Source organism: Castor canadensis, chromosome 5 (genome assembly GCF_047511655.1).
Source record: "Castor canadensis chromosome 5, mCasCan1.hap1v2, whole genome shotgun sequence".
In the NCBI taxonomy this organism is placed as follows: Eukaryota; Metazoa; Chordata; class Mammalia; order Rodentia; family Castoridae; genus Castor; species Castor canadensis.
In genome coordinates this window covers 90315946-90388034 of record NC_133390.1, presented here as the reverse complement: position 1 = coordinate 90388034, position 72089 = coordinate 90315946, and the positions used below count along the sequence as shown (strand labels likewise).

Genomic DNA, 72089 nt, shown 5'->3' with positions numbered 1-72089 from the left:
CACTAACCCATGGGGAGGGCAGACCCAGGAGATTCCCACCCAGTAATGAATGAGTTGGGAGGGGCATAGGTGGTTCCCAGACAGGTGAGGGTGATCTGGCCATCCCCGGGTAACCTATATGAGCCCCAAACTTTTCCTACTTTTAGCCTGCCTCACCAGCAGAAGGGTTACTCATGGTATACTCTTAGCCCATGAAGGGCACTGTCCCCAGCCGTCCATTGTTTGTTGTCCAAGGTTGGCAGCATGTTCCCGAAGTATCTTAACAGCATCACCAATGACCCTGGACTGGTTGACATAAAAGCAACATTTTTCCTGTAAGAAGCACACTTCTCCCTTTTCAGCAGTTAGGAGGTCAAGAGCCCAACAGTTTTAGAGGACCACTCTTGCCAAGGAATCAAGTTGGTTTTGGAGGGTGGAGATGAACTGACTTAATTCATCTATGGTGTTGTTGGTGAAACTACTTGAGAGTTGTTGAAAGTAGAGCAAGGAAGTAGCTACTCCTGCTGTCCTGGTCCCTAGGGAGGCTGAGATTCCTAGACTAACAAGGAGAGGAATAATCCATATTGCTCTTTTGGCTCAGCCTTTTAGGGTAGGGAGGTTAAAAAGGGGATCTGAACTGATTATTAGGCAGTATGTCTACATAAGGTATATGGTGTATGAAAGTACAGGTGCTGGACCAGTTAGTAGGTAAACAGAGATAGGATGAAGCTCCACATAGGAAAAAGAGCCTTGGTGTGAACAGACAGAAGTCATAAGTGAAAGTTGACAGCCAGGAGAGCATCTCTTTGGCCTTGTCCCAGCCATATTTCCCAAAGGGGAAGTCTTCTTCCAATTTTCAGACTGAGAAAGAGCTGGACAACACAGCCCTTGTGAGAAGTTGGTATTGGGCCACAAGATCAATTCCTATCTTTGGGGTAAGGGAGAAATAGGTTAGGTTGATAAGTGTTTGTAGGGTATGGAAACTGTTAAAGAGAGTAAGGGTAATGTAGGTAAGAGTATCTGAGCATGTTTGGGAACAGCCTAAATGCCACCGCCAGAAGGTGGGGAAGTAGCACAGGCTATTTTGGGAGGAGGGCTGAAAAACATAAGGGTTTAGCCCAATCAACTGCTGATACAGGTAAGTGGAGATAGTCTGAGGATGGACAGAGGGTAAGGGTTTGGTTGCAGAGCCTGCTGGGGACTTTGCCAAAAGGGTAGGCAAAGCTGAGGTTAAAAAAAATAAAACTCACCTGAAGTACAGAGGTGCCTGGAGGGTCAGCATCACCTGGGTGGACATGGCCCTCTAATCCTGACATGGGGTGGATATGAAGGGTGGTTGGGATCAGTTGACCAATTTTGGAAATTAACAAGTTCTTTGTATATACAGTGGGAAAGAGTAGTCACACAGCAGTTAATGACATCAGAGACTCCATCACTACTGGAGGGAGATATGGGTTGAAGCAGGTGAGGGGGTAAAGGTCTGGGAATGAGGCTGTTGAATATGTAATCTGGAGTGTCACAGAGGAGCTGAACCAGTGCTTGAGGTCAGCAGGAAGGGCAATGGAGTATGGGTCTGTGTGGAGATGCAGATGCAGCAATCAGAAGATAAAGAGGTAGTGTTTTTTTATCAGCAGCTTTTGTTTGAGGTTGACAAGCAGGTCCTAACTGGTAGGAAGGACAGCAGAAACAAAAGAAAGCATAAGGTGAAGAAGAAAATCTGAGTTGGGGAAAATTCTTTTTTTTTTTTTCTAATTTTATTATTCATATGTGCATACATGGCTTGGGTCATTTCTCCCCCCTGCCCCCACCCCCTCCCTCTCCCCCCCACCCCCTCAATACCCAGCAGAAACTATTTTGCCCTTATTTCTAATTTTGTTGTAGAGAGAGTATAAGCAATAATAGGAAGGAACAAGGGTTTTTGCTGGTTGAGATAAGGATAACTATACAGGGTATTGACTCACATTGATTTCCTGTGCGTGTGTGTTACCTTCTAGGTTAATTCTTTTTGATCTAACCTTTTCTCTAGTTCCTGGTCCCCTTTTCCTATTGGCCTCAGTTGCTTTTAAGGTATCTGCTTTAGTTTCTCTGCGTTAAGGGGAACAAATGCTAGCTAGTTTTTTAGGTGTCTTACCTATCCTCACACCTCCCTTGTGTGCTCTCGCTTTTATCATGTGCCTGGCCCAAAAGACCAAAAATCGTATGTTCTCCCTCATATGTGGACATTAGATCAAGGGCAAACACAACAATGGGATTGGACTTTGAGCACATGATAAAAGTGGGGAAAATTCTTGAAAGGTTTCCTGGAGCCACAGTTCAAATATGAGAGAGAGGAAGCCAAGGGACTACTATGAGGCAGGGGAAGGGATTCCAGCAGAGGTCCTCTGTAAGGTAGTATAGAAATGACTCAAAGTGAGCTAAGATCAGAGGCATGGATGGGTAAGAAAGTCTCAACAATCCTGGTCAGGCAGAGTGAAGTGGACCCTGTGGGGAGCGAGGAACATTTAGGCATGGGAGGCAATGGGGTGGCTTTGGAGCCTCCATCAGGTTGTCTGGGGGCTGACCGGAGTATACTTTTAGTTGGGTAGGATGGAACCATTGTGGTAGCCCCTTGACCCAGGCCACAGTGGGTGTGGTTAAAATCACTTGGTATAGCCTTTGCCATTTGGGTTTTGGTGGTATTGAGGAATCAACAATCCAAACCCAATCTCCCAGATGTGGGGTGGAAGACTGAGCTGGGAGATCAGAGGAGGATTTAGGAAGATGGGTGTCTGTATATCGTCTATGTTGTTGGGAAAAATGGAGAGTGAGCCAGATGTCCTCCAGGGGAAGCAAGGTGGAGGAGTCATGCATGTGGTGAAAGACAAAAGGATATCAACAGAATAGTTAAAAGAGACTAAGATCTAAGAGCTTTCTGGGAAAGAATCTAAGGCAGGTGAGAGCTACAGGCAAGAGGGAATACCAGGCAAGCTTACATATGAGAGACAGTTTGGTCAATTGCTGTTTTAGAGGACATTGGCCCTTTCTACTTTATTGGAAGATTGGGGCCTATATAATATGTGGAATGTCCATTTGATGCCCAGTGCCTGAGACCTAGTGCCCAGTGCTAGGTAATAGCTGAGATGAAGGCAGGGCCATTGTCTGACTATAAGGTTGAGGGCAGTCCCAATTGAGGGATGATATAAGAGAGGAGAGTCTTCATAATGTCTTTTGCCTTCTCTGTAGAAGTGGGGAATCCTTCAGTGCACCCTGTGAAGGTGTCTACCATAGTGAGGAGCTATTTTTGTTAGTTGGCAGGGGTCATGTGGGTGAAATCAATCTGCCAATCTTGTCCTGGCAGACTGCCTCTGGCTGGTGTGTGGAGAGGGGTAGGGAGCTGACACTTCCCTGGGGAGACACCTGAGAGCAGATAAGGCAAGACTGAGTGATCCGTTTAAGAGCAGCAACTAGACAGGGGGAGGTTAGGTGGGCCTGTAGCAAGTATAGCAGAGGCTTGTATCCTGAGTAAAAGAGATTGTGAAGAAGTGAGAGAACAGAGTATTCTAGAACCCAGGGAATGACCACCTTGTAATCAAGAAAGAACCAGCCATTGGTTTGGGTACCCCACTCCCTCCCTATCCCAACCCCTCTCACCCCAGGTGAGGGCAGCATGTTCAGCTGATGTATAGTGGGGGTGAAGGTAGGAAAGATGAGGAGCATGGTGGTAAGGGGTAATCCTCCTGAGGGGGATGTCGGGTAATGAAGCACTCCAGGTAGCAGTCTTAGTTGCAACATCTCCCTGAAATTTACTTAGGGAGATGAAATCTGTGGATCTCTGGTGGCCCTTATGATGAATAATGACTACTCACCTAAACAATTTGAGAGCTTCTAGTAATTGGTGGATCTGGGAACCAATTCCCAAGGCCTCAGGGGGTTTCCTTGAGGAAGCCCCTTTCCTGCCCAATGAAAGCATGGGAATGTACAATATAATAGGCATATTCTGAGTCTGCATACAAATTAATCTCTGTCTTTAGCTAGAATTAATGCTCCAGTAAGGGTGGTCAGTTCTGCCTGGTGGGATGTGAAATGTGGGGGAAGGGCCATAGCTTCTAGTGGCTTTGGTAACTGGCATATCCTGCTGCCAGTTGAGGGTCTTTAAAGGAACTGCCATCTATAAACTAGGAGGGGCATTCTGTAGAGCAGTTAGGGAGAGGTAGGTATATGTCGTAGGAGGAGATTCTATGAGGTCTAGGCATGAATAGGTAGGTGGTTGGAGCTCCTCCTCAGTTGTGGGGTCTGGGAGAAGAGAGGCAGGATTAAGGGCCCTACAGCACTGAAAGTAGCTGAGGAGATTCAAGACAAAGAGTGCAGGGAGCTTCTGTAAACCTGTAGGGGGAAGAATCAAGAGAGCTCAATGGCTAGTAAGTTGTTGGAGGTTGTGGGTAGATAGGATGGTTATTTGTTGGTTTAGTGCAAATTTTGTGCTTCAGATGTTAAAAGGGCTCTGTCCCCAGGGAACTTAGGCAAGGAGACCATTCTTGTATGACTGGTCTAATGGTTAAGATAGGTAAGTGACGGGTCAGGGTATGTGGCCATAATCCTGAGACAGAAGGCAAGAATGATATTATGGTTTGTGTGTAGGTATAGGCTAAAAGGCCAGGAATAGTCTTGGAGTCCAAGTGCTGGAGCCCTCAACAAAGCCTCCTTAAGTTCAGTGAAGAGGGCCTTAATTGGCTTTGAAGGGTCTAGGGGCTTCTCGAGGGCATCCTGTGTTGATGCTGTGTATAGAGGCTTGGCAAGGAGGCCAAAATAGGGAATCCACAAACGGATTTAGCTAGCCAGACCCAGAAAGGACAGAAGGTCCCTTTTTGTGTTGGGGCATGGTAAATCCCAGATAATTTGTTTACAGGACTGTGAGATGGCAAGTGTGGATAATGGTGAGATCCAGGTAAGTGACTTGCGAGGCTGTTATTTGGGCCTTTGAGGGGAGTGACTCTTATCTCCCTTGCTACACAATAAATTGAAGAATTGAGTGGTATGATTAGGGACAGGTCCAAGGTGGGGCTACAGAGGAGCAGATCATCTACATATTGCAAAAGTTTGCATGGAGAGAGTGAGTTGAGGTCAATGGCCAAGGCCTGGCCAAACAGGTAGGAGCTGTCTCAAAGCCCTGAGAAAGGACTGTTTATGTTAGTTGGGTAGAAGTGTGGGGGTTAGGGTCTGTCCATGTGTTGGGAAACAGATCCTGGCTAAAGGGATCTAGAGGAATAGTGAAGAAAGCATCATTGAGGTCCAACACAGAGAAATGAATGGTAGAGGGTGGAATATGGGTGAGAAGTGTGCAGGGGTTTGAGACAATGAGGTGTATGAGGACTACGGCCTGGTTGATGAAGTAGAAATCGTGGACCAAGTGGAAGTTATTGGGTTCCTTTTTTACTGTTAAGATGGGAGTATTATGTGAGGAGTTGGTGGGCCTGAGGACCCTGCCCAGAGAAGATTATAGATGATGGGTTTTAAGTCTTGAAGTCCTTATATTCCCAAGAAATGTTGAGTTTATCAGATGTATAGGCCAGGGGTCTTGAGGACTATTTTTATAGGAGTGTGGTGGGTAGCAACTATGGAGAGGGAGGTAACCCATACTTGAAGATTGACAAGAGGGTGTCAGGATGCAGGGTCAGTGGGGAGTGGGTCTGTCAATTTGGGACAGCATATGGGCAGCAGAGGGCCAGGAGTGTTTGTGTAGGACTATTAAAATTTAGGAAAGCATTAAATTTGAGGAGAATGTCCCTGCAAAGAAGCAGAGTGAGACATTGAGGGAATATCAAAAAGGAGTGTGAAAACAGGATGTCAAACAGAGTACACAAAAGGAGGTCTGAACAGAGAAGAGTAAAGAGCTTGCCATTAACCCCCACAATAGCAAGGGAAGAAGGGGTAAGGGTTCAGAAAATTCAGGTGACAACAAATAAGTAGTTCCTGTATTGATAAAGAAAGAGACCTGACTACCCAATATTGACAAGAGTTACCTGGGTTCTGAGGCAGTGATGACTGTGTTGGGGGCAGTGGCTCCCAGGTCCCATCAATCTTCTGTTACCAGGCCTAGACGGTCTGCCAATCCTGAGTTGGGAGTAGGTGACTGGTAAGCACTGGCTGTCTTTGGGTTGGAGGATGGAGCCTGCTGTAGACAATCTAATTTCCAGTGTCCTCTTTAACTGCATAAAGGGCAAGATTCTGGCAGTGGGGTTAGGGCAGGCTCTTGACCAGTGGCCAGGCTGGCCACATTTGAAACAGGACCCCCAGAGAGCCTCTGCCCCTTATTGGTGTAAGTACCGGATAAGTTACATGGGCCTTTTGGAACCCCTTTTGCTGATCTCTCCTGAGCTTTTGGGTTTTCTGTTCTTCTTCTCTTTTTTTATTAATCTTTTTAAATTATTCATTTATTCATATGTGCATACACTGTTTGGGTCATTGTTCCCCCTGCCCCCGACCCCTTCCCCCCCCCCCGCCACACTTCCAGGCAGAATCTGTTCTGCACTTATCTCTACTTTTGTTGAAGAAAAGACATAAGCATAATAAGGAAGACAAAACGTTTTTGCTAGTTGAGTTAAGGATAGCTATACAGAGAGATTCCTAGCATTGCTTTCATGTACACATGTGTTACAACCCATGTTGATTCAACTCTAACTGATCTTTACCCTGGTTACTGATCCCCTTCTCATGCTAACCTCTGTCACTTTAAGGATTCTGTATTAGTTCCTCTGGAGTGGGGACATCAAACGATTTCATGTTTTGGGTTTTCTACCTATTCCTGTATCTCCCGCATGTGCTCTTCCCTTGTCATGTGATCCAAGTCCAACAACATTGCTGCATTTGCCCTAGATCTAAAGTCCGCATATGAGGGAGAACATATGATTTTTGGTCTTCTGAGCCTGGCTGACCTCGCTCAGAATGATGTTCTCCAGTTCCATCCATTTACCTGCAAGTGATAAGATTTCATTTTTTTTCATGGCTGAGTAAAATTCCATTGTGTATAAGAACCACATTTTCTTGATTCATTCATCAGTAGTGGGGCATCTTGGTTGTTTCCACAACTTGGCAATTGTAAATAGTGCTGCAATAAACATGTGTGTGCAGGTGCCTCTGGAGTAACCTGTGTTGCATTCCTTTGGGTATATCCCCAGGAGTGGGATTGCTGGATCATATGGCAGGTCTATGTTTAGATTTTTAAGAAGCCTCCAAATTTTTTTCAGAGTGTTTGCACCAGCTTGCATTCCCACCAACAGTGTACCAGAGTTCTTTTTTCTCCACATCCTTGCCAACACAAGGATGTGTTAGTGTGGTTTTGATTTGCATTTCCTTTATAGCTAGAGATGGTGAGCATTTTTTCATGTGTTTTTTGGCCATTTGAATTTCTTCTTTTGAGAAAGTTCTGTTTAGTTCAGTTGCCCATTACTTAATTGGTTCATTGATTTTAGGAGAGTTTAACTTCTTAAGTTCCCTGTATATTCTGGTTATCAGTCCCTTGTCTGATGTATAGCTGGTGAATATTTTCTCCCACTCTGTGGGTGGTCTCTTCAGTTTAGAGACCATTTCTTTTGTTGTGCAGAAGCTTTTTAATTTTGTGGAGTCCCATTTGTCAATTCTTTCTCTTAGTTGCTGGGCTGCTGGAGTTCTATTGAGGAAGTCTTTGCCTATACCTATTAGTTCCAGAGTGTTTCCTGCTCCTTTCTGTAGTAACTTCAGAGTTTCAGGTCTGATATTTAGGTTCTTGATCCATTTTGAGTTCATACTAGCACAAGGTGATAGACATGGATCTAGTTTCAGTTTCTTGCACTTTTCCCAGAAACATTTGTTGAAGAGGCTATCTTTTCTTCATCTTATATTTTTGACACCTTTGTCAAAAATGAGGTGGGTATACTTGTATCGATTCATATCTGGGTCCTCTGTTCTGTTCCACTGGTCTTCATGTCTGTTTTTGTGCCAGTTCCATGCTGTTTTTATTGCTATTGCTTTGTAATATAGTTTGAAGTCAGGTATTGTGATACCTCCAGCATTGCTATTTTTGCTGAGTATTGCCTTGGCTATTCATGGTCTTCTGCATTTCCAAATGAACTTTAGGGTAGATTTTTCAATCTCTGTGATGAAAGTCATTGGGATTTTGATGGGAATGCATTTAACATGTAGATTGCTTTGGGTAGTAGAGCCATTTTTACTATGTTGATTCTATCAATCCATGAGTATGGGAGATCTTTTCATCCTCTGTAGTCTTCCTCAATCTCTTTCTTCAGGAGTTTGTAATTCTCATTGTAGAGGTCATTCACATCCTTTGTTAAGTTTACTTCTAGATATTTGATTTTTTTTTAGGCTATTGTGAATGGAATTTTTTCCATATATACCTTCTCAGTTTGTTCATTGTTGGTGTATAGAAAAGCTAATGATTTTTATAAGTTTATTTTGTATCCTGCCACCTTGCTGTAGCTGTTTATGGTGTCTAAGAGTTTTTGGGTAGAGTTTTTTCGGTCTTTAAAGTATAGGATCATATCATCTTCAAATAAGGATAATTTGACGGTTTCTTTACCTATTTGTATTCCTTTTATTTCTTCTTCTTGCCTAATTGCTCTGGCTAGAAATTCCAGTACTATGTTGAATAGGAGTGGGGATAAGGGGCACTCTGTCTCGTTCCTGATTTTAGGGGAAATGGTTTCAGTTTTTCACCATTAAGTATGATGTTGGCTGTAGGTTTGTCATATATAGCCTTTACAATGTTGAGGTACATTCCTTCTATTCCTAGTTTTCTTAGAGCTTTTATCATGAAATGGTGATGGATCTGGTCAAAGTCTTTTTCTGCATCTATTGAGATGATCAAGTGGTTTTTGTCTTTGCTTCTATTGATGTGCTGTATTACATTTATAGATTTGCATATGTTGAACCACCTCTCCATCCCTGGGATGAAGCCAACTTGGTCATGGTGTATGATCTTTCTGATGTGTTGTTGGATTTGATTTGCCATTAATTTAGTGAGGATTTTTACATTGATATTCATTAAGGAAATTGGCCTGTAGTTCTCCTTTTTGGAGGTGTCTTTGTCTGATTTGGGATTAAAATAATATTGGCTTCATAAAATGAGTTAGGCAGTGTTCCTTCCCTTTCTATTTCATGGAACAGTTTAAGGAGGGTTGGTATTAGTTCTTCTTTAAACGTCTGATAGAATTCAGCAGTGAATCCATCATGTCCTGAACTTTTCGTTTTGTGAGACTCTTGATTGCTGCTTCAATTTCTTTTTGTGTTATAGATCTATTCGGGTGATTAATATCCTCTTGGTTCTGTTTTGGGTGGTTGTAAGTTTCTAGAAATCTATCCATTTCTTCAAATTTTTCAAATGTATTAGAGTATAGAGTATAGGTTCTCAAAGTAGTCTCTGATTATTTCCTGGATTTCTGTGGTGTTTGTTGTTATCTCCCCTTTTGCATTTCTGATTTTACTGGTTTGGGTTTTTTCTCTCCTCATTTTAGTCAGGTTTGCCAGAGGTCTCTCAATCTTATTTACTTTTTCAAAGAACCAGCTTTTTGTTTCATTGATTCTTTGTATGGTTTTTTGTTGTTGTTGTTTCTATTTCATTGATTTCAGCCCTTATTTTAATTATCTTTCCTTCTGCTTGTTTGGGGATTTGCTTGTTCTTGTTTTTCTAGGAGTTTGAGATGTAGCATTAGGTCATTGATTTGAGATCTTTCTGACCTTTTAATATATGCATTCATGGCTATATACTTTCCTCTTAGGACTGCATTTGCTGTGTCCTATAGGTTCTAGTAGGTCATGCTTTCATTTTCATTAACTTCCAGGAATCTTTTAATTTCCTCTTTTATTTCATCAATGATCCATTTATCATTGAGCAATGTGTTGTTCACACAAAAACTGCTGTTTTTGTTGTTGATTTCTAGTTTTAATGCATTGTGGTCAAATAGAATGCATGGGATTATTTCTATTTTCTTATATTTGCTGAGGCTTGCTTTGTGCCCTAAGATATGATCAATTTTGGAGAAGGTTCCATGAGATGCTGAGAAGAATGTATATTGTGCAGAAGTTGGGTGAAATATTCTGTAGACATCAGCTAGGTCCATTTGATCTATGGTGTGATTTAGTTCTAGAATTTCTTTATTGATTTTTTTTTTGAATGACCTATCTATTGGTGATAGGTCAATAATACTCTGAAGGACCTAAAAACATATATGGACTCCAACAGAGTGGACCTATATGTTTTTAGGTCCTTCAGAGTATTATTGATGAAATTGGGTATTGCATTGATACTGGGTGCATATAGGTTGATAATTGTTATTTACTTTTGGTGTATTTCCTCTTTTATTAGTATGGAGTGTCCTTCTTTATCTCGTTTGATCAAAGTAGGTTTGAAGTGTACTTTGTCCGAGATAAGTATTGCTACCGCTGCCTGTTTTTGGGGACCATTGGCTTGGTAAAATTTCTTCCAGCTTTTCACTCTCAGCCAGTGCTCATTTCTGTCAATGAGATGGGTCTCCTGTAGGTAGCAGATTGTTGGATCTTCCTTTTTAATCCAGTTTGCCAGTCAGTGTCTTTTGACAGGGGAATTTAGTCCATTAACATTCAGTATTAGTACTGATAAATTCGTGGTGATCCCTGTCATGTAGTTGTCTTTGTTGACTACGGGTTTGATTATCTGTAGCTGAATCAATGTTACTCTCTACTTTCTTGCCTTTTCTTCTCCTGTGGTTTGGTACTGCCTGCCCTTTCATGGTTTTGTTTGCTTTCACTTTCTGTGTGCAGAATTCCTTGGAGAATCTTTTGTAGTGGTGGCTTGGTGGTCATATATTGTTTTAGTTTCTGCTTATCATGGAAGACTTTTATTGTTCCATCTGTTTTGAATGATAGTTTTGCTGGGTAGATTATCCTAGGATTGAAGTTATTTTCATTCAGTGCTTAGAAAACCTCACTTCATGCTTTTCTTGCTTTTAAGGTTTCCATTGAGAAATCTGGTATGATTTTGATGGGTTTGCCTTTGTATGTTATTTCTTTTTTCTCTCTTACAGCTGTCAATATTCTTTCTCTAGTCTCTGTGCTTGTTGTTTTAATGATAATATGTCATGGGGTAGTTTTGTTTTGGTCAGGTCTGTTCAGTGTTCTGAAGGCTCCCTGTACCTCCATGGACATAGTTTTCACTAGATTTGGGAAATTTTCTGTTATTTTGTTGAATATATTATGCATTTCTTTTGATTGCACCTCTTCTCCTTCTTCAATGCCCATGATTCTCAGGTTTGGTCTTTTGCTGGAGTCAGTGAGTTCTTGTATTTTCTTTTCACAGGTCTTGAGTTGTTTAACTGATAGTTCTTCAGTTTTTTCTTTAATTGCCTTTTCATCTTCAGTTTCTGAGATTCTGTCTTCTGTTTGTTCTATTCTGCTGGAATGGCCTTCCATTTTGTTTTGTATTTCTGTTTCATTCTTTTTTCTGAGGTTTTCCATATTTTGGGTTACTTCCTCTTTAATATTGTCAATATTTGCCCTTAATTCGCTTATCTCTCTGTTTATGGTGTTCTCTGTTTCAGTTTGGTGTTTATTTAGAGCTCCTATGATTTCATTTATTTGTTTCTTTGTTTTCTCACATTCTTTATTTTTATTGTCTTGGAATTTCTTGAGTGCCTTCTGTATGTTTTAGTTGACCATGTCTAGTAACATCTCTACAAAATTCTCACTAATTACTTGTAGGATTTCTTCTTTCAGATCGTTCTTGTGGGCTTCATTGGGTTCCTTGGTATAGCTTATCTTTGTTTTATTGGAGTCTGAATCTGGGTATCTGTTTTCTTCATTTCACTCTAAATCCCGTACTACTTTATTTTTGGAGGGAGAATGGTTTCCATCTCTTTTTTCTTCTTCCCATATTTCCACTAGGTACCGTTTCTGTCCCTGGACTTTGTGTAATTTAGTATTAGCTGGGTTACAATAGTAATACTAACAAAACCAAGAGAGAAAGAGAAAGAGAAGGAAAGATAAAAGAAAGAAAGAAGAGAAAAAAAGTGAAAAAATGAGAGAGATGGTGGGTGATCAAACAGCAAACCAGACAGCCAAACCCTTAAAGAAGGGGGAAAAATTAAAAAAAAAGAAATCACCAGTCTGGAATAGTAGAATTGCAGACTTAGTTGTTCTGGTGTTACTCCTTTAGCATCCAGTCCTGTCTCTCTATGTCTCTTAGGCAGGTTTGGAGCCCTCATGTGGTGGCCTGATTGGGAGCTGGTGGAGCAGTTATCTGGCAAGCATGTAGAGCTTGGGCCCGGTGTAGCCCAAGGGGCAGGGATCCTGGCATGGCAGGGGATTCAGCTGTCTCATGTGGAGCTGGACCCTGGGCCTGAGGGGTGGGGATTCTGGCGGTGCATGGATCCAGTGTGGAGGTGGGGCCTGGCATGGCCAGAGGAGCAGAGAGCCCGGCAGAGTGGAGCAGTAACTCCACAGGCCTATGGGGCAGGGACTTGGCAGGCTCGCTGTTTTTTTAGTTGGTCATGGCATGGAGAAGCCTTCCATGATCAAGAGGTTTAGAGTGCCGTATTTTGGCTCTCCCTGGTGCTTTACCTCATTCAAGTGTGTATCCTGGTTCACAGAACTCACTGTTCTTCTCTATTGTTAAAGATCTTGTGGCAGCTTTTTAAGGTGTAGTTGGGGCATTTCTAGACCATCTTTTAGTTTTGGGAGTTTTTCTGGATGTCAGGGGCTGACTGGGAGATAAAATGAAGGTGGAGGTAAAAGCAGTCTTCATGTGTCCCAGGAATTACATAGGTGTATTTAATCATTACCTCCATTAAGCAGCAATAAAAGAGAAATGGGTTCTCATCTGGTCTCTGAGTAATTTCCTTAATCTTTTCAGTTAACCACCTTTAAAGCAGATTTTCCATGCCTGCCAAGAGACAGGTTATCATAGATCCCCTTTATCTTAGGTCCTGGGAACCTGCCTGACAGTCCCAGTTAGGATCCTCCCTAGGGTCAGCAACCATCCCAATGGGGTTGTGGGCAGTCTCCTGTTGATAGAATGTGTCTGTATAGGCTTGAGCAGCTGCCCAGATGTGGTCCTTATCCTCAGGGGGAAGGGGGGAGGAGAGGATAACATAATACCATGCCAGGTCAGATTTTAGGGCTGGGTGATATAAAGGAATTCCTTTTGATACGTAGTGGGATTTGATACAAAGGAACCAAGGAGCTCTTCAATTTGTAATAGATCAGAAAAAGAGAAAAGAACATGGGCATGGATGAGACCTCAAGGAGAGGGAAAACAGTGGCCAGGGTCTGAGGAAGAGGGAGGTAGGGGGGAGTACAGGGAAATGACTGCATGTGTGGGGATGAAGGGAGTGATGGTGGGAGTTGGGGATAGGGTGGTGGAACTGTGGAGCCTTGGCTGGAGAAGGAGGATCAGGTTGGGTGAGGGACTGGGCAAAGAAAAGCTTCCTCCACTGGTCAAAGTCTGTGAAAAATTGTTGAGGGAAGACTTGGCTAAGGGAGGTGATGCAGGTTTAGAGAGTTTTTCATTTGGAAGAAGGATCTGGAAGGAATTACAAGGCTGACAGAGAGAGGGAGGGTTTTGAGTGAAGATAAGCTAAAGCCTGAATGTATGGGACCTTGGATCATTTACCATGGCATTGAAGAAAGCTTTGGAGATTGTGCTGAATTTGGAGATCAAAAGTGTCTTTTTCAGGCCAATGGCTACATTGTCCAATTTATACTGAGGCCATATCATGTTGCTATAAAATAAGCCATTTTGGTTTAATGTTTTTTGTGAGATCCACAGTCTGACAGTTTTGGAGAAGATATTCCAGTGGGCTGTCTTTCAGTGGCTTCCTCACAACCATGCACTTGAATTTTCTTGGCATCCCCAGAAAATAGCATGTGACTCCACCCAGTTGGTGGATGATGGAGTCTCTCCCCTGGCTGAGACTTCTGAGATAAAGTCCTGGACTCTGACAGTCAGTGTAAGAGAAACCGGGAAGATGGGGAAGCTCACCAAAATTGAAGGCTGGTGTTAGATGGAAGTCCAGCAATGGGAAAATGGTCCCCAGCAGAACTGTCAAAGAAAAGAAGGAAAGGAAAGGGTGGGAGCACCAGAATGATGTGATGACTCTAGTTTCCCCTCAGGGTCTGAGCATTTGCTGAGATTAGCTGCCACTGCTTATTGCTTCCCAGGTTGCAAGAGCAGAGAACTGAGAAACAAACCTACACACCTGTCCTGGGTTGCATCACCATATGTTAGACTGAAAGAGGCACAGAAGAGATAGGCAGGAGACAACTCAACCACCAGCACAGGGTTTATTTGGGAAGAAATCCTGCGGAGGGGAGTCTCTATTGGAGTTTAGCTGGGCAGTAAATTTTTCAATGGTTAACAATTGCTAGAGGAAGCTATAAAAGATAAGTGGTAATTAGGTAAATTGGTTGCTCAACCAGCTCCAAACCACACCTCCCCCAACACACATACACACTACCACCAGTTCCTGTGAGATGAGTTTATCATTCCTTGAGGCCAGGTCTGGTTCTTCCAGTGAGTGGTGGGGTGTTTACAGTAAGAGGCCTGCAAGGGGTAGGGAGTCTGATCCTAACATGGCTTCCCTAACAAGAAGTACTAAGGTTTGAACTCAGGGCCTCAAACTTGCTAGGCAGGCATTCAACCACTTGAGCTACTCCACCAGCTAAAGAAAAGTTCAGGACAAAGAAAATAACTAGAGACAGAAGGGTCAATCCCAAGAAGACAAAGATGTATAGCAGTCCTAAATGTGGATACATTAAACAAAAAAGTTACAAAATACATAATGCAAAAACTGAAAAGAGAAAGATACAAATCTACAATTACATTTAGAAATCTCTGCACTCCTTTTTCAACAATTGATACAACTAGACAGAAAATCAGCAAAGACATAGATCTCAAAAACATCCATCAACAAACATAATATATAATCAATATTCATAGACTATTTGCTCTAAAGCAGAACACACATTATTTTCAAATATATATTATAAGCTATATTCTGGGCCATGAAATAAGTCTCAAAATTTTTTTTTAAAATGGAAACATAGTGGACTCAAACTAGGAATCAAAGGAAAATAGCAAGAAAAATTTCCTTGGAAGTTAAGAAACACACATTTAAATATCTGTGATTCAAAGAGCAAGTCTCAAGTGAATACAAAGTACAGGTTAAACGGAACAAAAATGAAAATGCAACAAATCCCAATGTGTGGGACATGACTAAAATTGTGCTGACAGTGACATTTATGGCACCAAATGCATACATTAGAAACAAAGGGAAACCTCAAATCAATAGTTGAAGTTTCCACATTGACAGCCTAGGAAAAGAAGAACAAAATAATCCAAAGGAAAGAAATTAGATAAGAACAAAAGTCAACTTAATTGAAAATAAGAATAGAGAAAATCAATGAAACACAGGGTTAGTTTTCTGGGGGAAAGAATCAATAAAATTACAAACCTCTGGCAAGACTGACAAAGATTAAAAAAAAAAAGACATGAATCACTAACATCAGGAATAAAATGGGGAAGTCCTAATAGACCCTTAAGGCAACAAAGGGTAACTCTAAACACATAAATTTGACAACTCAAACAGAACCACTTCCTCAAAAAACATGAACTACAACTCACCCAACATGAAGCAATTTTAAAAGCCTTCAACTATTACAAAAATTGAATTTATAATTTTTTTAATTGATAATGTTTTATATCCTAAAAAGAAATCTCCAGACTCAGACGACTTCCCTAGAGAATTGTACCAAACACCAATTCCACACAATCACTTCCAGAAAATAGAACAGGAGGGAGCACTTCCAATTTTTTCTTTTGGTGGTTCTGGGGTTTGAACTCAAGGGTCTCATGCTTGCTAGGCAGACACTCTACCACTTGAGCCACTCCTCCAGCCCTTTTTTGTATTGAGTATTTTCCAGATAGGGTCTTGTGAATCATTTGCCTAGACTAGCTTCAAATCTCAACCCTCCTGATCTCTGCCTCCTAAGTAGCTAGGATTATAGGTATAAGCCATGGGCACCTGTCCCAATTCATTTTTTTAGCCTCTGTTACCCTGATAGTGAAACCAAAAATGAAAGGAAGGGAGGAAGGGAGAGAAGGAGGGAGTAGGGAGAGGAGGGGGCAGAGAGAGAGAAATATCTGCAGATCAATATTCTTTATGAATATAAATGAAAAATTCATTCTGAAAATTAACAAGGAGAGCCAGGCATGGTGTCTCAAGCCTGTAATCCCAGGTACTCAGGAGGCAGATATCAAGAGGATCATAGGTCAAGGCCAGCCTGGGCAAAGTTCACAAGATCCCATCACAACCAGTGGCTGGGCCATGGTAGCATGCATCTGTTATCCTCAACTATGCACAGAAGCATAAATAGGTGTCCAGGCAGTCCAGGCTGGCTCAGCATTAAGCAATACCCTATCTCAAAAATAGCCAAAGCAAAGGCTGTTGGGGTAGCTCAAAAATAGTCAAGGCATACAGGGCTGACAGTTTGACTCAAGTAGTAGAGCGACTGCCTGGTAAGTATAAAGCTCAAAGTTCAAGCCCTAGCACCATCAAAAAAAAAAAAAAAGTAGAAATCAGCAGTATATATTATACAGCATGACCATTTGGGATTTACTTTAGACATGCAAAGTTGATTTGATATTTTAAAGTCAATTGATGTAGCATGCTATCTTAGGAGACTGAAGACCAAAAACTATACAATCATATCAACCAATGCCAAGAAAGCATTTGACAAAAATTAACATTTATTCATAATAAAAACTCAGGAAAACAGAAATAGAGGGATAGTTTCTTAACTTGATAAAGATCATCTATTAAGAAAATAAAATGAAAAAACTAAAAGTAGCATTACTATATTAGTCAGACTTTCTGACACTGTGACAAAATACCTGACATAAACAAATTCAAAGAGGTTTTATTTTAGCTCACAATTTTAGCAGTTTTAGTCCATGGCAGCAGCTCTGTTGCTTTTAGGTCCATGACAAGATGGAAACACCATGGAGGAAGGGAATGATGAAGGAAAGCTGCTTAGCTCATGGCAGATGGGAAGCAAAGAGAGATATATCTGTACAGTAGTGGGCCGTCTCCTCCTCCTCCCTCCGTATTTTATTTATGTATTTATGTGTGTATGTAAGTATGTTTTTATGTATTTATTTGTGTATTTATATATTTATTTACTTATTTGTGATACTGGGGAAGGAACTCAAGGGTCTCACACTTACTAAGCAGGAGTCTACCACTTAAGCTACAACCCACTTTCCTCTTCCCCTTTATTCCATCCAGGCCCTCGACCTACTGGATGGTGTCACCACATTCAAGGTATGTTCTCCCTTTGTCAACCATCTCTGGAGAACATCTTCAAGAACACACCAGAGGTGATCTTTACTAGTCTCCTAGGTGTTTCTCAACCCAATCGAGTTGACAATGAAGATTAGCCATCACAATTATATTTAATAATGAAAGATTGGATGTTTTCCTCCAAGAATTAGAAATAAAGCAAGGATGTCCACCCCACCACTGTTATTCATGATGGTCCTAGAAGTTCAAGCCAATGCAATTAAATAAATGAATAAATGGCTGAATGAATAAATAAATAAATAAATGGAATCAAAAGAATTTAGATCAGATAGGAAGAAACAAAACTCTCCCTATTTGCAGATGACATGATTATTGATGTAGAAAATCCTACAGTCTATGAGAAAACCCCAAGAACTATTAAATGAGTTCAGCAATTTTTCAAAATACAAGATATACATTTAAAAATCAACTATTTTCTATATACTAGCAATGAACAGGTGGACATCAAAATTAAAAATATAGTACCATTTACAATCACTCTAAAACGAAGTACTGATATGTAGATGTACTATTATGTACAGGACTTATACACTGCTCGCTACAAAATGCTGATGAAAGAAACCAAAGATCTAAGTAAATGGAGAGATATTTTATATATTTATGTCACCTGCTGACTACTAAAGCCATTTGAGTTTGCCACTCCTTGGATATATATGTCCCTTAACTTCTGCTGAGTAATGGTTTAAAACCACAGAGGCTAACTATTGCTCATGACTGTGTGGGCGGCTGGACACCTCTGGTCTGGGCCAGCCAGGATGGCCCTACTTCATGTATGGGGCCTCAGCTGGGAAGGCAAGAATGGCCAGAATGGTGGGAACCTTTGTCCCCATGGTCTCTCATCCTCCAAGGAGCTAGCCCAGGTGGCGGTAGAAGGGTTTCTAGCTGCAAGTAAGGCCAAGTCTCAAGGCACAGCACTTTTCAAGCCTGTGCTTTATTTACATCATGTCTGATGCTGTCCCCGTGGCCAATAGCATGTCTCGTGACCAAGCCCAAATTCAAGGAGTGAAGAAATAGATTTCATCTCTTTTTTGCAAAGTCACAAAGCAAAGGACATGCGTACAGGAATACAATAATTATATGGCTTTTTTTCAGTTATTGGCAGTGTGCTACGATTTATCTTTGAATTGTCCTCTTTTGTTGTAATATACATCCTTGTAAATAAATCTTTGGACATCCTTCATGTTTTTTCTTATGAAAAATTCCTGGTAGAATAAATGGGGCAAAGAAAAAAATAAATCTTGATTTAGAATTTCAAATTGCATTCTAGAAAAGTTGTACTAATTTACCTAAGATACACAAATTGAATTATTCAAAATCTTCATCAATAGTAGACATCATTAATTTTTTTAAATTGTCAGTCTGAGGGATAAAAATGTTAACCTGTTGCTATTTTAATTTTTATTTCTTCAACCTTTTCTTAGCAATGTCTTTCATAGATTTATTGACACTTTTATTTCCTTTTTGTGAATTGTCTATTTGTGTCCTTTGCCCACTTTTCTACTGTACTACTTGTTTTTTAATTTACTTATTAAAACTATGTGTATATGAAAGAGGTTAATTTTGATTTTTCATATATGTTACAGATATTGTTTTTAATAGTAGGCATTAGAACTTATTTATAGCAATTTGGGGAGGTTGGAATTGTAATTTTAATGTGGTTAACCCAAATTTTCTTCCCTACCCTCAAGTTTGGTATTAACTATATTTTATTCTAGTTTTTGTGGCTTAATGTTTTTACATTTTTACCTCTCTAATCTTCTAAGAATTTATTTGGTTTACAAAAAGAAGATCTAATTGTCCCTATATTTAATCAGCTGCCCAAGCATAACTTACTAAACAATGCATCCAGTGATTTGGAGTGCTACTTTTATCATATGTGAAATACTTCTTATTGTTCTGTCTGCTTCCAGGCTTTCCAGTCTATTCTTCTGGCTCAGTGTTTTCTAATTATTTCTGTTTTAAAATATTTATTACTATCTAGCTATAGCAGACCCTCATAATCCCTTTCACATATCATCACTGCTCTAAATAAGCATTTTTATTACTATTCCTGTTTATCCATGCTTCCATATGAAATGTAGAATAGTTTTGTCAAAAGCCCCACTAAGATTTCTATCAAAACTTCATTAGATCTATAAATTTATCTCCCTACCCCAAAACATGGAATGTGTCTTCCATTGATTTGTTTCTTACGTGCCTTAAAATTTTGCAATTCTACTCAGATCGTATCTTTTATTATATTTACCCCTGGATATTTTCTATTTCTGATTAGAAATTGGGATGAATGCAATATTATACCATTATATTTTCTTTTTTTTTTCATTTTCTTTTATTATTCATATGTGCATACAAGGATTGGTTCATTTCTCCCCACTGCCCACACCCCCTCCCTTACCACCCACTCCGCCCCCTCCCTCTCCCCCCCCTCAATACCCAGCAGAAACTATTTTGCCCTTATTTCTACTTTTGTTGTAGAGAGAGTATAAGCAATAATAGGAAGGAACAAGGGTTTTTGCTGGTTGAGATAAGGATAGCTATACAGGGCATTGACTCACATTGATTTCCTGTGCGTGGGTGTTACCTTCTAGGTTAATTCTTTTTGATCTAACCTTTTCTCTAGTACCTGTTCCCCTTTTCCTATTGGCCTCAGTTGCTTTAAGGTATCTGCTTTAGTTTCTCTGCGTTAAGGGCAACAAATGCTAGCTAGTTTTTTAGGTGTCTCACCTATCCTCACCCCTCCCTTGTGTGCTCTCGCTTTTATCATGTGCTCATAGTCCAATCCCCTTGTTGTGTTTGCCCTTGATCTAATGTCCACATATGAGGGAGAACATACGATTTTTGGTCTTTTGAGCCAGGCTAACCTCACTCAGAATGATGTTCTCCAATTCCGTCCATTTACCAGCGAATGATAACATTTCGTTCTTCTTCATGGCTGCATAAAATTCCATTGTGTATAGATACCACATTTTCTTAATCCATTCGTCAGTGGTGGGGCATCTTGGCTGTTTCCATAACTTGGCTATTGTGAATAGTGCCGCAATAAACATGGGTGTGCAGGTGCCTCTGGAGTAACAGTCTTTTGGGTATATACCATTATATTTTCTAACTAGTCATTACAGGCATAAAAAGTTATTGATTTTGCCTATTTGTTTCATAACTTACATGATTTAAACTCTATTAGTATGGGAAGTTAGAGGAAACTAGGGGAGGAAGGAAAGAAGAAGGGAATGATAGAGAGTGAATGATACTGAAATACTTCTCATCTGTGTAGGAACAAAACACAAAATGCACTGAAAACTTAATACAATACAGTGTAGGAGGGAAAAGGGTCAGGAAGAGTAATGTAGAGGGGATTAGATTGATTAAAGTACAGTATAATTACAGATAAAATACCAAGGCAAAACCCCACTGAACAATGAACAGACAAATTATGGACAGGAATGTAAAACACATCATGTTAAGGGGGAGGTAGTAGTGAGAGGGGAAGGGTAAATGAAGAGAGTAAAGGAGAGTGAATATGGTTGATGTATTTTTTTATACATGTATGAATATGGAACACTGAAACCTGTCAAAGTTGTTTTAAGAAGAGGGAGAGGGAAGAAGAAGAAGAATGATGGGGATGAACCAAATTAATAATATATAACAATTAATATACTAATAGTGTAATAAAAATGTTAAATTAAATAAATAAACTCTATCACTGGAGCTGGGGATTTACTTTATAGGTGGAGCAGTTGCCTAGAGTGTGTAAGATCTGTTAGTACTTGCAATGATACTTCAGTTTATGACAACTTTAAAGAAAATTTCAGAACAATCTATCAGTAAATGAGTATGTACAAATTGTATCAAAATGAACAGAAGGAATGCTAAGAATAAAGGCAAAAAATATTTCACAGTCACTTAACCATCACCACATGCTAAAAACTAAGAGTTAACTAAATTATGAGACTAGAAGCAAGTAAACTAATATATGATAAAGCTTACATAGTGTGCCTGCATGTGCCTGCTCCTATAGGGAAGAAGAAAAGGCTGCTGTAGAGTATGTTGGATTGCTGGGCTTAGGGCAAAGCTGGTGGGCACTCAAGCATTAGGCAACCCTGGAGAATTCCACCGGGATCTCACCAGACACTGCTCTACATAACATTCTGGGGTGTGAGCTATTAGGCAACTTCTACAGCAAAGGAACCAGGCATTGAGAGTTTAACTTACTCAAGACAACACAACCTGCAACTGGCAGAGCTGAGCTCGACCTTGGGTCTAATACCAACATCTATACACATTCCACCACACCCCTGAACTTCCAGGCCCTATAAGGAATAAAGCAAGGTATTTTAAAATAAATAAATGTGAAATTCCACTTCCCAAGAATTTAACAGGTGAAAAATACAACTCAGCTATTCCCCTTAGAACTAACATTTCTTACATCCCTGAGTCAAGCAAGCTTCCATCACTCCTCACAGCTATATTTCTGCACATGTAGTGGTAAGGCAGCTGTGAGTCTGTCACTGCATGGTGGTTATCAAAGGATGCAAAGATTCCCCCTGATAGCAACCATATGAAGTTTCTTTAATGGCAAAGGATATGAAAACTTCAGAGATAGTTACATAAAGCAAGCAATACCAAAAATAGAAGCAGAACCTCCCAGGTGCCCACAATTCCAAGAAGGAGGCTTACTAATGTGAATAAACTTTCCTCCTGGGGAAGAGAATCCGCTGGACGTCAGATGTCTTTTTTCATCCTCATGGAGATCTGTACCTCTCTTTTCTGGAAACCACTCAGGCTAAGCCTAACTATAAAGTCCCCCATACCCCTCATGCCCTTCCTAGGCATTTACAGCAATGAAAGGAACAAAGATCCCTTTTTCCAGAAGCATTTTCCCTCAGGGGAGCTTCTGGACTATATGAGCTCCACGCCTGCACCTATCATCTGCAAAACATGTCAGAGCCTCAGGCACTGTAGTTTCTGGAAGTGCCACAGGAAAACCAACAGAGAAGGAATGATGCCATTTGGTGAAAATAGAAGTTTGGGTGTCAAGTACTTGACAATGTGCAAAGAGGCACAAACAGTTGCTGTTATATCAGGAACTTTTGAAAAAAATACCACCAATACCAATGTACTCTTCTTGCTTCTTTTTCTCACTCCCTAGACAAATTTGAATAGTTTCTTCTCTCCTAAAATCACATTGACTGGCCTTGTCTCCTACCTCATTGAGGACATTTAGGCTGAAAGTCATAAACTAACTCAGCATTTCCCGCCCACACCCCCCCCCCCACGCCACTCCCCATGTATCTGTTTGAGACAGGATCTCACCGTGTAGCCCTGGCTGGCCTGGAACTTACTATGTAACCCAGGCTGGCCTTGAGCTCAGGATTCTCCTGCCTCTGCCTCTTGAGTGTTGGAATTATAGATGTGCCACCACGCTACTGTTGTTGTTTAGAATAGTCTCACTATGTTACTCAGGCTGGCTCTGAACTCCTGGGCTCCTATTTTAGCCTCCTCAGTGGGACTATATGTGCACACTGCCATGCATAGCTGTACTTTCTATATTAATTCCCCTTAACAAGTAGTAACACAAAGTCAGACATGGTGGTATAGATGTAGACCTGTATCCCAAATCCCAGAACTTGGGTAGTGAAGGCAGAAGGATTATGAGTTCAAGTCCAGCTTGGGCTACATGTCAAGACTATCTAAAAAAAGGATCTGGAAGGAAGGAGAAAAGAGAGAAGAGAGGAGAGGAGAAAAGAGGAGGAGAAAAAAGAAAAGACATAGTGGTCAGAAACCTAACTCTGAAGCCAGACTGTCTGTCATTCTAACTACCTGCTAGCTATGTAATCTTGGACAAATTACTCACCTTTCTGCCCTTCACTTTTCTGACCTGTAAATCATGGGTGATAATAATAATACATACTTCACAGAAGCCTTGTGAGAAACAAAGGCTAACATTTACTTAATATTCTGAAAGTACCAGAACATTGCCTGGCATGTAGTAGGTATAGATGAAACACTGATCTATACCTACTATTATTATACCTATTATTGTTCCATTCTCAGAAAATGAAGAATCCTTCTCCTTTTTGAGGCAAGCCCCTTCCCCTACATCCAAGGCCATTTCTGTCCTCTCCAACAAAAGTCAGCACAATTGGCATCTTCTTCCTCCACCTGCAATCTCTCCCTCTTTCCTAGCTCCCTCGCCTTTGATTTAAAGACACTCAGGTGTGGAGGAACTAGCCCAACTGAAGCTGACCCGAAGGCTAAGCAGGAATTCACTTGATGGAAAGAGAGATAGCAGGCATCAGTGAGAGCTAGGAGGTAGGATTCAAGCAAAGGAAGCAGCATTTGCAAATAGCTTCTAGATTGCATGGGATGCTTGAGGAGTTGCTCAAGATAGTAATGGTGTAGAAAACCTGGGATGGTTTCTAAAGGTGAGTCTCTTAGGCACAAACTTAAATGCCTACAGGGCCAGGAAGGTAAAGTCAAATATACTAGTGAAGAAAATAAGGGTTTCCCACTGAAAAGCAGAGCCTGTGATGGGGGCTTAAGTGCAGGTGATTTATTCTGGGAGACATTCCCAAGAACTGAGAGTGAAAAGGCGAAAAAGAAAGGCAATGCAAAGTCTAACTGGTTTCTGCTAAGGAAAACTGTTTCTTTTCCACTGCCAATATTCTAATACATACAATGCCCTTTGGAATTACTCACCTGAGACATAAAATGGGGAGTAATTAGCAACTGGCTTTTAATCCTCATTACTCAAGGTTTGCTCCATAGGATATTAACACCTCCCCATTTCCACATTTGCATCTGCCTGAGAGAGGCTGGTGAATTTCTTCAAGCACCCTGCGTTACAGCTCCAGAACAGCTTTGGGGCAGAAAACAAGACTTACACAGTGGGGCCCCAGCTCGATGAAGAAGGTAGCCCCAAGAGAGTCCAACAAGTGAGGACTGCTGTAGATGAAGGAGAGCTCATGTCTCAAAGAGTACACCCACAACTCATTTCATCTGATCTGTACAGAGATGTTGGCTAACAGTACCAGAAACCCAGTTTTCATGTTCAATCCCTTGACTTTGATCTCTTGGTAACTAATTCTAATTTTTCTAGAACACTGTGGGGCCAGACAAAACATATCTGCTAACCTAATCCAGTCCTAGGCAGCTGGTTTGTGACCTCAGCTTTAAGAAGGCTTTGGTTTAATTCTATAACAATAGAATTGAAATTTCGGACAATGGGGGGAACCAGGAAAAAATTTTTAAGCAAAAGCATGTTATGACCATAGTTTACTTGGAAATGTTCCCCTTCGTTATGTGTGTCCACCCTCAAATGCATTCCAAAGAAGGCAACCAGCTGTAATAGGACAATTACAAGGTAGCATACAATCTGTCTTGAAATCCAGTACAGGCCAGAGTTGTCCTAATTGGAAGTGACTTTGCAAAGTCCTTGAGTCCATGATTCTCTGTTTTCCTCACCAGCTACCAAGTGATAAAATGGTGATCACATGCAAAGAAACACTAAGCTGCTCATTCTCTTTCCTTGGTCCACTAAGAAGGACCTGGCGGGAGGGAACGTTGAGGAAATGTGTACCAGCTTCAGACAGCAGTCACTCTGAGAGTGCCCAACTGCAGAACACAGTGAGTGCTTCCTAAGGCCCTTTCCTGATCCCAGGGACCCAGTAGCTGGATACTGTCCTGCCACCTCTGTGAGAGAATTCCTATGGAACAAAACTCATCATTCCTTCTGCACAGAAAGAGAAGAGAAAAGAGGAAGAAAAACATCTCATTCTGCAAATAAAAATCTCCCATGCTGCTGACTAAAGGAGCCACTGGAGCTAAAGGAAAAGGATTCTAAGCAAAAGTATGTCACATTTCTCATCCCCGGGAAAGGCCTGGCCCATACAGTTTTATCCATCTAAGACAGGTGTGTTTTAAAATACAACTGTGGTACAGCAGTGAACTCTCCAACTTTGGTAACTTGTTTTAATCCTCTGGGTGTATTTTTAAGCTGTATCCTGGGTGAATAAATTCATTGCTAGTGTAACACATGGAAGAATTTAGCAAATCTAGGAGGGAGGTGAGAAAATACAGTTACATAAGAAACACTGTAATGGATACTAAAAGTAGAGGATTTAGGACGTCTTCTCCAGTAAAATGTAAAAACTATTTATTTAGAAACATATTTGGAAACAGATTTAGAAGGATCACACATCATGCTGATAATAGTTACCCCTGAGCAGGGAAAAATGGAATTGGGGAGGCAGTGAGTTTAAGGACATTTTTTTTCCCTTTTTAAGTGTTTGAATATTTGACAGTGAATGTGTGTATGGTTACTTGTGCGATTAAACATGAATTTAAGCAGTGGAAAAAAGAATTTATTCACACTGAGAAAGTTCATTTAGGTCACATAAATAAATTTTGAAGTAGCAGACCCAGTTGTTATTAAAGTGCTTTGTTCTCAAAGATGTGGAATAACTGGATGGATAATGGTTAAGCTAGAGAGGACGTTTCCCAGATTTACCCACAATGACACTATAGTGTTGGGTAGAAAAGTCCAAATCACTAAATGAACAAAGTCTTGAGTTGCTCAGGAGGAAGTAGCTTTATGCAGGCAGAGCCCATGCCATGTCCAGGTGGGTGGGTATCAGCTTCTGCTACAAGCAGGTACAGACAGGATGCTGAAACCAGACTGCCACACTGACTCACCAAAGACAAAGCCAAGGAGTCTCACCTTCCTTTAGTGAGTTATTTCATATTACAGATATATCCTTACAATTTTCTGATAAACTGTATTTCATGCAAGATTTCAAAACCTTCCTAAGTGGAAAGGAATTTTACCAACAAATAGTGAGATAACATTAATAAAGTGTTTATAGAAGATCACTTGATATATAATTAGTGCCTTACAAGTGTGTATTAAGTAAATTAAATTCTATCAACTAAGAACTAATTGTACTTAAAATAGGACAAAGCATTTGCTCAAGTGCTCTGATAATTTACTGGATTAGAAATTGCATCTACCTGCTTCCTCCAGCTCCTTAGAGTGAAATTGTTCTTTCTGGAAAGTCTTTCCATTAAAGCTAGGCAACACACACACTGCAGCCACAGCTGTGTTTGTCCAAGCAGTAGTCTTAAATCTTGAATTTGTATTAGAATTACCCAAAGAGCTTTTAAAGATCTGCAGAGACCAGGAACGAATTAAGTAAATCAGAATTCCTGACTTGTTTTGTTTTTACCTCCCCACGTGATTCCAATATGCTACTAAGTTTGAGAACAACTGCTTAAACTTTAATATGCCATGGATGACCTGGAGTTCTTGAATAAAGATAGGTTCCAATTCTGCAAGTGTAGAGTGAGGCCTGGGGTGCTGCGTTACTAACAAGAGCCAAGGTGATGGAGCTAGAATTTCTCACATAAACATCTATGGAGATGTGTGTAAAAATATTCACTGGACTATTATTTATAAGGAAATACTGAAAACCATCTAAATGTCCATCAATAGAAGGATGAATTGTAGTATATTCAGATAATGGAACCAACATAACATTTTAAATAAAGTAAGTCTAACCAAGAGTGGTGATGCATATCTGTAATCCCAGAATAGGTGTAGGTCCAAGACCAGCCCCAGGCAAAAAAACACAAGACCCTATCTGAAAAAAAAACTTAAGTAAATTAAGAACTGAAGGTGTAACTTAAGTGTAGAGTACCTGCCTAGCAAGCATGAGGCCCTGAGTTCAAACCTCAGTACTACAAAAATAAAGTCTTTGTGTGTCACTATAGATAAAATATGTACCATTCAAAATTGTAGGTTTATCTGGGGAGGAAGAAAAGACATTGGGATTGGAAAGAGGTATACAGTATGTCTCAACTAAATCTCTAAAATTTTGCTTCTTTTATTTTTATTTTGTATTATATGTAAACTTTATTATTTTTATGGCAACTTTAGCTTCCTTAAACAGAACTCTGAGTAACGTATATTTCTCTCTATAAATATTATACAGTGTTATTTTTTGTGGTGTTGGAGATTGAACTCAGTCTCATGCATACTAAGCAAGTACTCTACCACTGACTATACTCCTAGTCTATAATTTTTTTTGTACTCCTTTTTGAGCCTACAGTGTTCTGACTTTCTGAACTATTAGAATTTGCATAAAAATTTGATTTAAACCAAATGGTTTAAACCATCTAGAATTTACTTCTTGACATTAAACTTTTAAGTAGAGGAAATATGATTATGTGGTCTAAAAGGCAGTGTGGAGTGGTAGGACCTACAGTAGATAGGAATTAGATCTGACTGTATGTGACACTAGGAAAATTTATATTTTAGGGATATTAGTTTCCATGTCCATAAAAGGAAAGAGCTACAGGGAAAAGAAAAATAGGCTTTGGTATCTGACAGACTTGGCCTCTGATTCTCATTCAACCTGTCATTAACTAGGTGTGACCTTGCTCAGTCATGTATCCAAACCTATTTCCTTACCTGTAGACTAGGGCAAAATCTGAGGATAGTAAGTCTCTATTTGTATGTCTCTTTGGTTAACATCTATAATTTGTAAAACCACACTAAGATTCCACCTCACCCTTGTTAGAATAGCCATCATCAGCAACACCACCAACAACAGGTGTTGGCGAGGATGCGGGGGAAAAAGGAACCCTCTTACACTGTTGGTGGGAATGTAGACTAGTACAACCACTCTGGAAAAAAATTTGGAGGCTACTTAAAAAGCTGGACATCGATCTACCATTTGATCCAGCAATACCATTCTTGGGGATATACCCAAAAGACTGTTACTCCAGAGGCACCTGCACATCCATGTTTATTGCGGCACTATTCACAATAGCCAAGTTATGGAAACAGCCAAGATGCCCCACCACTGACGAATGGATTAAGAAAATGTGGTATCTATACACAATGGAATTTTATGCAGCCATGAAGAAGAACGAAATGTTATCATTCGCTGGTAAATGGATGGAATTGGAGAACATCATTCTGAGTGAGGTTAGCCTGGCTCAAAAGACCAAAAATCGTATGTTCTCCCTCATATGTGGACATTAGATCAAGGGCAAACACAACAAGGGGATTGGACTATGAGCACATGATAAAAGCAAGAGCACACAAGGAAGGGGTGAGGATAGGTAAGACACCTAAAAAACTAGCTAGCATTTGTTGCCCTTAACGCAGAGAAACTAAAGCAGATACCTTAAAGCAACTGAGGCCAATAGGAAAAGGGGAACAGGTACTAGAGAAAAGGTTAGATCAAAAAGAATTAACCTAGAAGGTAGCACCCACGCACAGGAAATCAATGTGAGTCAATGCCCTGTATAGCTATCCTTATCTCAACCAGCAAAAACCCTTGTTCCTTCCTATTATTGCTTATACTCTCTCTACAACAAAATTAGAAATAAGGGCAAAATAGTTTCTGCTGGGTATTGAGGGGGGGAGAGGGAGGGGGGGAGTGGGTGGTAAGGGAGGGGGTGGGGGCAGGGGGGAGAAATGAACCAAGCCTTGTATGCACATATGAATAATAAAAGAAAAATGAAAAAAAACCCTATAATTTGTATGTATTGATTTATAATTTTAAGTCTTAATTTATGTACACTCATGTTCAAAGCAGCATTAATTATAATAGACAAAAGGTAGAAGCAACCCTAGTGCTCATTGATGGATGAAGGGATAAACAAATGTAGTACATACATATAATAGTCAGTATTAAAGAAAAAAAAGAAGGAAGTCTGACACATACTACAGTATGGATGAAACTTGAGGACATTACGCTAAGTGAAACAGGACAAATGCAAAAAGACAAATGCTATATGATTCTACTTATATAAGGCTCCTAGTCAGCTTCATGAAAACAGAAAATAGAGTGGTGGTTGCCAGAAACTGGGGGAGAGGGGAATGGGAGTACTAATGAGTACAGAGATTCAGTTTGGGAAGATAAATACGTTCTGAAGATGAATAATCAGAGTCATAATTGCACAACAAAGCAATATACTTAATGCCACTGAACTATACACTAAAAATGGCTAAAACAATAGATTTTTACATTATGTGTACTTTACATTTTTAAAGTTTTAATGAAAAATCATGATACTATGTCCATCAGTAGAGGACTAATAAATGAAATTTTGGAGATCATACAAGGGAACACCATACAATCAAAAAGAATGAGATAGGGCTGGCGAAGTAGTTTAAGTTGTAGAGCACCTACCTAGCAAGCATGAGGCCCTGAGTTGAAACCCCAGTACTGCCAAAAAATATGTATTTCTCAAAAAGAATGAGAGAGATTACATATGCTGGTGTGGAATGTTTGCCAAGGTACACTGCTCACCAAAAAGTCAAGGTGATGGACAGTGGGGATGGAAAGGCACCATAAATATAGCACAGACCATCTGAAAAAATCTGAGAACTGGTGATTGCCATTGGCTATGGGCAAGGTACAGGGAATCACTGAGTCCAGGAACTACCTTTTCAAAAAATCAATTCATTTTTTAAAAGACAATCATCTAAATTACCCATAATACTTAGAAAGGAATGAAAAGAAATAACTTGAATTCATATCTAACACCCTAATTCCAGGGAACTGTATTTCAGAGAAGATAAGTGAGGTGCTGAACAGCACACAGGTGACAAAATTGGGACTAGTTATCCTGTGCTTTTCTTAAATGTTTGAAAAACTTAACGAAAGATTTAAAATATCTCCTTCTGTACTGCCAACTTATTGAAGCAGAAAATATCATGTTCTTTATCAAAATAAACTTTTTGGAAAATTTTGTGGTTTAGTTTATATGTCAGCATGATTTTTAAGAGTTTGGTAATATTTGCCACTGCATATAAATTTTGTTTTTAATTTTTTATATTTTCAAATTTTTGTTAGCATATATTAATTGCACAGACTTCATTGTGAAATTTCCATATCTGCATATGATGTACTCTGTTCAGGTTTACCCCCTTTATTACTATTTTTTATCCCAATTTCCCCTATTAAAACAATTTTTTGGCAGTACTGGAGTTTGAACTCAGGGCTTCACACTTGTTAGGCAAGTGCTCCACTACTTAAGTCACTCTGCAAGCCCTTTTGTGTTGGGTATTTTTGAATAGGGTCTCACTATTTGCTCAAGCTGACCTCAAACCATGATCCTCCGGATCTCTGCCTTCTGAGTAGCCAGGATTACAGGTGTGAACCATCAGTGCCCTATTTCTAATGGGTTTCATTATTCTACTTTCATACATGCATATTTGTTTTTAATTTTAAACTGTCTTTGAAAGATTTTTCTAGTTCCTTACTTCTTTGGGGCTTCCATTTACCATAACTTAAGTTTCTATGCTTGCTGTTCGCATACAGGAAAATGTATGGATAACATATTTTTGAAGGAAAAATACATTTTCCAAGCATCACAAAAATTATACATTCACACACACATATGTATCCTGATTCTCAATTCACCATTTTTCCCACTGTCATGCTTAGCAGCTTAAACAGTAAAAACAGTACTGGGTATCTTTCAAAGACATGATGTGTCTTTGTTCTATTTTCAAATAAACACTGAAGCTGAGTTTTATTTACCAGTAAAAACTCATATGCTCCACTAGGTGGTTTTTTAAAATCATTTTTGCATTTAATTACATGTGTATATATTATTTGGACCATCTCCCCTGCCTCCCCCCACCCAAGGTGATTTTTAACCAAAGATCTTGCTTCAAAATTTGGAACCAAATATAAATGGCTAGCTGTAAATTTTGAAGAGTCCACAAGGTGGCACTAGATACCCTTGGTCTAAGTCTATAACCTAGCAGCTGTTTTAAAAATCAGAGTTGGAAAGCATTTCTGACATAGGCAAAGATTAAAAATTAAAGCTAACTATGAAAGACATCTTGTGTCTATATGGAAGCCGGCCAAAACATCTGAAGCACTAATTACATACTTACCCCAAATGCCAAGTGTATGTTATAGACTGCCCAGGATGGTATGTATTTCTTCCAGTGGCAGATTTACATCTGTTCCTTTGAATATACTTCATCACTGGTACTTGACTGTCTCGAATGTATGTCCAGGGCTGGTGGCATGGCTCAAATAGTAGAACACCTGCTTAGAAAGTGTAAGGTCCTGACTTCAAACCCCAGAACCACCACCAACAAAAAATACCAGACTCCCTCCTAATACACATCCCACTTATGCATGTGTGTGTGTGTGCACGTGTGTGATAGGTACAATTATATTTGGGAGGGATTTTTTTCAGTAACAGTTAATAGCCACATCTCTATTAAACACTACAGGTAACAATATATTTCACAATAGTAAAACCCTCTTCGTCTTTTTTTTTTTTAAAATAAGCTTCCCAGTTCACAACAGTTCACAACAGCTTGTGAATATCCCACAAATAGGAAGAGCACTTGGTAGGTAAAGCCTCAACTCAAATAGTAAAAATCTTAAAATTCATCATAAAAAGATGTATTTCTGATCTTTTGGCAATCTCCTATCAATTTATAAGTCTGGGAAAGTTCATTGCTAGTCTTTTACACACAACCAATTGTAAAGGATAACACCCAGAGCTTGATCTTGAATAGATTTTCAGTCAATGAATAAGCCTCAGAAATGCTTAAAGAAAGAAAAGCTGAAAATCTCCAGTGGTTTAAGACTTTTTCTGATGCTCATTATCATGGCTTTCTTTTAAGCTAAAAATCTCCTGGAGATGATTTAGTAAAATGTGTGATAACTTGAGTATTTTACAACAAACAAATTCAATGTGATCTATTCACTTCATTCAGAAATATTTTTCTGTGCAGACACAAGAATTTTTCCCACGACAGTAAGTGTATGTGTCTTGCATCCTGATTAAAATAAGCAGCATAACAGCCATCTTACAGCCTATAATCTTTTTAAAATGAAGATTTAAATTCAAAAGCACACTGCTTACAAACCACAATGCTCAAATGAACACATCTCAACATTTATTATATATAATATATAGTTATATATGAAAATTTATATTTGTAAAAGCACTCTGTATGTGAAAGACCCAAAAGATTAATGAGTGAATGCTTTTTAATATGTATTTATTTCCAGAAGCAGTGGCTGTTGTCCTACTAAGACCATTTTCTCAGAATTTGGAGGGAAGATAAATAATAAAATGCACCAATAAAATTGAAAGAATACGCCAGTGCAATGCTGGGGGAAGAGTCTGTGTACACAGCTAGGCCAATTCCACTGCAAGTCCAAGGGTTTACAGTACTCTGCAAGAGTTCAGGGAGTGCAAGGCAGATCATGTGCAGACATGAATGGGGAGCACACAGACCTCAACAACTGGCATTGAAATAACACCTCAGTGCTGGCAACCTGCCTTCTTCCCGTGATCTCCAACTCAGAACCAAACAATGTTCAGACAAGACTCAAAAACTGTTTTATTAAGTTGAACACAAAATGCCTGTTACAGTAACATCAAGCCTTTATCAGAAATCATACATGAGAGAATACACAGCCAAAATGAGCCATCAACATAAGCAGAATAAATTTTAAATAACTTTCATGTTTCTATATTCAGTATGCTAAAGAAAATAAAATCAAAAGAGCAATTTCAATTTCACAATTCACAGTTGATTGGTTTTAATCCCATGACACATTTGTCATTTTTGTAGCCCCAGAACAAAAGCAGATTTCCAAAGCAGTGACTGGCACATTGCCTCAATAGCATATGCAGATCTTAAACCCCTGTGTGACATTTAGAGGAAATTTTATGAAACGACCTCAATTACATATAGTTTGGGCTGGCACTTCTTAGCTATATTTACCAAAGATATGGTTCTAAGGAAATAGTGAAAGCAGTTTAAAAAGTCTGCCATGCCATTAAATGAAGGGTTCTAAATCTCCATTGGTTTTCCATGATTTTATTTTCTAACTTAAGACAGTAAGTGCATTAAAATGCAGCCTTAACAGTAAAAGCAAAATCAGTTTTGCTTCTGAACCTAGAGCATACATCCAAGAGAGGACTCTTGCTGTCGTAGCAGATACATGGAATGCTTTAAAGCAGAGCCTGGCACACTCCAGTAAGGCATCTGAAAGCTGACACACCACACTGAAATCAAACCACTGAGGTCAGCTGAGGGTACCACAATGTTAACACCAAATAATGCAGAATTCATGTGAAATTCTTATTAAATGATACATTGATTTACAAAACCATAGGAGGGTACTCAGGTATGAAAAGAAGGCAAAACAATGACTAGCCACTCCCCCAAAAAATGTTTTGTTCCCATAAATGCCAGATTTACCAAGTAGAAATACATGATGTGCTTTACCCTAGGATAATATCAGTCATCCTAACACATGGAGTTACTTTCCCTTAAAAAAAATACATCAATAAGAATATACATTTAATTAGTGACATACAAGATTAATTTTCACTAGTGAAGGGGTCACTTAAGCACTTACATAGAGTTATAAGTGAATCATGAAGGTCATTTAAAGGCAAAAAGAAATCTGAGAAACCCTGCATTATTAGTATTCAATAGTGCAGTGAGATTTTAGCAATTGCATTGGGCTTAATTTAAAACTATGAGCATGAGGATATCTTTAAGTTTAAAGAATTATGAAATGTCTAAAAATAAAAGTCTAATTAGTAAAAATACATATGCTCCTTTTAAGTGCCCAAAGGAAGTGTTCAGTTATTTTAGAAGCTATGAATCTTCTCAAACAAGCACAAGAATGTAAGTCAGGAACATTGAAGTTTTAATTCTGATTCAATTCTACCAACTGAATCTTCATGACCTAGAACAAGTCACTTAAATTCTACAGATTTATCCACAAAAAAGTAGTCACAAAAATAAAGGCAGATGTCCAAAAATGTGTTAAATATCACTAGCATAAAGCTAAAGATAGTTACTAAGGCTTACAATTTCAACAACTCATTGTACAGTACAATCATTTTTAATTCTGCTAATTACAGCTAGGAGAAAGTACCATGCTCAGGGAATTCAAATCAAATTCTTCAGATAAATTAACAATTTCAACTTTCTAAACTACTTAATCTGTTCTCTTAGAGTTGTTTAAAACAGCTACTCATATATGGGTTGACTCCTTACTCCCCTCTTCCTCCCGGTAGAGCTGCTGAAAGCAGGGAAAGGAGAATTAAACAACAGTGAGAAAAGCAGCAACCGATTAAAATGAGGTATAAGCTGATTTCGTAAACCCCAATCTGTAATTTACAGTTTTCTGAAGAAGCTGCATAGTTCAGCAAAAGTACACCATCAGAAGAAGGGTAAAGGAAAAATTCTTATAAAGCTTTAAAATGTAAGACAATGAAAATAACCAACTCTAGAAAACTTCAGCTTGAAAAAGAAATTGTCTTCCTTCACTGTAAGCACACACAAGAAATGGGAAGACGAAAGTCCACAGGAGGAAAAAAACAAGTATGTTAATAGTTCAGTATATCAACTTCACACACTGCTTTCAAAGATATAAATATTTAAGTAAATATTAAATCCTAGTTATTATGGCACCTAGAAGAAGTGCATTGTATGAAATTTAAGTTGAAATGTCTACCCTGATGGACTGATGAATACAGTGATGGATAAATGGATAGACATATGGAAATGTAAGTGTGGCAAAATGTTGATGGTAGAATCTAGAGGTGGGTATGTTGTAAATTGTGACACATGTTTGAAAATTTTCATAATAAAATGCTGAGGATATGTTACTATTTCCATAACAAAACTACAAGCGTGTTTTAAAGTTTCTAAGTACTCAGGTAACTTACAATTTTTAAAGTGAAGGAAAATTTTGTTTTAAAAGGCCTCAAACCTGATCTTTTAATGCAGAGATGAACCAACACAATTACTGTGCCAGACAGTCTCTTCACATGCTTTATTTGTAAATATACTTCTCTCCTCTCTACAGAAAAGACAAGTTGGAAAAAGACCACTGGAAAAAAGAATTTTTCCAAACATCAGTTGCAAGCTCTCCCATTTAATACACGCACCACCATTTAACAAATATCAATGTAACACACCAAGGTGATTATTGTCAGATGAGGAAAACTGCATTCATTTTCAGGGTGTATCAATAATAACAGTTTTATTTGATGTCCAATTGAGATTTCATTAAGAAATTTAAAAAAGACGTAGAACAGAATTCACACAGACCTTTGCTATTCCAACCTCTTGTTTTATGAACCATGATTAATGGCAATAATTCTGTCACCTCTACTCTCTGTGAAATGCTAACACTTGCTAAAGGCACTCATATTCTGGGCTTAACGGACACAGGTTCACACAGGACAATAGCCAGTACTTTTTTTGGTAGCTACCCAGAAAGGGAGTTCACAAATGAACCCCATTCATAATGGGAAGAAAACATCAAACAGCTATCAGTAGAATGACCTATGAGAAACTATTTACACGGCTATTTGTCCATTTAGGTATGCTGATAGTAATAGCTCACCAGGGCGGGGCTCCCCCACCAAAAACACAGTAATAACAAAACATATTTTTTATTATATATGAAACTTCTAAACAATGATTTGGCTGAAAGAAAAAAATAGTTGGTAAGGTAGAATTTTTTTAAACAAACTTTTGCCTATATGGAAAAAATATTTCTCAATTTATTTCTAAAGAAGTTCTACTGTCATTAGTACATGGTGCACCAAGTTCCATAGCAAGTATTTCTGGCCTACCTTCTGATACCTGCAAAACAAAGTAGTCTAGACTCCAAATCCACCATTTTTTAGGCCTTTCTGCAGAGAACACTGTATAGAAAATTTACAAGTCTCCCTGACACAAACAAGACTCATTTTATAAGGTCACTAGACATCCACAAACTGTAATTGCTCACAGTGCCCTGTAACATGGGACTTAAGGAATCATAAATCCCACTGTTAATCCTTAGAATCCTTAGAGGAAGATTTAAGTGTATATATACATATATACATATTCATTTAACATGTGTATATATATATATATATATATATATATATATATATATATATATATATATATATATTCTCCTTTCCCCTTGTTCAAATTATAGATAGGTAGCTGAAAGCACACATATAGTTCCACAGAATAGCTTTGTGAAGTGAGGTGGGAGATCTTGTAGTTCCCAGTAGCCTTGTAAATCAGAGGGATGTGACAATATTCTCAGTCATAATTCTTCATTCAATCTCAAGATTTCAAAAATCCTAAATGGTTTTCTAAGCTTACCAACTAATTAAAAGGGGAAATAGTGAGAAAGAGTTGGGGGACAGGCCTTTTCAAAATTAATGGTATAAAAGTTATTCACCTTGCAGAATTCAGTTCATAAGACAGCAGACATAATAAACAACATGCACATATTTACAACTTGCAGGACATGATATATAAATCATGACAGACCAGCAAAGTATTTTTTTGTTCAGAATGGAGTCAAAAGGATTAATGGACACACTCAGTTTTGTAACAGAACTTTAAGGAAAACATAACACACTTCAAAGACATACACAATCCAATCTTTTAATTGAAACACAAACTTTTCCTTTACTACCTCGCATTCTAGGTATCTTAGAAGAGTTCCTAATTTTCTTCTAACATTGATTTTCAATGACAATGTACACAAAGATATTCAGAGGGAAAAAAAGACTTTGATATTATGAGTTCTCCTGGGTGATTACTGAGACCTATTTAATTTATTCTTGGACTAAAGGTTTTCCTTTGTTTTGGCCTCTGTCCATCCTCATATATGGTACATAGGGGTGCAGATCCTAAAGCATGTTACAGAACAGGACCACACTTCACAAAATGAAACCAACAGAGATCACATATCACTGACCTAAAGGCAACAACAGCCTGCTTAGACAGAGAGGAAACACTGTCTATATAGTATGCATGACTATGAGAAATTGTTCAGGCAGCCACAACAACCTCTGTCACCCTTTGCCTAACCTATGGAACACAAGAGAATACTGCAAGGTTACTAGCCTCAAACACAACCTACCAGCATAGAAATTTGTGATTTTTGGGGGGTGCTGTGCATGTAACCTCTATAAATGATCATGGAAGTGAGTTTGAAATTAAGAAACAAATTGAGTTATTGTAGGCAATATGGTACTAAAGTGTCATATAAAACAAACACATAGCTCTTTTTTAGTGCAAAGAAATACAGCACAAAAGAAACAACACTATAAATCTAACTTCTTTCTTTAAAAGGAAATGCGCTTATGCATTCATAAGATCATTAAGGGCACTGGGAACTGGAAACCTGAATACACAAGGCCTGAAAAGACATCAAGCCCTTAAGTCCACTGGTTTTTGTACATATATAATGAAACTGTTAACTGGGAAAAGCAGGGGAAATGTTCATTAAATATTAAAATCTACCCAAAAGCTATACTTAGCAGCAAATGAGTAACCAACTGGACAATAAAATAAGCCCTAAATTGCCCTAAGTGAATTAACTGTTCTTTATAGATTACTGCAAAAAAGGGTCATTATACTAAGAGTATAGAATCTCAACAGAATGTTATTTCATTCTTTTGTTTCTGGGAGAAAAACAGTTTACCAAATAATTCTACTTTTCAGTAAACTACCACTTCATCAGAAGAAAGTAACTTCATACTGTTCTAGAAGTTAATCACAAAACTAATTTTTAACTGAGTCTAGACTATTAAAAATTGTTCTGCAGTACTACAGAAAAGGAATGCTAACTATAATTTTCCTTCTCTCCACCCATTTGCCTATAGAATACTCAAGGTTACACTGAAGTTTTACTTTTAATTGGTAACATAAGCAATCAAATGTACATTTACTATAGCATAAAAGTACTGCTAAATGGTGAGTATGGTCTTTCAAAAGAAGCATAGATGGGTACCAGTCTTATCCATAAATATAGATCTAGTTATTAAAATGCAGTAAATAGAGAAAATGCCACTACTGAAAATTAACATAACACTCCATTAGTTCATCTAAACATATACTATGGCTTCTTATTTAAAAAGAACAAAACTGATAATGGCATTATAATGATCAGATACTAAAGTCACCTATAATATAATTTTAGTATCTGCAAGAAAGTCAAATTATGAAGAAAAGCAGACTCATGTATTTTTCCACAGAAAATGAAGATGCTGAAATTTGATCAGTTGGTTTTTTTTTTAAATTCTCTATCTATGAAATTGCAGGCAGTGGTATTTTTTCACAATAGCCAATAAACTGGTAGGACAGAGAAGAATTGTAAAGTGTAAGGATTGGATTATTTTAAAAGACTACCAAAATAAAGTATCAAGAAATCTGAACTTACAGTTGAGACTATCCTGTTAGTGCCTGTTATTATTAGTGAAAACAACTAAATTAAAAAGTTAACACATCTTTAAATTTCCTAAAATTAGCTGAAAAGTATATTTTTAAAAATCATGCCCATCTTGAACTCATTAGATATTCATATCTGGGGCTTAGAAAAACCACAGTACAGGTAGGATATAAAAATGAGCTTACCAGACAAGCTGATTCAAACAGGTTGAAAAAGGAGGATGGAAGGAGGTGGCAATTAAATGTGTGAAATTTACACCTGGAAATGAAGTTTGACTGTTTGGAAGAACACAAGCACTCTGAAAGCGTGTGAATTCAAGATCACCTTCACTTCAATGATGGAGGGACATGACACAGGGAAATGATGTCCTGGGCAAGGCCCTACTGCAGACTGGAATAGTACGTCCTACTGACAATGCACTGAGGTGATGATGGGTCCAATGAAGCTTCTGGAAATGGAAATCTCTGCTTACCTGTTTTTACTGTGCTCTGAAATAAGAACTCAAAACAATTTCATCTAACAGTCCATAAAACTAAAATTGCAAAGATGAAATTGTTAAATAGTCACAGCTCTAAGTGACCAGGCTACTAGACACTCAGAACTTGGTCAAGACAAAAAGTCATTTCTGGTAGGGTACATAGATTACATGCTGTAAGTAGCTCAACACAGCTGGTCTAAAAAAGCATTATGACCTAAGAAGCAAGTTTCCCTCCCCGCAAACCCGAGTTTTGACATCTCATGGCACCACTGCAGGTTACAGGTATTAACACTGAGCAGAGGAATGTATTCATATCAAAAGGATCACAAAGCAGGGCAAGGTGACAGAAGGCAAACCACAGGCAGGACAAGCTGCTCTATTTGAATATAACAATCACTGTACATATCCCAGATTCTCCATCTCATTCCTGTACCGTTGTTCAGACACCTTGCTTTTATGTTGCTTGCTCTCTAAATGCTGCCGGAATTCCATCTCTTCACCAGCTCCGACATTGCACATTGAGCAGTAAAACTGGCCACTTGGAGTAACACACATAGCTAGATCACGTGGAATTCTCTGCCGAGAGCGGGGATTGAAGTACGGACCTGCTAAAGCAAAAGATAAATTAATATCATCAAAATGATCACTAAGAAAGGACACTGACTGATTCTCATGTAACTCCAAATTCAAATTATAAAATTCACAGATCCATAACTTTAAATGAAGAAGTTAACAGATTTTTAAATTATAAGTTTGCATAGGTTCGATGTACAAAAAGAAAATGACTCTATTGTCAGGAAAGTAACTATAGAGCAAAACATAAAGTCTAAGTGACTGTGCCTCTAAGAACTCAACACAATTTAAAAAATACTTTAATTTCCAAACATTATGTAAAAATTTTTATAATTATGTTAATGCTTTAATCTAAAAATTTCGCTTCTAAGAATTATCCCAAGACAACATTGAGCTTTTCCACAGAGATTTAGCAACAAGAACATTCACTTTAACAATGTTTATAAAAGCAAAAATTTATGGGAAGGAGAAGTCCAAAAATAGGATTTGAAAAATGATGGTAATGAGTGTAATGTAAGACTGTGGTGGGCTGGGGACACAGCTCAGTAGTAGAGCACTTAATGAGAACACACAAGGCCCCCCTGGGCTCCCTCCGAGGCACGACACACACACACAGCAATGTAGTCACTAAATGTCATTGCACAGAAAACTCTTTAATTACATGAAAATATAGTATACTATTAGGTAAACAAACACTATCACAAATATGATCCTATTTCTAATTTAAAGTAGTAACATATGAAATGGTTGGAATGTTGGTGACATTACTGACTTTATTTTCTTCTTACTGACTTCTTAAGCAGGACTACTCATTAATTTTCTAATTTTCTTTTCTACTAGAATAATAAATATTTAATGGTTTTCTCAAAATACAGTTTCATTGCATTCTACAAGTTTTGATATACTTTCTTTTACTGTTTGGTTCTAAGAGTTTTTAATTTCCAGTATGATTGATTCTTTGAACCATGAGTCACTTAGAAGTATTTAAAAATTCCCAAACAAATGGAAATTTTGTTTTTATATTTTTGTTATGACACCTTCATTCTAAAATTTATTTAATAAATTTATTTATATTTAAGAAATCACAGTTTCCCTCATTTCAGCTAGATTTCTTTTATCCACTTTGATAATCTGTCTTTTAATTAGTAAATTTTTATTGTATCTACTAATACATTTAGATTTAACTGCATTGTGTTTTCTAAGTCTTTTTTTAAATTGTACTAACTATCTCTTGCTTTTCAGTTAACTTTATTTTTGTTTTACTGTTCACAAAAATGACCTCTCCTGGCATATGGACTATCAGAGGCTGAGCTGTGGGGAGGATGGACTACTCAGTCCTACTCTCCCTGCTGAAGACAAGCAGAAAACATTCTTGTAAATTTGTGGTTCTGAACTGAATGTATATATCAGAATTATCAAGGAAGCATCTTCAAAGCATACATATGGCTGAGTCTCACTCCAAATATACTGACTGAAAATCTCTAAACATACAGGCATATGCATTGTGTATGAACTCCCTAGATAATTCTGATTCACCAGCCTGGTTAAAAACTACTTCTATTTTTCTTATTTTCCTCTTGAGGGATGGGAATGTGTAGCTCAGTGGTAGACTGCTTGCCTAACATGTACATGTTCCTGGTTCGATCATCAGCAAGAGAACAAAAACTTCTTCTCTGACACATAGCTGATAATGTACTTTCCCCATGAGATGGGAATTGAACATGGTACAACTTTAAACCAAGCAGTCCATTCTTGTAAGGAATTTTCCACTTTTTAGCTGGCAAATATCAGAATTAACAAAAAGGAACTATAAAAATACAACCTAAAATATAGATTCTGGTCTATGTTTAAAACTAAACTAAATAATATACTAAATAGGAAATAAACAAATAAGACCTGAAATAAACACCAGCCTGAAAATCCACTAAACCAAGCCTGATTTCTCAGGACTACCTATTACTATCAAAAGACATAAAAAGAACTGCTCTAGCTCAAGCCATAGAGCACCTGCCTAGCAAGCACTAGGTCCTGAGTTCAAACCCTAGTACTGTCCAATTAAAAAAAAAAGGAAATAAAAATAAGAGACCATTTGCAGAATGTATGTGGAAATTTCCAAAGCATGTGGCAATATGCAGGATACCTGAATTATTCTGTACTGTATACATATTTCTCCTACTAGACATCATCTTAAATTCATTCCCTTCTTTCCGGGTCCGTCGCTGACCCACCTCTGAGGAGTCCCTGGAGAAAAGAAATTTTAAAAGAATAAGACTTCTAAACAAGGATCTCTTTCAACTCTTTTTCTTTAAAGACAGTCTGTCTCACATTGGCCTCAGAGGAAATGGCAATACCTACGAGAATGAGTTACTCTGAGCTTCCGCCAGCCGCAGCCTCTTGGCATGATTCTTCCCTTGATAGTGAGCCTGTGCCACAGCTGGGGAGCTAAAGGAGGCATCACAGAGCTTACAGTAGTCATTCTCTGTAGCCAGGATCACTCTGCCTCCTGGCTTGAAGGAGCCCATCTGACACCAAAGACACAAGAAGAAGTAAGGTTAAAAAGGGAGCTTAGTCCTTGCTTCTCAAAGATCCTCCTAAAAACTGAAAAATACTCAAAGCATGTGGCATGACCACAACCACTAATCTTTACAAGGAAAGGAAATAATTGATTTCAGAAAAAGAAACAGCAGCTGGGAGATACTCATGGTTTTGCATTATCACCTACGTACCAAATTCATGAGTGGCTTGCTTCTATCTTCACTGAAGAAAAATTTAAATGAGTTTTAAAACTCCAGCATGGAAGACACAGGGCATGAAATAATAAGTTAAAAAAATAGGTATGGCCTCAAATCTCATCTCTGGAAGGAGTAAAGTCTGCTCAGAATCTATCATCAACATTTAGTGAATACCAACTATTTACTGGGCTTGCTGTCTAGTCCAGAAGGGATATACCGTCATATATGTTTTTAAAGCCCCTGTCCTCATAAAATCTACAACTACTGATGATATAATTAGGAAAAACAAATAGTAGATCTAGACAACTATATTCTAGTTGGGAAATAACGTGTTAAAGGAAACCTAATAAAGTAGGGATTCAATTTCATAGGATTAAAAGAAAGGTACAAACTAAAAGAAATGATGACAATAATATTATTATAAATACAAATAATACGTATATGTATAAAATAAAGATTCTGGAAACCACAGTGTATCTGGAACAGCTGAAGAAAGCAGCACTGTTTCACCTGGAACAGAAATTTCTTTGGGGACAGGATAGCTATCAAAAGTCACAAAGGACGATGTTATAAAAGGGAGCTTAGACTGCTTTCCCAGGAGGATGAACCAGTTTAAGACAACCCCCACAGGGGTCAGCCATCCAACTCTACAGCACCCTTGAGGAACTGGTACTGTGAAAACCACTCTGCTTGAAGATCTCTCTGGGTATTTTCCTGTCCTCTGATTTCACTTTTAATATATCTCATTTTCCCCACAAATCCGAGAAGGAAGAACAGCTGGTATTGCTAGCCACATTTTAAGCACTAAAACACTGACACTCATACAATAAATTTAATCCATGGTAGTAGGGACAGAGGTCTAAGACCAAAAGAAACCCTTGCTCTAGGTGCTTCAGAACATGTGAAAATGCAGAAAGTTACTTAACCTCCCTGAGCGCTAATAAACTTCCAGGGAGGCTCATGCTATTGGCCCATAGGCCACACTTTGAGTAATGATGCTCACACTTTTAAGCTGTTGCAAGCATTAAGTGAAAGCAGGGCCCAGAACTAGAATGAAGCAAGTGAGACACCTGCCTGATGCACAGAATTTAAGCAAGCATCAAAAACTCAAGAAATCAAAGATAAACAATAATTGAATGGAATATTTTTAAAAATCAAACCTAATGCAAAAAATAATGACTAACAAAACATCAAAAATTTAAATAAAGACAGGGTTAGTAACACTGCTATTCTAAGCCATGTTGCAATCAGAGGCAAAAGGAAAATCATTACTACTTACCCTATCTTTAGGTTTTTGACATTTTGTTCACCATTGGCTTTTTTTTTCTTTACATTCATTCTGAATTTTTTAAATATTGCATTAGAAGGCTAGGTATGGTGGCTCATGCCTATAATCCCAGGTGGAGATTGTGGTTCAAGACCAACCCAGACAAAAGGATGCCAAGACCCTATCACAACAAACAACCTGAGCATGGTAGCTCACAACACCTGTAATCATAGCGACGCAAGAGGCATAGGTAGGAGGTTTATGATCCATACTGGCCAAGGCAAAAGCAAGACCCTATCTCAAAAATAACTAAAAAGCAAAAAGGGCTAGAGACATAGCATAAGGCTCTGAGTTCAAACCCCAGTACTGCCAAATATGTATTTTAGACAGATACAGCATTTAAGTATTTGAGTACCAAGTTGTTTTTTTGGTTTTGGTTTTTTTTGCTTCCCGCTTAAAGTCCATGACCAAGTCAAGTGCAACCCTCACTTCATGTTTCTCCTAGCCCTGAATGAAACAATGCATGAAAAGTGCTTAGCAGAGTGCCTTGCACAGTAAGTACTAAATTATAATTCAATTATAGTTAGTACTTATGGCCACAGTACTTTTCTGTGACAAATAATATTTCAAAGGTAGATTGCAGTATTTCAAAGGCTACCGGTGTGCAGAAATATCTTGCCTAAATCACCTGCTCTGTCTCTGAAAAGCAAAAGGAACTGGTATCTCAAGTGTATGTTGTACTATCAGAGTATAGAAAGCATTTATACTAAAGCTTGCTCAAGAAACTGATCTTGCAACTGGAAGACAAAATTTACCATAAATGGAATTAACTACAATAAAGAAATAAGAATATTTAAAATCTCTCTTTTCATTCAGGGCAGAGCATAGACATTCAGGGTCACATAGCCCAGAATTTTGATAAATGTATACTTATGTCATAACATTTGTTTCATCATCTCACATATCACAACAAAATCCAATGAGAAATCTCAAGATTCAAAGATTTTAACACACACAGATCTAGAAGTTAAAAGTACCAAGTAGGATCTTACAGGAGTACTTGCCCAGCTGTGCCTTGATGGGTACATTGACAACAAACGTCACTCATGATCATCTGTGCAAATGACAGCTTCCTAATGCTGCTTTGCCCCAAAACACATCTCACCTGTGGAGGGACTGGAACAACTGGGGTAGCTGCAGGCTCCACTGCAGTGCTCATTCTGGCAGGAGGAGGACAACTATTGGCTGCATAGTAATTTCGGAGTTTCTTGCCATGATTTTTACCCTAGAAGTAAAAACAAAATGAATCATCACCATGAGGAAAATTTGTCAAATTGAATTAATCAATGTATTCTTTGAAAAAAGAAAACTCAAACAATGCTAACTACATGTTATTCTTTCATGTATATACAACACTGGGTAAACAGACCCCTAGCTGGACTTGATCAGTAGATCTTGAAGTGTAAGGGTATTATTTGACCCTAATACAATGATTAAATTGATCTGGGGAGGATAAAAGAACAAAGTCAGAAGAAATTAATTTCCTATATGCTTCTGAAAAAGCAACACATTTCCCAGTGATCTGTGTCCTCCCCAACTTGTTGCCATTCATATGCCACTGCTTAAATATGAATCTCATGACACTCTGATCTAATCTACTCTAGAAATGAGTAATGAAATGGATAGTCCAATTAATTTTACAAAAAATAGCATTTACTGAGTATCTTTTTACTTGCAATGGACTTTCATGTGCACTAGCTCATTTACTTCCTACAAAAATCCTCTAAGAGAAATCTGTTGATTTCACCCATTTCTGACAGCTAAGGAACTGCAAGCAAGAAAGTGGGGTAGAGAACTTGCCCCAGACCACTTCCAAAGGATAAAGTGCATACCCAAAGCATGAAAAGCAGGCCTTCAGAGTTTAAAGGATGGCGGCTTTCACTACAGCTTTATGGCTTTAAGATGCACTATGAACTTCTATTAAGATAGACTTCCTTTTCTTATCATGTTTTAAGTTACTATTCACATGACTACATTCCTTGAACTCATACAAACTAATGGCAAGGTGGAGCGAGCTTTTTCTCTTGCTCCTGTTACTACTGGGCCTAACTGGGGGTGACGAGAGGTGCAAAAAGGTCACAGGATAGACAGACAGAAAGTCGGGGCCAGGTGTGATGGGTACTCAGGTGGAGATGCACAACAGCCTCATGGCTTCTTATCTCTATTAATCTCTTCTCTTTACTCTGCTTTTCTCTGTCTTTTCTTTAAGGCCTTACTCCTTTACAATTTTTTAAAACCTTTCTTCCAAAACTCTTCTTTTCTATTCTTTAAAGTCTCTTTCCTTAGACTCGCTCTGTCCCATGTTTTCTTTTAGCTTTTCTTTAGCATAATCTCTCTTCAAGTCTTTGTCCCCAGACTTGGACTGTCCCATGTTCTCTCTTTAGCTTTCTTAAAACCTCGGTGCTCAGACTTGCACCGTCCCATGTTCTCTTTAGCTCTTCTTTAGCTTAGCTTTTCTAAAGCCTATGTATAAAGTTCTCGGTGCAGACTTTCTATCAACCCCTCTTTAGCAATTCCCCTTTAGCAATTTTCCTTCAGCAATTCATTTCCCTTCAGCAATCCTTTTCCCTTCAACAATTCATTTTCCCCTTCCAGCAATTTCCATTCAGCCAAAAACCCCTCATCAAAAAACCTCCCCCATCCAAAGCTTCCCTTCATCTAAAAGCCTCCCTTCATCCAAAAAGCCTCTTGTCCTCCTTCAGCGAGTCTTCTATACCCAGTGGTAAACAAGGAGGTGGAGTACAGTTCTGGCAGAAGAACTGTAACAAGAGAAACCTGCATCTCTACTTCTCTGAACATAAATAACTTAGGAAAAGCAGCTGAGCTGCATCTTGCCTTCTCACTCTCTTCTGCAGCTGGGGCTGTGCCAAATCTCATCCTACAGATTATTTGACATAAACATCTTAGGAAAAACAGCTGCTCTGCATCTTATGTCCTCATAGGCTTCTCCTACTCCACTCTCCACAGCAAGGGTCAATGAACCAAAGGCATTCTAAATGAGGGTAAAACAGCATGTTATTTGTTAAGCCACACTAAAATTCAAACACACAAACATTTATTTACCATCTACTATATGCTAAAGCCTAGAAATAAACTGAGGACTAGTACACTAGAGAAGACAGACACAAGCATTGAATGTAGTAAGCTAAGTTCCTATCTTCTACTCACTCAAATGTCTTAGCTATGCTCATACCATGGCCATAGAGGGGTCATGCCATGACCCCCAGAGAGTCAAGTCCAGTGGTCGCATCTATGTCTTCATCTTACCAAACTCTAAGCAACATGACAAGTTGACCCTCCCTCCTCCTAGAAGTAATCCTTCTTCCTGCTGCCTCTCTCTTCTGTGGCTCCCCCTTTTCTCTCCATCTGTCCTCTTCTATCAGACCTTAAGCTCTGCAATGTCCAAAGCCCATAGTCTTCTTTTATCTCTATCTGTGCTCCAGCCCCACAGCTTTAAAAGATAATGAGTAAGTTGATGGCTCTTAAAATTATCTAGCTCCACCCTTCACCTTCAGAACCATATATCCAACTGCCTTCTGGCCATCTACACTTTGAAATCATAAGAGGCATGTGCCTTATGATTTACATAAGTTAACATAACTTTTGATTCCTTCCCATCAAATTCTCTCATCACCATCACCACTACTCATCCACATGCCAAAAAATGGCACCAACACCCACCCACTTAATAAAGAAAAGCCAAGGAGTTCTTTTCTTGGATCTATCCTTCCCTAAATCCAACAAACACATTCAACCTATAAGCAAGTTTTGTCAGCCCGCCTTCACAATATATCCCAAGTCATTCTACTTTACTCCACAGACACTAGATATACCACAGTAATTCAAGCTACTAACACCTTTCACTTTTAGTAGGCAATAACTCCTAACTCGTCTCTGCTCTCAACATTGTCCCTCATAATTCTCCTCATTATAAACCAGAATGAGCAGAACACCACTTGTTTGTGCCTGAACTCCTAGCTACTTGGAAGGCTGAAATCAGATCATGGCTCCAAGTCTGGCTGGGCATGGTGATGTGCATCTGTTACCCCAGCGACAGTGGTGAGTGTAAAGGGAGGTTCATGATGCCAGCCTGGACAAAAAGTGACGCCTTATCTCCAAAATAATCAGAGCAAAATGTGCTGGAGGCATGGATCAAGCAGTAAGGGAGTTGCCTAGCAAGCATAAGGTCCTAAGTTCAAACTCTAGTACCATCAAAAAAATAAAATAAAAATTTTAAAAATAACCAGAGTGACATAATTCTGTACATAGATCAGATGTCACTCTCCCACTTAAACTCTTAAAATGGCTCCTTACTACTGCACTTAAAATTGACAAATCTCACCTTTAAGGCTCTAAATGATCTGGTCCTGTCTTCCTCTCAGAGTTCATATGGTGCTCCTTTCTCCTGCTCATTATGCACTGCCTGCCTTCTGCAACTTCAGCATGCCAAGATCATTCTGGCTCTGAGGCCTCTGCACTTCTACCCAGAATGTTGCTTTTTCAGATCTCCTCATGGCTGGCTCCTTCTTACCTTTGAAGTCTCAACTCAAACAGCATATCTCAGTCAGTTTCCTGTCTCACCCTTTCTTCCCCCAAATCACCACACTATGATTTTATTTTACCTTGATACCCTTATCACTATCTAAAATAATATGCATTTTATTTACAGTTTACTTCTTTTTTCTCTTTCCTTCCCTCTGAAATGGGAAGGAAAATAAGGATATCATCCTTCTTCTTTCTCCAGTGCCTAGAATGCTTTCTAACATATAGCAAGCAAGCAACAAATATTTATTGGATAAGTTATCTGGATAAAGTATTATGATGGAAATAAAAAAAAATGCTAGAAAAACACCAAAGGAGGTTTGTTTGTTTGTTTATTTGTTTGTTTTTCTGCCTGAATGTATCAGAGAAAGCTTCTCTGAGAAGGGACCATTGAGTCATCTTTGAATAAAACTTTTTTGGGTAGGTAAAAGTGAAGGGGAAAGAAAACTGTGAACTAAGACATATGAGCAAAAGACCATGGGCTGGGGACATGGCTTAAGTGGTAGAGTGCTTGCATAGCAAGCACAAGGCTCTGAGTTCAAACCCCAGTACTTACTCCCACCCCAAAGGAAAAAGCCCAGCTGCTGGGTTGAGCAGCCACAGGGAGAGATGGTTTTCAGGATACTTAGGAGAAGAGGTAGGAGTTGAGATATATAGCAGGTGCATCCTCAGTGATCTTGCCCAAGATCCAGATGCAACAGGAAGCTCCTGGCTACTTCTTAAGCAAAGCAGTGACATGCCTGGAATGTACTTGATAAAAATCATACTGGGTAAGAATGAGGGATAAATTAGAGTAGACCAAAGCTAGAGGCTGGGAAGATGAGAAGAGAGCCAAGGCCCTGAAACACCATGATAGAGTATTTGAGAATGCCTGGTCTATCAAGTAAGGTGAAAACAGACGATGTGTGATTATGAAAATCCAGACCCAAACTGAAACTTGCGGTGAAGTCAAGCTGGAAAGGAGTTACTGTCAGGTGACGCTATTTAAAGTCAGGGAACAGATCACCAAGACTGAGTGGAGAGAAAGGAGAGCTTTAGAAATAGCCCTGAGCACAATGAGGGCTTGGAGCAAGATAATGGCTAGAGTGAGGGAGAAAATCACTGGAACTATGACAAAGGTAAACATAAGTGATGACAAATTGAAATGAGGGAAGTACCCCACTAGGTAAATGGGGATACCACTTACAAAAAAATAAAAATTAAGGGATAGAGGGAATGCTAAGGTCTGAATATGGTTTCTCATGTTGAGATTTAATTGCTGACATAACAGTATTGAGAAGTGGTGGAGCCCTTAAGAGACCATTGTGCGTATTGCTTCATGAGGGCTCCAAACCCATGAAGACATTAATTTCGTCACCTCCATAGTGGGTTAGTTATCTCCAGAGAGAGCTGGTGTAAGGCAAGCCTCACACCATCCCTCAGTCTCACTCACATGACTGAGGGATGACTTGTTCCCCTTTCTGCTTTTTCCCTATGCTATGATGTCATACGAGGTTCTCACAAGAAGCTGAGTACATGCTGGCATCGTGCTCTTGAACTTCCTAGCCTCCAGAACTGTGAGCCAAAACAGACCTCTTTCCTTTATAAATTACCCAGCCTTAGGTATTTTGTAACAGCAAAAGAAAATGGACTAAGACAAGGTGGCACTGAAAAGAAGGTGGTTTGGGTCAATGTGTTAAGACTAAGGCCACTGGAGGACACCTGGATGAATTCCAGAAGGTAGTATAGCAGGTGGATTAGCATTAAGGAATAGTCAAGGCTAAAAAGTTTAAAGACATATGCAAAGATAGGTGGGAATTTGCATCACAGATTTGGAAGAGAAAAACAAGGTTAGTCACTGACTTCTAGATGTGCTGATGGTTAAGTCTAAAAAATAGAAATAAAATACAGAACAAAGCCCCTGCTCTCAAGAAACTTTTTCCAAGGATCAAAACAGAACACACAAACAACCAAAAAATAATGTGGCTGGCAATGTACTACAGAAAATAAAACAGGACAATATGACAGAAAATGGACAGCAGAGGGTTGGGTAGCAAGATATGACTTTTCTGTGGAAAGACACATAAGCTAAAAGCTAGAGAATAAGAAGCCTCCAGCTGTGCCATGTGGAGTAGGAGGGAAGATGGGCATCAGGATATCACAGGCCAGGTAAGTCTGGGATCCCTTTCAAATATCCAGACAGCCCACCTGGAGTTAAGGATTAAGGTCATGCTAGGGTTAGAATCTAAGGAGTTATCCATTTGTAAATGGTATTTAAAACCATGGACGTAAACACAGTCCACGTGGTCCACATGGACATGAAAAGCAGAGGACAAAACCCTAGGATGCTACAATGTAAAGAATGAGGATCCAAAATAATGAGACAGGAAGCCTGACCAATGAAAAAAGATGGAAAACAGGCAAAAGTGGTACTGTGGGAGCCCTAAACAAGATGTTTTGAAAGAAAAGAGTCTAGTTATAAACACTAAGAGCCAAGAACTCCACTAAAAGGTATTACCAAGCAGAAACACACACATGAAAAAACACCTATAAGAAGATTTCTAGAAAGACTACTGAAACAGCAGAAAAGCAGAAACAACTTAAGTGTCCATATACAAGATAATGGTTAGATTGTTCACTATGGTCAAATGTAAATAGTCTGTAGATTAAATTTCTATTCGGCAGTACTGGTGTTTGAACTCAGGGCTTCAAGCTTGCTAGGCAGGCACTCTATTGCTTGAATCACTCCACCAGCCCCTAAATACTATCAGTGTTAATTTGGTAATTTTTATATAGTTATATAAGGGATTCCCTTATTCTTTAGGGAATCTGAATGAGGTATATAGGAACTTTGAGACTCTACTATTTTTGGAACTGTTTTGCAAGTTTAAAATCATTCAAACTAAAAAGTTAATAAAACAAAACTTATCAAAAGTCCCAAGGGACATAGCTGGGAAGAATATGGTTCCAGAGTCCCTGTCATTGTGTTCTACTATACCCTAGGACCACTCACCAGTGTTAACAACTATCTCAGGTCTGGGGAATTGTTTTAAAGGTCCTATGCATCATTAAAGGCCTCATCCTCTTCATGAAGCAGAAACAGATCAGGAAATATTTCCAATATCAATGTCTAGTAGGTGGTAAGATTATAAGTTGAACATTAGTCTAAACCCAAAGGCCATGATTTCATGGTCTTAACTACTATCCTATAAAAACAGATGCTGTGAAAAGGAATAAGAAATCAAGAGATATTTACTAATTAAAACTATGATCGTCAAAATTTTAAAAATTCAATGTAGGATTAGTAGTTAAGAATTCTGCTCATAAAATAAATAACAGGAAGAACAAAGACAAGCAATACAGTAGTCCCCCCTACACACACACTCCCTCCTAATTTCACTTTCCATAGTTTTGGTCTATATTACATGGACAATTCCAGAAATAAAAAATTCATAGGCTTCCAACTGCAGACTAGTGCAATTTCACTAGAGTTGTGAAACCCTGTGCTGCCCTGCTTCATCCTTTGTCCCATGTATCCATGCTGAATATGCTACCACCCTAGTCACTTAGGAGTCACCACCTGCCAGTCTATATGGACTACCACTATCACAGTGTTTGTGTTTAAGTCACATTTATTTTACTTAATAATGGCCCCAAGGTGAAAAGTGTTAATATTGGCAATTCAGATATGTCAGAGAAACTGTAAAGTAGTACTCCCTTTAAGTGAAAGTGAATGTTCTCAACTTAATAAGGAAAGAAAACAATCATATGCTCAGGTTGCTAATGTCTATGGTAAGAACAAATCTACCCATGAGACTGTGAAGGAGGAAAAAGAAATTCATGCTATTTTGCTGTCACACCTCAAGGTGCAAAACTTGGAGCCATAATGCACAAAAGGGCTTGTGTTAAGATGGAAAACACATGAAATTTGTGCACAAAGGTATAGAAAAGCATATTATATATGGGGCTTGGCACTATTCAAGATTTCAGGCATCCACTGGGAGTCTTGGAAAGAATTTAAAAAAAAAAAAAAACAGCAATTATACTTCAATAAAGCTGGAGAGAGAAAAAAAGAAAGCTGGTGGGTCCAGGTTAGGAATAGTAAGAATGGTAAGAATGCGAGAGAGAGAGAGAAATTATCTAAGAAATAATACCAAAGAAAATTTCCTAGAGCTCAGAGAATCAAGTATATGCAAAGTGAAAGGATAACTAGGGCTGACCAGGACAGATGTAAAAGGACCCAGACCTAGACACACCCATTAATGTAAAATTTCAGACTCCAGGGATAAAAAGGAGAGCCTAAAAGTTTATGGGGGGGAAGGGCACAAAATTAAAGCAGGTCACCTACAAAAGAACAAGAATCAGAGTAAGATTTCTCCTTAGCAACATTAGATGATTTTAAAAAACCAAACAATGGAGTACAGTCTTCAACCTTCTGAGGAAAAGTAATTTTCAACCTATAACTGAACTGTCAAATATGAAGGCACAGTGCAACACTTTTTTTTTTTAGAAATACAAGAGTTCAGAAAAATTCATTTCCATTACTTCTCATTTTATTTAAAAGAGAGGGGTATGTTGCAATATATGTTTATATTTATTCTTTCTTCCTTCAAGTAATATGAAGATATATCCTAACTAAACAAGACAGAAAAAAAAGATGAAAAGAAGAGTAAAAGAAAATAGGTATATTTAAAAAACAGCAGCCCAACCCAAAGAGCAATGTAGGAAGTAGAAAGTTGACAGCTGTGAAACAAACCCAGAGGATGGGCAATAGATAATGGAGCAAGAAAACAGAGGGATCTAGTATAAAAGAGGAGGTCACATAACAGATAATGTGATCTAGAGTTTGCAGCAGAGTGGGGAGAATGGGACTATGGTAAATATAATGAAAGAAAAAAAAGCAAAGAAAAAGTCCAGGAAATACATGAAGCTATATAATGAGTCATGATCCAAATATGGAAACAAACAGTTCCAATGAAAACAAGAAATCAGTCAGTTCTAAGAACATAAATGAAATTGATTATATGCAATAAAAAGAAGGATTAGAAAGTTAATAATTGTTTAAAGGCACAGGATTTTTCTCTAAGGCCTGGGAGTGCCTCAACTAATAGAATGCTTTTGCCTAGCAAGCACAAGGCCCTGAATTAAAATCCTAGATAACACCAAAAAAAGAGAGAAAAGGAGGGGGGGAGGGGGAAAGAAGGGTAGGGGAGAAAAAAGAAAAGAGGGAGAGGGGATAAACCAAATCATGGCATAATACATATAAATAGATTCTTCTCCTACTTTTCAAAAAACTATCAGAAACTCAAGGAAAAACTGAAAGCTATTTCCAAGTTATAGTCCATATACAAATCAAACTAAAACTGATATGGTTTTGATTAACTATCGGATTTAAGGAAAGGTTAATCCATTGAACATATCTTTTGAGTACCATGGGAAGTGACATCAGAAACATAAGGAAGAAAACAGCTTGACAGTAAAAAATACTTCCCTACTCATAATATGCAAAAGCTGAATGTCAATTTTTAATTGGAACCAATCTAAAACTAGATCATGGAAAACTTAACTTGATTACAGACTAAACAAAAATGTGATCAATCATCAGAGGGTCAAACTATGGCAAATCCAGGTTGTAAGGCAGAAAGAATAAAAATGGAGAAGAAGAAAAGACATGGAATGTACAGGGAAGAGAGACTGGATAATTGCTGCTTATAAAATTATAAGCTCTTTGCTCCATAGGCATTGAGTAGAAATACTTACATTTTTAAGAGGAAATTGTTATAGTAAATGCTACCAAGAGGTCAAGTGAGACAGCTAGATTTGGCCTATCAGATCATAGGTGACTCCATTACAGCATTACAGTGTAGTAGTGCTATGAATGGGAATAAATGGGAAACAAAGACCCGAAAACAACATACATTATACCTGGCTAACCTCTAAAGAAAGAAGGGGAGAAAAGTAGATAACAAGAGGAATGAAACATAAAGGGGAAGTTGCTGTTAAAAGTTGTTACTTTTATTTATATACAAGAGCCTTAAGCATGAATGTATTTAAGGTGAAAAGGTAATGACAAATGATGAAATCCAGAGTACAATGTAGAGAATCAAACTTGAACAAGAAGATAACATATATTTTTTCTGAAATAACTATAAATGGGGTGGAGACAAACTCAGATGGGAAGGCAGAAAGTTGCTAAGGTCCAGCTACTGTCAGGATAACACAGAGCTTCTGTTCCCTAACGTGACCAAAGCAAGGGCTGGAAGAGCTTACAGGATTGGTTGCTCAGACAGCAAAATGAGAGAACCATTAAGGAATTATTCTTAGGTAAATGGACTAAGCTGACAGGCCTAATAGTATGGTTGAAAGCACTGCTACATTTCAGAATCATTTTATATTACCTTCTCTGTTGGTCAAATTATTCTTAATGAGAATCCTTTAAAATAACATGTTATCTGGATCTAGAAGAGTATCTTGGGAGAAAGACCAAGGAAACAAGGTTTTACTCATTTATACAAGGTACTATAGCAAGTTACCATCAAGGTAGTAACAACAGTGAGACAGCTGTATACCTTCTCATTTTATGTCTTTCAAAAGCTACAAAATGAAACTAAATTTTGTACATCTGAAATCAAAACACTCTCGACAGAGTCAAGCAATATTTATTAATATAAAATACACAATTCTCACAATCCTATAAGGAAAGTATAACAATCTCTACCTTACAAAGGCTGAATTAAGAGAGATTAAATATCGTGACCAGCTGGTAGAGTGGCTCATGTGGTAGAGCACCTGCCTTAATTAAAAGTTATAAAGCAGCTTTGACATAGGATAGATACAAGATGACAGGGAAATCAGAAAATAAGCCAAAGTCAGGAACAAAAACTAAAAGAAAGCACTAGAAGATTTAAATATTTTACATACAAATGAAATGTCACACTATAATACTGGCCACTCCATTGGAAGTTGTCTTTGGCAAAGTGACTTTTGCTTCCCCTTCCTTGGCCCAGCATTCTAAATTCTAAAGAAAAGCCACACTGATTGTTGACTGCTAAATAATCTTTTAGAGCAGCAAAAATTAAATTCATCCTTTAAAGAAAGTACATGCACCTATCACACCCCTTTGTTTAGATGCTGAGTTGTAGTGAGTTGTAATCTTTGTAGATGAGTCTGAGAACAGCAGGCATTCTTTGGCCAGAGAGGAATGCTTAAGATCACAATAAGCAGTGTCATGTCACAAACCCTTTGATTATAGAGCTACCCCAAACCTACTGTCTCCATGTTTGGATTAGAAGTCATCAGGCAATGTGGCCACTTATCTAGGAAAATTTTAAAGGAATTCCCCATCCTAGTCTAGAAGGTACAAATAAACCTAGGTTGAGGACTACCATTTTGACTCTCTTGCTCCCACCTCCTGTGTGTCAGAGGGGCACCTCTCTCCCTTTCTATTTCTCCCTCCTTATCCTGCTTTACTATAAATCCTTGCTAGTTTCTCTATTTTGTGAGTTTTCCTTTTTTGTGCAACTTCTCCAAATGCTTTCCACCATGGATTTCAAGTTCCTGTGATTTGCATGGAAATTGGGGTGCTGAGTCAAGAATTCTCCCCTTTCTCTCACACTGGCAAATCCTCCTCATCCCTTTTCTTCCTCTAGAGAAGACTGTTTAGCCTTGAAATAAAACTTTACATCTCACTTAATCCTAAACCATTTTGTTTTACTGAACTGTAATAATAGCCATTCTGCCTATTTCTGGTGCTTGGTAATTCTTACTCACTGGTCTTACCCTTGTCTTTTTAATCACTGCCTACTTATGCCTATTTCTCGAAGCCCCTTTCAGGCTAACATTATAAGCTTTCCATCCATGCTAAGTGACCTACCTCTAAGTTATATATGATCATGCTCTGATTACTGATTATTCTGACCTACTCTTCAATGTATATACTCTCTCTTCTTGATCATTTCTATCTTAATGAAATACAGATTTGACTTCTAAGATTAGATTTTACTTTGCTATTGTAATGAAATTTCTCTGAACATTTATACATAAACTACTTTGTCCTGATTCTCTGAAAGGAATGGAGGGAAGAAGAGTGGGAGGGAGGGACAGAGGGAGGGAGGGCTCCTTTCTTTAACAGTTACCAGTAACATTGGTCTCATTCAAATCTTTGCTTCTAAGCTCTTGCCTCTTCTTTATTTTTACCCTGGTGTTTGGCTGCTTGAATTATCTCCTATGACAAGCTGTGCTTCTCTTCTGACTCTTCCACTTAAAAATTCCAATTATGAGGAATTTGTCTGTTTCCCTGTGCCTTACATTTTCTAATGCATTTATTCATTATAACATTGAAGAAACTAAAATTACAAATCTTGTCAATTAAAACATTTAGCGTAACACACACACACAAAAATGTACAATAAAGAAAAAATTGATTCTGTTCCTTATCTAGTTTAAGCCTTATCATCCAATGACTTTGCATCAAACTGAATTCTCTGTATCCATCACTGACTACAAACACAAGAGTCACAAAATGTTATCAGGAGAAAGGCAAAAGTGTTGGAAATGTAGGCCCCCAAAAGTGACCACGTGGAGAGGAGTGATCTGGCCAAGAGATTCTTTATTGCCGGGTGAGAGAGGGAGAGAGCCGAGAGAGAGACAGAGAGAGACAGAGAGAGAGAGAGAGAGAGAGAGAGAGAGAGAGAGGCAGGGACTTAAATACCCCTCAGTGAGACTCAGCATGATCTGATTGGTTAGGATCTTATGGTTCATGCTGATTGGAGGTTGGGGCAGAAGGAGGATTCAAGCTAGACTTGAGGCAGGACCGTAACCCTGGAAAACAGAAGCTTAAGGGTGCAGTAAGAACCGAAACCTATCGGTGCCATTATTGCCAACATTCCTCCCGTTTTTGTTTGTTAAGGAAGGGGGGGCGTTGTGTTTGCTCTGGCTTCTTCGAGGTGGCAAGGGGCAGTGTAGGGGAAGGGAGGGTTAGTTGGCAAACAATGTTGGGGTGCTGAGCCTCATGATGGTGTACACCCAGGCTCCAAAAATGAAAATTTCCTCTTCCCTGAAGTTGATGAAGGTCCCTTGTAGCCACAGGTCATAAAGAGTCTCGAGCCAATCCTCCGACCTCCGCATGGTGGGTATCAGCCAACTATCCTCGCATTTTGGAGAGGTTGGTATCCCTGGAGGTACAACTGGTTAAATTTTTGATTAGCAAGAGCAGACATGTAGTGTGATACAAGGGAGGAAGCTTAAGAATAGGAGAGCAAGAACATAGGCATTAGGATGGGCATTGGCCAGGAGAACCACTGTGAAATGTTGTTCCCTAGACAATTTCAAGAGTCCTCCAATTCCCTTCTCCATTTTTCTAATTGTTTCTTGAGAGGTGCCGCCATTGGGGGAACTCATTGAGCTTGACAGCAGTGGGTGTCATGAGAGTGACCAGATGAGGGGTGGTCCATCGAAGTCCCAATGGAGAGGGTAGAAGATCCTTTTGGGGAACAAGATGCCCTGGTTTAACAGAAATTGTTATAGGGTGGGGCAGGATCTGGTTTGCATGCTCTCTGAGAAGTTCCCTGAGAAGGCAGGTAGTCAGCCAGAGGAGCAGAGTCTGTTGGAGGCAAGTTTTCTAAGAGACATGGGTGGCCATACATTATCTAAGACCCAAACAGGAATATTAGGAGGAGCATAAAAAGGTGTCTGTTCAGGGATCTAAATTCTGCAAAATCCTATAACTGCCAGGAAAGCTGTAAGCTGTCTTATGGTATGGGGGTTGGGAAACAGAAGATTGAGTTGATGCATTTATGACTCAGGGAGTGAGTCTGTCCCTTTAAGGCCACACCTAAGTAGGTGACCTGTGGGAGGCAGGGGGTGTCAGGATTTAAATGTAACACTCTTGGATAAAAGAGAGCTTTAGCTCATTATTTTACATAAATTGACACTTTTAACTTTTTAAATGTTTGTACCATATTAAGATAAAGTATAGCATAACACTGTTACAAGGTGGTCATTTAAGACACATAAGCAAATATGTAAATGAGCTCTGATTTAGTAGTACTTAAAGCTTGACAAGATCAGCAGAAAACACTAATAATTTCTTTGGTAAAATCTTTCTCTGTAATGGTTTTTTGTAGATGTTACTCAGAGCAGAACAATATTAAGATAACCTTGTTATTTCATAGACATAGAGGATTTGATTTTAGTTTGACATGACCCTAAAAATCTTTTAGGCAACTCTTAGATTACATTCAATTTTATCACACACCAAAGCTTTTATTATACACTTTTCAAATGTACTCAGACCTTCATACAACATACTAAACCCTTTGATGGTTTGTCCTCATCTTTCCTATTTGAAACAATCTTTAGTACAAACCCTTCTTTACAAAATCCCTTCTCATCCAAAAAACCATTCCTTTTTCCTTTAACTTCCCCCAAAATACATTTATTACCTATCTATATCCTTTCCAGTTGTTTACTTTGTAACTTGTATTTTAAAATTAACCTGTATAAGAATTTTAAATTTATTATAGGGGCTGGAGCAACTAATTAGTAGCCCTTGTTGTTTTAAGGAATTTATGATAGGCATAAGTCCTCATCATCCCCCAGGCTTGAGGGGATATTGTTTTAGGTGTGGAAACGGTGAGGGATTTTTGAGTTTTACTTGAATAGGGAGGGCCTCCTGGCTCACCCTACACTCATCTCATCAGTCCACACTGTGGAACCTTCTTTGTTCCTGAAGGAAGAGGCAGCAGAATCAGTCATCACTAAGTTCTAGTGGCATGCAAGGCCAAAGGGCCTGGGGCTATGGGTCACCTGGCGCCAGGTTTTTTGGATTGGGGGGGTCTCTGAGACCCACGACAAAATAGACCCAAGCCTGATGAGAGGGAAGGGAACCCCTCTACCGTCTGAGCCCCAGAGATAGCCAAGCAGGGAAAACACTCAAATCCCAGAGACACCGAAGGGAGAGACTTCAAAGGGAGCCCAAGAAGTGTATGTGGACTCACCAAAGAATGTCCGGTGTTGGATGAGAGCGAGGGCTATCGGGAGGATGAGTCCTGGCCAGTCACATCCTCAGGGTGGTCGTGGGGTGAGTCGGAATTGGGGTCCCACCAGGATTAGTGGGGAAACCTGCCCCGAGTCATGGCACCAAAATGTAAGGCAAATGTAGGCCCCCAAAAGTGACCACGTGGAGAGGAGTGATCTGGCCAAGAGATTCTTTATTGCCGGGTGGGAGAGGGAGAGAGCTGAGAGAGAGAGAGAGAGAGAGAGAGAGAGAGAGAGAGGCAGGCAGGGGCTTAAATACCCCTCAGTGAGACTCAGAATGATCTGATTGGTTGGGATCTTATGGTTCATGCTGATTGGAGGTTGTGGCAGAAGGAGAATTCAAGCTAGACTTGAGGCAGGACTTGTGACCCTGGAAAACAGAAGCTTAAGGGTGCAGTTAAGAACCGAAACCTATCAGCATCATCATTGCCAACAAAAAGGAGATACATAGATATATAGATATAGATATACACACAATCCATGCACACACGTTATAATTACACATTGCCTGAGTTCATCCTCATAAATTCTTCCTTATAAGGTAACTATACACGTGTATAGCAGAAAGTGAGTTTGCGTCCATTAATGATTTATTAAGGGTTTTAGATAGTAATAACCAACACTTTAGAACTCAGGCTTCATTTTTTTTTTCTTTTTGCAGTACTGGGGCTTGAACTCAGGGCCTTACACTTGCACTTTCTAGGCAGGTGCTCTACCAATTGAGCCACCATTTTTTGCGTTGAGTATTTCTGAGATAGGGTCTCATGAACTATTTGCCCAGGCTGGCCTTGAACTGCAATCCTCCTGATCTCTGCCTCCAAGTAGCTAGGATCACAGGCAGGCATGAGCCACCAGCACCCAGCCAAGCTTGATTATTCAAAGGGCATCTTAGGCTAAAAAACTGAGTATCTCACAGAAATAAAAAAAGAAGAATGCTAACACAGAGTCTTGGGTTTGAGATTAATCATCTTGTCAGACACATAGTAAACACAGGCAAAGAGAGACCTAGAATCAAACCACTAGGGGGTGGGGGCAGGGGGGAGAAATGAACCAAGCCTTGTATGCACATATGAATAATAAAAGAAAAATGAAAAAAAAAGAATCAAACCACTATGTGGGGAGTGGTACACAGAGGGGATGAGAATAGGGACTGAGGAAAAAAGGAAAATGAAAAGTAAGAGCAGAGGCCACCTTGACCAACCAATGATGATTCCTGCTAAAATTTGCTATAATTAACTCAATTCTCTGCACCTGAAGGCAAAACAAACCCAAACAATGGGAACCCCAGGGAAGAACCATACTGTGTCTTCCCCCTAAGTACCAGAGAAAACAATTTAGCATCAAAATACTTCTGATGCACAATCACAATGTGATACAATTATCAATATTCAGGATTAAAGCAGAAAGAAACAAAAAGACTTAATACACAGAGTAAACAAAAATTGTAAGTTGGAGAAAGTTGTAGAGGCACTATAGAAGAAACACCTTTATAACAGCAGCCTTCCATGCTGTCTTATTTATTAGAGACATTCATGCAGATAATAAATAGTCAAATCAGTTATGGCCCAGAAGATATCCCTTCATTCAGTGGAGTTTTCCAGGTCTTTTTTCTCTAAAAAGGGAAATTGCATAATTTTATGCAGGCAATAATCCAGAATAAAAAGGGCCGATGGAGGGCATGAGGTCCTGAGTTCCAACCCCAGTACTGACAAAAAAAAAAAAAAAAAAAAGAAAGAAACACTACAGCTTTTTTCCAGCCAAAATTTAATTTTCTTAGGTAATGATACTCATTAAAATGGTCCTTTCCACAGAGGAGGTACTCCTTTCCCCCTCAAAAAAAATTTTTTTAAAGAGGTGTTAAATGTAATCTCTCATATCAAAAAAAAAATAAATAAATAAATAAAATGGTCCTTTCAAGGGCTGGCAGAGTGGCTCAAGTGGACGAACAGTGAGTGTGAGGCTCTGAGTTCAAACCACAGGACCACAAAAAAAGAAAAAATGGTCCTTTCCATTAGCTATTCTACATGGAAGTAAAAGCTTTCAATCTTGTTGTTTTGTCAGCACTGGGGTTTGAACTCAGGGCTTCATGCTTGCTAGGCATGCACTCTACCTCTTGAGCTACTTCTCCAGCCAGGGTATTTTCAAAACATGATACTCCTGATCTCTCCCTCCTGAGGAGCTAGGATTACAGGTATGAGACACCAGCTAAAAACTTGAAATCTTAAAAGTATCAGTTCAAACTAATGGGCTAAAAGAAATCAGAATATGTTTATTATGAGTGAAGGACAGGATTCAATAATTGAACGTCATTTTATTCTTATTACAAAAAGACATCTGTGTTTTCCTCAGCTGTGATAAGATATATTGGAAGAAAATAAGGGGAAATGTGAAAAGTCTAAGAGTTATATGGGGACCACCTTGAACTGATGCAACCTATATTAGCTTCTAAACAATTTTACACTGAATTGAGTTTGGTGCATTATGTTTTTGTTTGACAGTACTAGGAGCTGTGCTTGCTACAAAGGTACTCTACTACTTGAGCTACACCCCCAGTCCTTTTCACTTTATTATTTTGAAGATAGGGACCCCAGTCCTCCTATTTGTGCCTCCCGATATAGGTGGGGGTGACAGGTGTGCCTCTGTGCCCAGCCACTGGTTGAGATAGGATCATGAGAACTTTTTTGCCCAGGCTAGCTTTGACCCACCATTCTCCCGGATTTCCACATCCCTAGTAGCTAGGATTACAGGCTTGAGCCATATCACCAGCCTGGTAGATCATGTTTTAAATACCTGTTATCCTTAGGAACACAGGTTTAATCACAAGCATATAGGTTTATACTTGCTCACATAGTAAACTATCAAATGCCACACAGCTTTAGTGTAGGAGGTCAAAATCCATTGTATGAAAAATGATAATTATGTTTAAAGGAGAAACATTATGCTTTTAGTCAAATAAATACTTAGATTTCTCTAAGCCATCTTGATTTTCCAGGCACAGTTGGTCATATCTGAAGGCGCAATTGCTAAACAGGCAGGGCCTGAAACATTCACCCCACTCAGTACTTCCTCATTTACTTTTCTTCCCTTACCTGATAATGCGCCTGGGCCTGCTGCGCTGAATTCAAGGTGACATTACAGAGTTTGCAATACAGGGGCTTACATAGCTCCTCCAGGGCCGAGTCTGGCTCTCCTCCTTTAGGTAACTCTTCTTCCCCTGCCAGAGGCAAGGAAGCCTCCTGCCCAAAAGACTTCTGTGGTGGAAGCTGCAAGGTTCCTGTAGACCTGGTGGCCACTGACATAGGAGGAGAGGATGAGGGCCGCTTAGGTTGAGGAAGCCCAGCGTGTTGCAGGAGGATCATTGGGCAAAAAAGCCTTGGGCATAATCCAGTGAGCGATGAGAAGTTGAGTCTTCAAATCTAAATCAACAGCAAAACAAGCACTTAAAAAAAAGACCTCATCAACATGACATGTAAACGACAACACCCTCTGACTCTTTCCTCTACTTCTCCAACCTCATCATTGAGACTTCTTTCCTTCGCCCCAGACAGCAGACTTCTCCTGCCCGTGAATTCACAGTGACACAATGCTCTTCCACCACTGGGAATGCTTCATGAATTTGGCTTTACGGTGCATGGCACAGCTCCAACTGCCATCCCTCTGGCCCATGAACATTAACAGCATTGCATCCATGGCTAATTAAATCCAAAAGTCACATTGCTGAAATGGACATCAAAGGTCACCTAGTCCAGACCCCTTCCCTCAGGCACACTTAAACACTCTTGGTGATAATCAGGCATAGTCAGAACAAAACAAAAAAGACTCTAGCTAAGAATCTTAGCACATCTCTTTTCCATCCAAAAGATATCAAAAAGGTGAAAAACATTATCACTTCACAGGACCATTAAAGCACTTCTACAAGCAGATAATGTTAAGGAACTACAGAAATAACCCAGAATTAAAATGTAACAAATTAATAAAAGGTGTTTCTTCTGATCAGCTAGCAATACTTAAGTATTTGAGTAAATGATTCCTTACAGCAGAGTTGGAACAGACAGCCTATGAGCCACATCCAGTCATAGATGTGCTGTTGGGAATATACAGTGCTTTGTTTTGCACTCATTTTTAAATAGAATTAGTTGTCAATATTTAAATACCAAGAGATTTGTGACATCCCTTGGTAAAAGGATGACCTGGAAACACTGGGCCCATGTTCCTCGGTGGGAAACAACTATCTAGTTAGTGCTCACCCGAGGCACTATACCCTGTAGACAAACCTGTCTTCACCGAGCCACCTCAATCCCCATTCAGGCTGCTCACTGTAGGCCCTCGCTATAGGCCACCTCATACAGCCTTAAACTATACACAGGAGTCCTTTGTAAAACCAAAATACTTTTTCTCCTTTATGAGATAAATTATCTGCACAAAATAAGGTATCCAGGTTGTTAATTGTCTGTGAAAGTAACAAGTCATAAGCTATCATAAGCTCTATTATAATTTCAGGTCCTTAGTCTTCAAACTACTTCTTTCCCCCTCTTCCTAAATAACTGATAGTCTTCATTCTACTTCCCTCAGGAAAAAAAAAAAAAGGTATGTTCTACTCCCTCTTCAATCTTTATCTATGATTTCTCCTGCCTCCCACTTGGATAGCATCTTTTAATTCTGAGTATCTCAAAGTGAACCGCAGTACACCCTTGAGTTCCCAAGATTCTAATTAACCCAAATTAGAATCCTTATTTCAAAATCTTCAATTCCCTCCACACTCTCAATATTATTAAAACCTCTTTTCTTAGTCAACAGAATGTAGCTATTTTAAGCTGATGAAATTTTCCATCGACAATGGAAATGTGTCCATTATGGCAATAATCACCTTATTAAAATGAATGAAGTTTTGAAAAGCTAATAGTATATTGTACCACATTTGATAAATATACAGCACTGAAAAAAATTTATTCCAAATTCAGGATCTGGGGCAGGAGAGGAAATCACTGCGATTGGGAAATAATGTAGTTAAGGACAAAATGAATAAATTATTAGTCAGAATTTAACAATACTTTTCACTAATCACAATACTTAGAAATATAATAATATTATTTGACTTTTAAGCAAAAGTATGTTGCCCATATCTCTGGGAACATAAAAGCAAAACATGGGCTGAAGTGTGGCTTACATGATAGAGCACTTGTCTAGCTAGCAGGAAGCCCTAAATTCAAACCCCAGTATACACACACACACACAAGCAAAGCAATACAGATTTAGAAAAAAATCTAAATAAATATAATGGTATTATTTCTCTTAATTAAATCAAGCAAAGACAGAGACATTTTTAAATGGAAACCTAAAGAGGCAAAGACTAGCTTTTTAAAAAGTTTAACTAACTACCTAATCATAATAATTGATAATGCTGAAGGCTACACATAACACCTACACAGTCATTCTCGTGCTAAATTGCCACAAGCATGCTGCTGGGTCATCAGAGAAAGATGGAGAAGGATGTCAAAACACCTGGATAAAAGAAATCAGCAATAAAAACAGAAAACCAAATGCTACCAATCGCCAAGACATGCCTGGACTTGTTTTATGAATGCTCACTCCCACTTGAGGAAATTCCAACACGTGTTTCCCCCAGTATTACCTACAGGTTTCCACCAAAAAGGTTTCGTCTCAGAGTGAAGAGGTACAAAAGGTCTCCGTCCAGCAGAATGGAATTAAAGGGAAAAAATTACAGTATAGACTTAACTATTATTGTATTTTATATTTATAATGTTTAAAGAGTGGCTAGATATATCAAAGTTATTTCTTCGGTTTATATTCAACAATCGACATGATAATGTTAACTCCCAAAACAGATATCTACATGACATTTATAACAGGTATTATCAGTACACTGCAAACAAAAATTTGCATACACACACACACATATAAAATAAAACTAAGTCCTCAGACCCAAAACATGTGACTCAGATCCGATCAACTGCTGCATTTATTTAAAAGAAACTAATTTGAAGACTATTATAAACATTCCTCAGATCTTAAAAACCATTCAATTTGATGCTTGCCGTGGCATCAGTGAAGGATTTATGGGTGGTTAAGGTTCCAGTTCAGAAAGGGGTTGCGAGAACACTACAGAAAACAAAGCTCCCGATGTACCCCGTTTAGAGAACACGAACTGTCACAGCATACTTAGTTTTCGAGACGGGACCGGGGCCTACTCTTCACATACTGTATTGAAGACAATCGCTTTCTCACTGGGAGAAATCTACAGAGGAAAGAGAGCAGAATGCAAGAACAAGTTTCCGGCATCTCAGCGAACTAGAAAAGACTGTCGTTGGGAATTCTGGACACGAGGGAAAGATGGGGCGCATCACTCAGAGGTCATCAGAACAGAAAAAATCATCAGCGGAGGCGAGGTGGTGATAGGACAGGCTCCAAAACCGCAAAAGTGAGGAGGAGGCCTTGGTGAACTGGCGAACGCCTTCCAGTGTCCGCTACGACGGTCCCTAATCTTGGGGCACCGTGTACACAGGTGAACCTGAGCCACAGGGAGAGACTCGAGCATCGCCCACACACACCCTACGGCGCTGCCGTGCGCGCGCGCGCGCACCCTCGGCCCCACAAGGCTGCCATCAGCAGGGATGGAGCCCCCGGCCCCCGCCGGGCGGGGCAGGTGGGAGGGCCCAGAGCTGCACGCGCAGACGAGCCGAACGCCACACGTGAAATGCTTGAAACAAACAGCTAAACAAGCGCGGCGCAGGCAGCGTCACGTGGAGGCAGGTGGAAGCCAGCAGGGAAAAGGAGCCGCTGGACCCCGCGCCCACGCCGGTCCCAGCCGCCCCAAAGCTCCGCGTCGCCCGCACTCACTCACCGGAACCCCGGGACGCGCCGGCAGCCTGGGCGCCGCGTCGGTCGGGGACGCCCGCCGCCCGCCCCGCGCGCCCGGCCCGACCGGCACAACCCCGCCTCTGCTCCCAGCAACTTTCTCCGCTTGCCGCCGCCAGGCCCCTTCCACAGCTGAAGGCTGACTGTCAAAAGTCAGTCCAAGCCGACCCACAGGGAAACAGCTGCAGGAAGTGACTGCGGAACCGGGAGGCGGCGGAGGAGGAGACTGAGGGCGCCGGGCGCCGTCGCCACTGCGCATGTGCCGGGAGGAGCTGGCCGGGTGGCGGCGGAGGCGGCGACCGCATCTTCGCGGACCTGCGGCGCGCGGGACAGGTCCGCGCGGGGCAGGTGCAATGACCGTGCGGGGCTGATCGCGTAAGAGGAGCCAAGCAGGAAGCACGATCGCCAATGTCAGCCGACTGCATCGCGTGCATACCCTGGAAAGTTGATCCATAGCAGGAGCCTAGGCAGAGCTTTTGCAACTTTCATCTTCCTGCTAGGAGATCCAAAGATTTTTCATCACAGCCGGTCCCTCAGCCTGCTGGAAGCCGGCTAACGCAGCCGAGTGGAACTGCCAAAATGTCCAGCAATCGTTGCTGCGACAGAACCTGTGAGCTACACCTGTCCGCACTTCCGCCCCTGGATGGAAGCAGAGCGTGTCCCCCCCCAGGCCTCCTGTTGCTGGAGTGCACACACCTGTCCTCTCCCTTGCACTAAAGTCAGCTGAAGATGGAGGAGACTTTTTCACGATCCTCAGAGCCCCACCTGCAAGACAGGAAGGACCAGGAAGAACTGTCTAACCATAGGATACCACATCTGCTTGTAGCCAACCTGGACATCTTCAGAGGTGACACTGAGAGACAAGCTGAGGGATTCCAGCTCTAAAATTCCACTAGTTTCAAGTACTTTCAGCACAAGATTTGCTGGTTATTATTTCCTCTGTGGAAAACATGACATAAATTTACCATTTAAGCCGTTTTAAGGAGTAGAGTTCAGTGCATCAAGTACATTTACGTTCTTGTGTGATTGTTTTTAATCATTAATTAAAATGCCAAGGAGATCCAAGTATAGCAAGAAGTTCTAGAAATAGGTAAACTTATGCAGGAAACTAAGGCTGTTTTGTTGACCGAATCATGCACCATCCAATACCAACAACAAGCTAGCATCAACTTTCTAAGTTTGATGACTGCTTAGCAGACATATACACACAGTGTACACTGGCCAACTGCATGTGAATATATACTATGTGTGACAAAATAGAAGTTACTGTAATTCATTAAGCTGTTGGTCTGTTTTATGCATTGTTCTATATCTATGTGCCAAGGTTTGAATATAGTTTGTCTCCAAACTTCCTGTTGAGATTGTATTGCCATTGTGGCAGTGTTGGAGGGTAGGGCCTTTAAGAGGTCATTAAGAGGGATTAATGCCGTTTTCACAGGGCTGGATTAGTCACCACTAAAGCAGGTTATAAAGCAAAGCTTGTGTTTTGCCTCTTTCATATGCATGCACATAGCATTGGGTTTTTCCACCACGTTAGGATGCATCACCACATGCATCCTCCTGATCTTGGACTTCCAACCTCCAGAACCATGAGCTAAATAAACTCCTTTCCTTTATAAAATACATAGTCTCAGGTATTCCATTATAGAAACAAAAAAAAAAAGACTAAGACATCATGTCATATTATACACAAAAAGTCTTAAACAGAAGAAAACAAATAGCATATCTCCAATGCAGAGATATATAAAGCAGTTTATTTATTTATTGGTGGTACCAGGTTTGAACTCAGGGCCTCATGCTTGCTAAACAGGTGCTCTACTTGACTCACTCCGCTAGCCCTAAAGCAATTTATTTAATAGGCAATAAAATGATAGATTGTCATTTCTTAATTTTTAGGATTTTTTTTATTTTTAACTTTTAGAATTATTTGATCTTGCCCTTTATTTTCTCTTTTGGAGAATAATCTCACTGATGATGTAAATAATCTTGAGAATGTCAACCTGTTGTTCCTTAATGTTAAAAATAATTCCCCCTTGAAGAGCTGGGGACATGGCTCAAGTGGTGGAGTGCCTGCCTAGCAGGCATGAGGCACTGAGTTCAAACCCCAGTGGTACAGGGAATGCTTAGCATGTGTGAGGCCTGGGTTCAATCCCCAGTACCTATTATTTTGGTAATAATAATTCATTTTTGTCTACTTAGAATATTTTTGACCAAAATAAATTTATTAATCTTTTAGGCCTTGGCTAATATGGCATCTCCTCTGTGAAGTCTATCCTAATTCCAAGGTCACAGTTATCAGTAGGTTCATCTATGCCAAAACCCATATACTTTCATTCATAGATCTGAGAATTAAACCTATGTAATTCTCTGCTCCTGTGTTAAACAATGCTAGGACCAAACATCCCTTCCTGTATTGTGTTAAGTGATTCTGAGACATGCTTACTTTACTGTGTTTAATTAAACACAACTGAAAACAAACAAAACAAAACTTAGTATTTGCTTCTGGAGACATTTGCTCCTGAGATAAGAATTTGAAATTCCCAAAAGAACTAGAGCTACATTTTTTAAAAGCAATTTAGGAATTCCTTGTGTAAAAGAATGCTGACAAATATTAAACATTATATTTATATCGCAAATATAAAATACAAAACATCCAATATTAACAGTGATAAGTTAACTGACTTGGATTTAGATACTGAGTATTTTACATAAAATGACTACTTTTTTTTTTTCAGTACTGGGATTTGAATTCAGGGCTAAGCAGGCACTCTACCGCTTGAGCCACATTCCCAGCCCTAAAAGAACTACTTCTAAAGACTAAGATCTTCACTTTTTGAGGCCATGCCCCACTCAAACTGCCCTATGGAGATGCACACATTAGTGAACTGGGATCTCCTGCCAACAGTCATGTGAGTGACGGGAAGGTGATCCTCCATCCCTACTCAAGCCTTCCACAACTGCAGCCCCAACAGGGTCATAACCCCATGAGTGAACCTGAGTCAGAACCACTCAATTAAACCACTCCCAGACTCTCAGTCACAGGAACTATGGGAGATAATGAATGTTCTTTTAAGATGCTAAACTTGAGATAATTCATTATGCAAAACTAATACAAGTCCTCCCCCCACTTTCTCCCTCTCTCTGTTTGAGTCTTTAAACAGTTTAGATTACTTTGCTAAAAATAAAAAGTATCTCCTTACTGAGTTTTATTTTATTGTTTGTTTGCTTCCTTGCCATTATTTTCTGTTTCTACTTCCTGACTAACTTAAAAATCACACTGTCAAATTTCCCAAGAAAAATTCCTTTGGAATTTTAACTTACAACATTCCTTTTCTGACATTCTACAATGATTCAAGACTTTAATGACCTTCACTAAGATTTTGTGATTTTTTTATCATAAGTACAATATATTATTAACATTGTTAAAGAGCACAAAATATTCTTTTGGGTTCAGAAAATAAAATTTATTATATTTTAAGTATAATATAGAAAGATTACCATAGTCTTGCACTATACTAAGACATTTAAAATACTTTATTGTCTCCATGTACTGTTGCTAGAATTCTATGCTCTTCCTTGTGGGCAGATCTATCAATACAGAAGAAAAAGAAGAAATTATCTTCATCATGATAACCAACCACATTCCTCCTCTGTACCCTGTGAGTTGTCAGATTATCAAATTTAGGCTTTGCAACCAGAACACTGGAAATAATTCTCCCTCTCTCTGTTTCTCTCTCTCTCTCTCTCTCTCTCTCTCTCTCTCTCTCTCTCTCTCTCTTCCTCCCTCTGTCTCTTCTCTCATTTGTGTTGCCTCCCTTATTCATACCAGTTATCTTCCAGCTGTTTCTTTGCTTTGACATCAGTAATTGTGCCCATGTGACAAAGAAAGTCAAACCATACTTCCTTCTGACCATTAACCCTTTCAGTCACTGTACTATTTTAGGGAAATGCATTTTCATTTGATATCTGTATATTCTTATCTGCCACTCTGTGTGGGTGCTTATCAATCTATCCAAAAATAGAAAGAAAAATATGTTCATCTAATGTTGGAAGGAAAGGACACTAGCTTGTAAAAAGAACCTACTTTGGCAGGTACTATCTAGTGAGGTAGGAATTATTTTATCCATTCTAAGAATGAATGCAATGATTCTTAAATGTTAGGTTATAGTTCAAAGTTGTCCAGTTTAATTCTCTCTGACCCCCAGGCATTGGTTTCGCTTCTCAAACTCTAACATGTGCACAAATTACCTGGTAATCTTTTTTAAATGTAGATAATGTCTCAGTAGATCTGCAGTCAGGACCATGATTCTTCCTTTCTAACAAGGTGATGCCAGCACTGCTAGTCTCCATATCACACTTTAAGTACCAAAACATAGATCATACTGAATTGGAGGCAATGCAATTCATTGGAAGAAGTAAAGATTTTGGAATCTGACCATCTGAATTCCAGCTCTAATGCAGGTATGTCCTAGCCTTCTGACTCGGCATGGGTTCTTTCAATTCTCTAATCTGAAAAATAGAGAAAATAAATCCAGCTCCATAGGACTGTTAGAATAAAAAAAAAAACATATTTCTACACCTAATGCAGAGACTCAATGTTGATTTGCCTGTACTTGGGGATTTATGTTGTTCTTATAAATCCTTTAGATATTCAGTAGGTATATTCTGGTTGGCAATGACAGAAATACAGTCAAACTGATCTAAGCAAAAGAAATGGGAGGATCCTGGAGATTCCCACTGTGGGTAGTAGCTGGAAATCTGGAGCCAAGGACTCAGATGCTGCCTGAACCTTCTTGTTTCTCTCCTAGGGTAAATGGGCTTCACTGTGCCTCACTGAAGCCTTATTTCTAACAGTGCCACAATTCCCAAGCTTTACAGCTCATGAGTGTCAATATCAGGAAAGACAGACACTCAATCTCTGTCTTCCTATTCTAAACCTTAGCACCATTGAGACAAAGTCTCCTTGGACCAGAGTGTGTCTAGGTTCACTCTAGGACAATACATCTCCAACCAGAAAGACAGGGGCTCAGAGAAGGAGGTCTTACTGTAAAGGACCATCTACTTCAATTGGTAACTACTGCAGTGGACAGCATTTACATGTTGAAAGAAATAACTGGGAACCTAAGCAGTTGTCTTGATTATGATGCTCATTTCCTATGTGACTTTGGATAAATCACTGAATAACTTCATACAACGTCACCCTTATTTGCATAAGATGATATCTGAGATCATATCCAAGAGAATTTGCAAATCTATGAATTTATAATATGTATCTGATAAAATGAAAGATTTGTTCAAGTTTAAATGTCAGAATTTTATTTTAAAAAATCTATAAATTGCTACCATCTTCCATTGGTATTTTCCAAACTATTAAAGAATGGCAGGCTTGCCTAACAAGGGTGTCAAGGACCTTTCCAGTGCTGGTGTTCATTAATATAAGATAGTTTAAAAGTTGCATTTGAAAGAAGAGTGCACTGGAGGTTGACAAAACTATTTGTGTTTTGTTATTTGACATCACAATAGATTTTTTTTTCCATGCAAGGCAACTCCACCCTCCCTGCCCAGTAACACTGGGGCTTGGAAACAATAACCACTCATAGTAAAAGAATATCCTTAACGTTTCAGCTGAAAATCAAAACCACACTAAGAGTCCACCTCACCCCTATTAGAATAGCCATCATCAAAAACACCACCAACAACAAGTGCTGGCGAGGATGTGGAAAAAAAGGAACCCTAATCCACTGCTGGTGGGAATGCAAGCTGGTGCAACCACTCTGGAAAACACTTTGAGACTACTTAAAAATCTAAATGTAGACCTGCCATGTGATCCAGCAATTCCACTCCTGGGGATATATCCAAAGGAATTCAATACAGGTTACTCCAGAGGCACCTGCGCACACATGTTTATTGCAGCACTATTCACAATAGCCAAGTTATGGAAAC

The 72089-nt window shown here is 39.2% G+C and overlaps 1 protein-coding gene across 2 annotated transcripts; it reads right to left on the bottom strand.

The window, feature by feature from the left end:
• Positions 1–38393: 38393 nt before the first annotated feature.
• Positions 38394–66379, bottom strand: Zmat3 (zinc finger matrin-type 3). 2 transcript variants are annotated; one of them, XM_020183766.2, is made up of 6 exons: positions 66133–66379; positions 62360–62686; positions 44818–44937; positions 42009–42175; positions 41794–41894; positions 38394–39688 (listed from the first exon to the last, which is right to left on the bottom strand). In XM_020183766.2, exons 2-6 carry the CDS (start codon positions 62627–62629, stop codon positions 39474–39476), a joined length of 873 nt encoding a protein of 290 aa, XP_020039355.1. In that variant the 5' UTR covers positions 62630–62686; positions 66133–66379; the 3' UTR covers positions 38394–39473. The 2 variants fall into 2 exon arrangements, with proteins under 2 accessions (XP_020039355.1, XP_020039356.1); XM_020183767.2 differs by having other exon boundaries at positions 38394–39685; positions 66133–66378.
• Between the last annotated feature and the right edge of the window lie 5710 nt (positions 66380–72089).

Coding starts and splice junctions, on each gene's coding strand:
- Zmat3 (XM_020183766.2), bottom strand. CDS start 62,629: ATGATCCTCCTGCAACACGCTGGGCTTCCTCAACCTAAGCGGCCCTCA. Junction 42,176..44,817: donor TTGTTCCAGTCCCTCCACAG/GTGAGATGTGTT, acceptor CTTTGGTGTCAG/ATGGGCTCCTTCAAGCCAGG. Junction 41,895..42,008: donor GCTCAGAGTAACTCATTCTC/GTAGGTATTGCC, acceptor TCTTTTCTCCAG/GGACTCCTCAGAGGTGGGTC.